The 71,416-nt window shown below is 52.5% G+C and overlaps 1 protein-coding gene across 2 annotated transcripts; it reads right to left on the bottom strand.

Moving 5' to 3' along the window:
• Positions 1-24,061: 24,061 nt before the first annotated feature.
• LOC129017227 (uncharacterized) lies at positions 24,062-43,717 on the bottom strand. Of its 2 annotated transcripts, XM_054457503.2 has the most exons (4): positions 43,508-43,717; positions 36,865-37,152; positions 32,173-32,272; positions 24,062-25,371 (listed from the first exon to the last, which is right to left on the bottom strand). In XM_054457503.2, exons 1-4 carry the CDS (start codon positions 43,580-43,582, stop codon positions 24,899-24,901), a joined length of 936 nt encoding a protein of 311 aa, XP_054313478.1. In that variant the 5' UTR covers positions 43,583-43,717; the 3' UTR covers positions 24,062-24,898. The 2 variants fall into 2 exon arrangements, 1 of the variants encoding a protein (XP_054313478.1); XR_010124608.1 differs by lacking the exon at positions 36,865-37,152 and having other exon boundaries at positions 43,508-43,711.
• Between the last annotated feature and the right edge of the window lie 27,699 nt (positions 43,718-71,416).

Here is a 71,416-nt window from a genome sequence, read left to right as displayed (position 1 = left end):
TTAAAATCACAATTATGTGAAATTTTTCAAAAGGCAAATATAGTAGCTGAAATATAATAGTTTTGTCATGGGCATCATGTATAAGGAGAGAATTTAATGAAAAGGACCAGATTGAGCTTTTCGTGGTCATGGGAATGTTCTACATCATGTTTGTGATAGTGATTATACAGTCACATGCAACATATTTGGAAATGACAATGTGTAAAATTTTACAAATTATTCATTTATAATTGATGAATTTTAAAGAATGTAAATTGAACCTCAATAAAATTATTTCAAATTATGCTATGGAAGAATGTGTGGGACAATTGGAGCATGCTCAAAACATAGTGAATGTCTGCAATCATTTAGAAGAACTGTATTTTAGTATTTATTTAAGCCAAACAGATGCTCTCCCTGTGACTAAGCAACGTTCCTGTAAATATATATACCATAGAAATGCATCCTTATAATCATGGCAGCTTTCTTTATAATGGCTAAAACAGGAAATGTGTCCAAATGTTTGTCAACAGTAGAATGAATAAATTCTAAAATATTTGGAAAGAAAGCTCTCAGGACAGGGCAGAGTGGGATAATATATTCAAAGTATTGAAAGAAAAACTTCTAACTAAGAACCCTTATATTTGCTAAAATTCTCCTTCAAAATAAAGGAAAGACAAAAACGTTCCTTTATCTTTCCTTTGACTTCAATTTATACTACAAGGATACAGTAACCAAAACAGCATTTTGCTGGTATAAAAATAAGCACATAGTTCAATGGTACAGAATGGAGACTCTAGAAATATAGCCAAACAATAACAACCTTTGACAAATCAGACAAAAACATACACATACATAATAAACGGTGCTGGGAAAATTGGGTGGCCACATGTAGAGGAATGAAACTCACCATATCCAAAGATTAACTCCTGGTGGATTAGAGATGAAATCTAAGATCTGAGACAGTAAAATTCTAGAGGAAAAATGTAACAAAAAAACTCACAATAAATCACAGAGGAAACAGACATTATACAGAATGTGAAAAAAAATCCAAAATATACTTACGATTAAGCAGTAATATGCAGACTCTGCAGGGAACTCAAAAAAATCAGCAAGAAAAAAGAATCATTAAAAAATGGGGAAACTGCCCTTTAACTTGGCTTTTATTAAGAGGAAGGACTGAAAAGACCTCATATTTTTATCAGTATTTAGATAAGGGAGAAATATAATTTTAACAAAAATAAATGCAAAATAATATATTTGAAGAATGGTATGTCTACATATGCTTGTATACATACATGTATGTATGTACATACATACATAAACACATACAATGGAATGATATTTATTCGTACAACAGAATAAAATGCTGTCACTACTGACAACATGGATGATCCTGGAGGATATATTAAGTGAAATAAGCCAGGCACAGAAAGAAAAATACTGCGTTATCTCATGCATATGAGGGATCTAAACAAGTTGGTCTCATAGAAGTATAGACCAGAATGGTGGTTACCAGAGGCTGGAGTGGTTAGAGAGGGGAACAGGATGGGGAGATATTGGTCAGAGGACACATAATTACAATTAGATAGATAAAATAAATTTCAAGAAATCTATTGTATAGCAAGGTGGCCACGGTTACTAATGTTATATTGCATTCTAGAAAATTGCAACGATAGTGGATAAGTGTTCTCACAACAAAAATGATAACTATGTTAAATAATGCATTTGTTATTAGCTAGATTTAGATTTAACCATTCAACAATCTATATGCGGAATGTTCAAAACATCATGCTGTACGTAATAAAATCATCCAATGTCATCTTAAATTTTAAAAAGTCAAAAAGCATGCTTAGAAAAATTATTATTCAAGCTAGCGTTGAATATATAGCTAAATATCTTTATTTGGTAAGGACTATTAAAATAATTTCAAAAGTAATAACACAGAGATTTCATTACCAAGAGTAGCTACATAAGAGTACACTTCAAGAAGAAAAAGCGTCTTCCTGTGTAAAGGCAAAATGAGAACAAAGGAGTGAGAGACATGCCTTGGGAATATCAAATCCTGGTGACACCGAACTGAAGGAACCACATAATTCTTGCACCAGAGCAGAAGTGTGACATGATCTGACCTAGTATTGAGTTGCAAGGAGACGTCAGGAGTCAAGGATGGAAGCAGAGACCAGGTAGGGGGAGAGAGAGGATGGGGACTCAGACCAGGTGATGAGCAGCCATGGGGTGGGGTGGTGAGAAGCAACTGAATTCTTGTCTCTCGAATGTGGGGCCCACAGGATGTGGGTGTGAGAGGGTGAGCGTGGTGGCCTGGATAGTTAACTGGAAGGATGGAGGTGCTGTGGGGGAGCAAGTCCAGGGAGAAGGATGCAGTGTGAACAGCCTGTGCGCAGCATTTAGAGCTTCCCCTCCAGCCGTGTGTCAGAGGGAGCTTGCCTCTATGCCTTTGCACATGCCAGCCTGGGTGCCCAGAAGGCTTCTCCTGCCCTGGCAGAAAAATTCCAACTGCCTTCTCAAGGGTCCCAACTGTGATTCTGTCCCTGTACTCCACGCCTATCTATCCCTCTTTGCTTCATGCACATGCTGGACCTCACACATGTTGCACAGCCTTTACTGTATTGTGTCCCAGAAAGCGCCCCAGAATTCAGGATGGAGCGCCATGAGTTCCTCAACCCGGCGTTTCTCAGAATGCCTGCACCTCAGTGATCCCCACAGAGCAGGGGCTCACCCTTTGACTGGCTGGGGACCTTTTGGACTCCTACCTCTACTATTCACAGGTCTGGCCGCCATGGGCCCCTCACCCCGCCCCCACGGACCTCAGTCTCTGCACCTGTCAAGTGGGTGTCCTCTTTCTCCTCCCCACGTCTGAGGGTCCTATGCGGAGGGCACCAGACCCAGGATCCTGAAAACCGCGGGCAGTGCGCCCTCTGCTGGGAGGTGACGGGGTCTTCGCCCACACCCTTTCCATGCCCCAGTTGGTGCTGGGGGAAGGCAAAGCCAGAGGGAGGCGGAGGGGCTGCCGGTGACTGTCCACTTCCTGGGAAGTGGATTCATTTTCCTGTTAATGCTCACCTTGACTGTGGAAGAGGCCAGCGTGGACCATTTTACTGAGCACCTGCTAGTTTCTTGTTACTGATGTGTTACCCACTATCACTCCTATTTGTTTAAGAGAAATAAGCGACTCAGAGCGTGGGGTGTGAGTACTGGAGAAGAAGGGAAAGGTGGGCCGGGCATGTACCGGTGAGGCAAGAGGGGGTCTCAGGAATGGCTGAAGTCCTGATCTGCCTACACTGCATACAGTGCGGCTGGGGTTGAGTTGGTCTCCGTCCCCGCTCAGTTTGGGAGAATCTTGACCAGACCCTGCCACTCGAGGGCTTTGATTCCTGGTCTATGAATGTGGGTGGCACCCCCAGCCCTCCCCTTGCTGGTCTGAAGCTCCCCATCCCATAGGGTGTGACAGATTATGGCCGCGGCCAGAAGGGGGCTCACGAGGATGCCGCTGGCTGCAACACGGAGCTGCATTCCGGCAGCCCAGGCTCCAGCACCAGACGGGCAGAGGTCTCTGCCGGTCTTGGTCTCCTTTTCGCGGGGCGGGATGAGCGGAACCTTGCACTTCAGGCTCAGCAGCCCCAGGAACTGGAGGCTGAGGAGCTGCTGGGGCCCTGCCCAGCGCTGACCGGCCTGGCAGCGGGTCCCAGTGTGACCGATGAGGGAAGGGTGCTTGGGCTTCTGGTGGTCAGCGTCACCTGCTTCCTGGGGCACTGGTTCTGGCGAGTTTTGGGGGCGCCTGGGGGAGGCGTCGCAAGACTGTAGGGGCCCCAGGTGGTGAGGGCTCTGCCGGGCGCTGAGGGATCCCGGGCGCCCTAGTGGACCTCCTGCAAGCTTCGGCTCTGCCACCCGCCACTTGCACCCCCGGTTTTCCTCTCCAGAGCTGGAGGAATTAATCCCAGCTCTGTTAAACTCTGGGACGGTTCTTCGTGACACAGAAAAGTCAGGAAAAGGGGAATAGGATGTGCAACAGACTCCAAGTGAATTCGGATCCTTTCACTCCGGATTCTGTTGAGGGTGTGGGGATGATTCATGTGATGAAGACATGGAAGCCAGTGCTCAGGAGCTGGGAGATGAAACGTGGCCTGCTGAGATAACTGCAGTGACTGAGAGCAACGTGAGGTTACGGCGCACAGCAGTTTCAGGAGCTGCAGATAATTGCTCTGGAGGTTTTGGTTCTGTGTTTACTGTGTGAAGAGGCAGGATGGATGCATGCACCGCATTAGGTGATCAGAAAAGCCTTAGGCCAATTCTGCAGTGAGCGAAACACTCTGAGAGCAGCACAGGCTCTACTGCAGTGCCTGGATGGCTTCATCATGCAGTTCCATATTTCTCTGCCTGTGCAGAAGATGGTGCACAGGATGAATATTGTCATAGTGGAAGTTTAGCTATGCTGAAGTGAAAACTGCAGAATCATGATGAGTTACTTCAAAGAAGCGGAGTTGAAGGGTCTCCTTTTGCAAGGTAGCTGGGGTTTGACCTATATTCATTCAATGTCTTTGGTTCATAGGGATACAAAATCTAGTAGTATTTTTACATCTCGAGTTTCAATCCCAGATGCTGCCTCTGAAGAAGAGGAAGATGACTGGGGATCCAACAAAATTATGTTAAACACAGGTGATCTCGGACGTGTAACAAGGATCTCTAGTCCACAGTTTGAAGAGGGTGATAGTCGTTTTCCTGCAAATGAAGTTTTACAGGAGAATTATACCCATCTACCCAAAGAGATGTGCTCCTGCTGCTGAACCTCTTCCCAGAAATAGAGACCAGTGCATGAATTCACACAGGCCAGGTTACCTTGATAGCACAAGTGCTTTCCCGAGAGTTTACAGAGTTGATAAAAGTTATGATTCCTCCAGATCCAGAGAGAAGACCTTCAGCAATGGCCCTGGTAAGCATTCAGTACCGCTATCTGCTTCTAGAAAGAGAGCAGAACAGTAACAAATAGAATTGAAGCCTGGAAAGTTCAAAAATTTGCTTTTAGAAGAATAACTCAAGGGAGCACAGATGGCAGAGGCTGCAGCTGAAGCAGAGTGCTCTGCTGGCGGGACAGCCATCATGTCCAGCACCCAGAGTAATGGGCCATTCAGCCTAGTGGAAGGCATATGAGCCGCTCCATCAACCTTCCTGCATACTCAGCTACTCATGTCCCACCTCCTCCAGAAACTGTGACAAGAGGAAGCTAGGTTGAAATCACTGCTGGAATCCCGTTTGTAATGCCTTTCACTCTTGGTAGCAGTAGTTTTACTGCTTGGGACTTTTATTTGTGAATTACAGTTGAAAGCTGCAGTTTTACCTATGTCAGGCTTTCATCTGATCTTACCAGTCTTTCCTCTGTAGGACGGCAGTCACTGTTGGATATTACACCATCCTGTCCAGGGTTAGCCATTGTGGTGGTGTGCTGCTTATAGCTTGCTGTTGCATTGTAATAAAAGGTATCTTTCCTTGTTGTGATTTGTAAGAAGAACTCAAGGGCATTGTTACAAAAATATTCTCCCTTCAAAAAGAGAAAAGCTAAAAGACTCATTACTACTCAGCCTTCAACACACCTGTGTGTCAATCTTATATTTCTTTTTTTATAAAAAACTGTAAAATATACTTTTAGGTCCAACTGTTAGTGCTTTGTAAGCATTGCATGAAGCCTGAGATGTTAATTCCATGGAAGCTTTGCCCTGGGAATTTGCTGTCTTTGCTGTAAGCTTGTGGCATTAAACAAACATTGTAGTTAATAGGCTTTCTCTTTGAAACAATTATGTGAAATGTACAGCTGTTCTTGAGGAACTTTGAAGCTAGTTCATTGAAAAATGCTCCTTTCCCCTCCTTTGTAATGCTATATTAATGAAGTATAATAATTACTGGTTTTGTAATTTTTTTTCTGGTAATGTTCTTCTCTGACTCTTTAAAAATGTCCTTTCCCTCCTCCCAAGTGTTATACTAGACTGTGTGATTAGTCTGATTCTAAATGTTTTACCCAGTTTCTCCTCAATATTCATGTATATAAATTGATCCTGGTGATCCTGTACATGGCTGTTTGAAATGCCAGAATGATTTCTGACATTCCAGGTTTTTCACAAAATACATTTTATTTGTGATTAGTCATTTGACTAATAATATCAGCTAAAAGATGTTGCAAAAAATAAAATTTAAAAAAAATGGCCGGGCACGGTAGTTCACACCTGTAATCCCAGGACTTTGGGAGGCTGAGGCGGATGGATCACGAGGTCAGGAGATCGAGACCATCCTGCCTAACACGGGGAAACCCCATCTCTACTATAATACAAAAAATTAGCCGGGTGTGGTTGCAGGCGCATGTAGTCCCAGCTATTCATGAGGCTGACACAGGAGAATGGCATGAACCCAGGAGGTGGAACTTGCAGTGATTGGAGATCGGGCCACTGCACTCCAGCCTGGGCAACAGAGTGAGACTCCGTCTTAAAAATAAAATAAAATAAAATAAAATATAAAAATAAAAAGAATTTGTGTCTTGTTTGTTTCCTCATTAATGTTGGTTGAAAGCATGTTTGCACTTGTGTTTGACTTGCATTTTTTTTTTCTTTTTTTATTTTTTCTTTTTTTTTCTTTTTTTTCTTTTTTTTTTCTTTTATTGACTTGCATTTTATAAACATCTATTGGCATATTAAAAGTCCCTCTGAGTTTACCTTAATTGTCTAAAAAAATGTAAGAAAAAGGGCCTGTGAGAAGGACTACCATGCAGAGGGCCTAGTGTGAGCACATGCTGTGCAGGACGGAAGAGGCAATGACCAGGACCAGGGAAATCCCCAAACCCAGCAAGTCAGGGAGCCAAATGAAAGCCTTTCATCCTGTACCTAACCCCATCGACACTCCAAGTGAACATTCTCTTTTAGAGATACTCATTGTCCTGTTTTTTCTGTAATCTTGTAAAGGAATCTGATTTCTCCCATTAGCCTTTCACAGGACTAAAATTTCACATTAGAATGCTATTCTTTAGAAGGCACCTTCCTCGACTAGGCTGCAAAGAGACTGAGGAAGTTACTGTCAGTCACTTATACCCCACAGGGACATTAATTCACCAGAGCTTTGGTGAGGGAGTAGAGGAGCTCATTACAAGCAGGTCTGGATGCTGCACAGAGTGTAAAGGGGGCAGAAGGACCCAGGGCACCTAGGCCTGGAGATAGCCCCAATCCTGGGAGGTACTGTTATTATCCCCATTTTACAGAGGAGCAAACTGAGACACAGGCAGGTAATATGATCAAGAGCACACTGCCCCGCAGTAGAGGAGCCAGGATCTAAACCGAGGCAGCTTGCCTTGCCATCAGAGCTCTCACCCATGACCTCAGGCTGCTGTTAAGCAGGATTGCCCTGTGGCCAGGGGCACAGCCTATGGGTTCACATTCCAGCTGCTCTACCATTTCAAGGTGTGTGTCCTTGGGCAAGTTACTTGTCTGTGCTCAGTGTCCTCTATAAAGTGGGTGTAGCAGTACCTGCCTCATGGAGTCCCTTAAGTGAGTTAATAGCTGTAACATGCTTAGAATGGTGCCATGCCCATCATCACCATCCACTACATATAGGCCATCATGCCTGAATCCCAGATGGACACATATCCTTGAAGGGTCTAAAATCCAGGATCCTGAAATGCCTGGCAGTGGGATCCTGAAATCCTCTGGCAGTATTCTAACGTCTTTTGACTTCAGAATTGTACCCTGCTTCCCAGGGCTAGAAGGTGTCAGACAACCTGCTCACCCAGTTCAGCCCCAAAGTAGGCAAAGAAAGTTTTGTCACAGGCTTGTCTGGGGCCCAGCCCCTGTAACCTCCCCCGTCCCTCCTTTGCATGCTTCCTCATCCAGATCCACACATGCACTCCAGGTCTTCTGGGCCCAAAGGGAAGGAGATAGGGTGGATAGTGGGTTCTCTGGTCCACCAAAACATGCTGCCTCCAGCCCTGCTGAACTGGTGGGTCCAGGGAATGGGCCTGGAGATGAAGGGGTCTTGCTCTCTCTCTAACTTTAAGCCTTCATTTGCAGTGACTCAAGAGATTCACCTCTTCCTGTGAGCTTGTCTGGATGTTTATGCTAGATGGCACGGGCCCCTTCTGGCAGGGGTGCACAGGCCAGGACCTGGCTGGCAGCCATGACAGGTGAGGAGACCTTGGCAGATGAGAAGACCTGCTTCAGCTTCAATGTATGGGTCTTCTCCTGGCTCTCAGTACATTCCTCCTGAGCCATGATTGGCCCCAGTTCAATGATACCTTCTGCAGCAGCATCATGGTGTCCAGGGGTATAATCTGTAGCATGTGCCAGTGCTACCCCAAGGTATATGGTGGTGGGGCTGAGTGGAGCCAGAAGGGCTGGATCTTGTTCCTCTCTTCCGTGTATGAGCCCCATCCTTCAAACATCTTCTTTTCTTTTCATTTTCACTCCCTGTTTTATTCTGTCTTCTCTTCTGAGCATCCATCCAATCATTTATCCATTCATCCATCTATTCATCCCTCCATTCATCCCAGCATTAATCTATCAATCCATGCATGCATCCATTTATTTATCCAACCACCCATCCATCTATCTGTCCATCATTTAACATAAGGATTGATCAGAAGCCTCCTGGTTCTGGAGCCACGGACCAGACACCATGGGGAGACATGACGAAAAACAACATATGATTTGTGTGCTTGAAACAAAAGCTAATGAGTGCTTACCACCTGCCTGGCAGTCCTGCATTCAGGGTGCAGTTCTCCCCTCATCCTGAGCTTTTTGGTACCTTCTGTAGTTTCATTTTGTAGTAGAGAATGCTGAGCCTCACAAAGTGTGGCCGCTCAGCTGCATAGTGGAGTTTGGATTGGAGCTCAGATGTATGTGACTTAGGCATCACCCTCTGCCTTGAGTCCTCCACTCCAGGGTCTCAGAGCTGCTGAGCATTCTGGGGTTGGTCAGCTCTAACCTTGGTGGCATGCATTGAGCAACTCTCCATATTTTGGAGTCTTGATGTATTCCTAGCCTTAGTGATGGCAAGGACCCTGCTTTGGGAGACCAGGGTTCTAGTTCCAGTCCTGTCCCAAACTTTCTGTGTGATCCTTGTCTTTCTGAGTCCAGTATTTGCATCTGCATAATAGGACACAAGCACCAGTTTTCACAGCCTCATGGGGGTATTACAGAAGTCAGAGAAGAGAATAGATATAGGAATATTTGTAGACTGTAGAGTGTTTCGTTTGGCGAAGGGCTGTCAGGTCCTGACAACCCTCTGGAATGAAGATGTCAGAAGTTGTAAACCTTCAATGCCCAGAGACTTGGAGTGACTCTTCCAAGGTCACATAGCTAGTCAGAGACAGACCTAGGGGAACAAAATGAGAGAAACATGGATTCTAACTTGGGCTTTATCTCTAACTGCCTGGGAGACTGCTCAAGCCCCTTCCCTCTCTGGGCCTCAGTTTCCTTGTTTTTACAATATGTGAGGCAGGATGAGGAGATGGATGTGGAGGATATCTGGGGGCCCTGCTAGAACTCACCTCTAGGGCCCAGGCTTGGGAATCCCCAGAACCCCCATATTGTTCTTTACACCTGGGTGGCTGTGCTCAAGGGCTCAGGGAGGGGGGACTCCTGTTGCTCTGGACTCCCTAGCCCTTCCCCTTCTGTGGGGCCACCATGGGCTGTCAGCATGTTAGGTGCTGGAATGGTCTGAGCTGGTCTGTAGTCATTTCCGAGGCAGTTTATGGTTGCCTCACCTCTGTCCGTGCCATGTCCTGAGCAGAGGTCCCGCGGAGAAGTTCTGGGGACCAGAGACACCCATGTCACCACTAGCCATGGTAGTCCTCTTCCCCATGAAGAGGGTGCAACCTGGGAGATGGAATTGTGTGGAACGGAGCGTCTGTCCTGAACTCCCCGTTAAGCAGAGGTGGCTCTGGGACTGTGGGCAGAGATACTGGAGTGGCAGTGGGAAGCAAAGTGGAGGAGGAAATATTGCTGGGTGCTAATGAGTCACAGTTGATAGACTCATGTCTTCATGTGCTGTGGAGGCAGTGTGGTGGGGTGCAGATGGCATATGTTTTGGTGACCTACAGGCTTACATTCAAATAGCTGTTACCTCATGTTCCACATCTGTGACCTTGGTAGGGGGAGCTCCTCAACCCCGAGCCTTGCACAGCTGAGTGGGAGAAACCAGAGGGGTCTTGTGTTGTCGGGGACCTGGCATCATGCCTGGCACAGAGCACTTGCAAAATCTTCATTCTCAAGATTGGCATTTGTAGCTCTGGGGGATACACAGAGAGGTCTCTGTATGTATGAGCAGGTACATGTGGATAGGTGTGGGTCTGTTTGTGTGTGTGGGAGTCCATGTTTCAGGGACACAGGCTATCAAAACCAGCACAAGGTGACTCTAATAAGGGAAGGGAGGAAAGCACATGGTAAACCAGGAAGACACGCTAGAGATGAGGCTTCCTGCACCCCTCATGGTCTCTTGGTGCCTGTGCCATTGTAGGCTTCAGTGCTCATGCTTGTCCTACCCTCAGGGTCCTCCCCTAGATCTCAGTGTCTGGCCTGCGGAAAGCTTCAGTAAATGGGGAAACATAAATATAAGGGAATATAATTAGCTAATTAGGGTAATTAAGTGAGGAGTAGCCATTTCAAACATGCATTAAGCTGTCCCTGATTTTTAGGGGCTGGATGTCTAGTGAGGGAGATAATTTGCGGCATGATGGGGAGGAAGTAGGATTCACAGAGAAGGTGAGCCGGGCTTTGTAGGTTAAGTAGAAATTCAGCAGGCAGAGAAGATGTAGGAAGATGCTCCAGGCAGAAGAGCAACAGGATCAAAGCCATGTGGAGAAAGAACAAGGCAAGTGGGTCAGCAATGCTACTAGAGGGGGAGGGGAACAAGTCAAGGTAGAAATGGAGGGGCCTCAGCTCCTCAGTGCCTGGGGTGTTATGCTAAGGAATTTGGATCTTACCCTTTAGTCAAAGGGACAAGGGAGGGACATGACCAGGTTTACAGTCTGAGAAAATTATCAGGCTGATATCTGGAAAGAGGAAGGTCTGGGGCAGCGAGACCAATGGGAGGCTTCTCTGCTCAGATGAGAGATGGCGGTCATCTGGATTAGGCAGAATTTGAACTCAAGGCTGTAGGAACTGAAAAGACAGTTCCAGTTTACCATATGAGGAGTACCTGCTGTGGCTGGCAGGGCACCAGCACTTCTACCCAGATTATCTCATTAAAATTCTAAAGTAGACATGGTCAGCTCTGGAAGCCGCCTGGGCCTCAGGCATGAGAGAGGAGGAGGAATTGAGGCAAATCTAGTTGGTGGGTGCAGATGGAGATGCTGAGCCTATTAGGAAAGATGGGACAGGAAAGTGGGGAGCAGGGAAAGGAGGGGCAGGGAGAGTGAGGCCTTTCCCTGCCTGGCTGCAGCCTTTACCGATGAGCCTCCCATTCCTCATTCCTGCCAGATCTGCTGGACCCAGGACCAGGACCCTGGTTGGTGCTGAAGGTTCTGTCTCCTCTGTGGGCCTCCCTCCCTCTGCTTCTTCCTTCTGAGGATTGCTCAATGTTCTGCCTAAACACAAATCTGACTGCATACTCCCCTGCTGATAAATCTTCAAGGCTGCCTCTGATTCTGGGCAAAGCCTGAGCTTCTTAGTTTTATGTTCTGGGGGTCTCCATTGTTTGATATCCCCTCCCCAGCTTCAACTCCGCCTGTTCCTCCTCATCAAAGTGTTTGTATTTTAATATGCTACCTCCTCTCTTTTTCCTCCAAGATTTTCATAATTGTGGTTGTGATGATGTTGGTGATGGTGATGATGGTGATGGTGAAGGAGGTGCTAATGATGGTGATAGTTATGCTGAGGATGATGATGATAATGGTGAGAATGGTGAAGGTGAGCATGGTGATGGTGATGGTAAGGATGGTGATGATGTGATAATGATGGTGATGGTCAGGATGGTGATGGTGAAAATGGTGGTGGTGATAATGATGGTGATGGTGAGGATGGTGATGGTGAAGGTGGTGACGATACTGTGATAGTTATGGTGAGGATGCTGCTGCTGATGCTGGTGAGAATGGTGAGGGTGAGACTGATGATGATAATGAGGATGGTGATGGTGAGTATGGAGATGGTCATGGTGCACCCCTTGATTTGGCAATTCGACAGCTAAGAATTGTTCATTTCTTTTAGGATTTTTTTTTTTGAGTCAAGACTTTCCTATGTTGCTCAGGCTGGCCACGAACTACTGATCACGAGTGACCCTCCCACTTTGGCTTCCTGAGTAGCTGTGATTACAGACATGAACCATGGTGCCTGGCTTTACCCTAGAAATTTATCCTGAGGAAATAATCAGACAAGTGTGCCAAGCGGGACTTAGAGAAGGGTATTTATTTTTACATTGATGATAGTAGGTAAGATGTGGGAAGAATGTAAATGTCCAGCAATAAGAGATTGGCTAAATAATTGTGCTACAGCTAGGCAAGGGGCTGGCCTATGGACATTCAGAACACAGCCCCTCCTGATTGAGTCAAATCTCCTGTCACTCCTCTCACACACTGCACACCTCCCTCCTTTTCAGCATAAATTACAATTGTAATTTTCCATTTCTTTGTGAACCTCTTTGATGAATTTCTGTATCCCTCATTAGATGCTAAGCTCCATGGAGGCAAAGAGTATTCTATGTTCATTATTGTGTCCTCCATGCCAAGTTAAGTTCCTGGAACACAGTACACTCTCAATAATTTGCTGTTAAATGAATGACTGAATCTATATTTCTTAGTATGGAAAGATGTTTCAAATGTACAATTAAGAGAAAGAGCAGATTATAAAGCAGCATGCATGCTGTAGTACACACTGCAAATTCCCTCCTTTCTTGATCTTCTTTGGGGGACCACATGCCCACTCTCAGTCAATAAATTATGATTGATCCAAAGTCAACATGACAATGCTATTCTCTACTGCTAGGGATGGTCATGAGATCAGGTTCTGGCCAATCAAAACACAGATTTACAGACCTAAAGAGAAATCCTCTGGGGGTCACCTCTGAAGTTCTTGCTTTTCTAATAAGAATACAGAAGTGACTGCCTTTGCTGGCCCTGTAAACTCATGTAGTGGTTGGAGCTGCAGTAGCCATCTTTCAGCCATGAGCTAAATTCCAATAGACTCATAAAGATGCTGGGCCTAACATTGTTGAACCAGTGAACCATATCCAGGAACCATAGATACTCTAACTATGTAAGAAAAGTGAACCTGTCTTTGTTTAAGTGACTGAACTTTCAGATTAATGCACTTCCAACAGATACAGAGCATAATCCCATATATACCTGTATGTACAAATATGAATAGAAAAATAATTAAAATGATTATCTCTGTGTGGTAGGATTCTCCTTCATATTTTTAATTTTATAAAGTTTTCCCAAAGGGCATGTAAATAATAATCATACAAATATTTCTGTACATTCAGAAAATAAACAATGGTACTAATTTTATTTTTAAAAAATAAACAAAATATTGGGGCCCCAGAAGGTAGTTCACTACCATATGTTAAGTTAATTAGCCACAACCGAGATGAACACTTGTGGGTATCCTGGAGGACAGGTTCTGCAGCAGTGAGAAGTCCCCTCCAGAACAGTATGTGGTTCCAAACTCCTGAGGGAGGCGGGGCAGACCCCAAGGAAGTAGATGAGAACCTGAGTGAGGCTCTGTGGGGAGAGAGGATGTTCCTCAGCCCTCACAAGGACATGTCAGTTTCACTTGAGATTAGGCCCTGGCCTTGGCTGGGCAGCCTGCCAGGCAGGTTCTCAGCAGCATGGGGTGATAACAGGAGGAGGGGAAGCCTGGCAAGCTGGGGCAGCTCTGGGGTCTTCAGGCGGGGCTGTCTCGGGCAGCAACTGTGTTGGCTGTAAACACAGATTTCCAGGAAGCAGAGCGTTGCAATCTCTCCCTCCACAAACCTGGATCATCAGGGATGTTTCCATAGCAGCATCCATGCCAGTGAGAAATCTGGACATGATCTGTGACTCCCTCTCCCACTTTTCCTTTTCTCTTAGAATGGGACAGAGCAGCCTGGAGCAGCTAGTGTCCTGTAGCGACTCCAGTTTGCTGCTCTCTTCCTTATCTTCTTCCTCTTTCCCTCTGTCTCCTCTGCGTCCTTCACCTTCTACATCAGGAAGCTCAAGTCACCGGGCTGAGCCTGGGCTTCTCATCTAAATCACGGAGTGCCAGTCAATGCCTCCCTTCCTCTTCCCAGGGAGCAACTTCAATCTTCCCTGCCTGCAGTGGGGAACTAGACCCTGCTCCTTATTCCCTGTGGGACAATCTGCAGCCTGTTTCCTCACCCCTGTAATGGGACTGCAAGCCCTCCCTGCCCACCTGACAGTGCTAATTCCAGGCCAGGGGCCCTCCTGGGAAAATCACCAGTGTGGGTGATACAGTGGGTGTTTGTGTGTGTGGAGGAGTGGGGCTGCCACCGGGCCAATTACAGACCCCATCTTTCTTCTCTCCCTGTGTTTGTCGCATGTCAGGAATCCCTCTCATTTGTGCCATGAAACATAAGGCATTTTCAGATCCATCATCTCATTGAGCCTTGCATCTCCTTGGTGAAGTTGGAGTTATTGTCACCATTTTACTGATGAGTAAAATGAGGCTCAGAAAGGGGAAAGTCGTTGCCAGGGTTCCGCTGTGGACTTACAGTGGAGCTGGGATTAGGATGCGTGTTCTGGATTCCTGGTGGGGTCCTGGCCCATCTGCAGCTAAGGCCTGTCTTTCTGCTCCCATGAGGTCTCTTTTCCATTCCTTTCCTCCCCATGACAGCCACTGTCACCAACACTCACGGTGTCTGCTCACTGTCACACCACCCCTCGCTGACCCCTGCGTCTGGACTGGAATCCACCATGTCCATCAGACAGATTTTCCTCAATGGTGGTTGGGCTCCAAATCCACTCTCCCCAGACTGACACAAATTGCACTACAGGGGGCCACAACTGTAGGCGTTTCTGGTCTAGAGATAGAGAGATGGTCTCATAGAAATGTCAACATCACTTGGTGAAGAGGAGAGTGGAAACACAGGAGAAAGTTCAGGGAGTGACGTCAGGAGGAGGTGGCCCTTGAGTTGGGTCTTGAGGGGTGTGTAAGAGTTACCAGGCAAGGAACGCTGGGAAGGGCATTTCAGGAGGAAAGAGCAGTATTCTCCAAGGCTCAGACTGGTCTGGTGGCTACAAGATAGAGCTGAGTGACCTGGACCCCTGGAGACAGTGCTCCCTTTTCAGGAGGAAATCTGCAGTTCCCATGCTTTCTGAGACAGCTCTGGGCTGTCTCAGAGTCCCCCCGAGATCTTGGGAAGTTCCTGGGTCCAGTTCCCAGGGATTCTGGTCCAGGCAGAGGAATCCGCACTTCTCACAGGCAGGGGCTGTGACCTCACCCCACAGTTCTGATGCAGTTGGTCCCTGGATCACTCTTGGAGAAATACAAGCAGGACTGAGAGACTTTGACCCAAGCACTGTGCAGGGGGAGGGATGGGGATAGATGTGGAATGGGCCAGAGGAATAGTGGTTGGAGCTATACCCTTCTGGACCACCTTGTCTAAAATGTGGCTGTCCCATCCCCCTTTCCCACTGACACATTCTATCCTCCTTCACTTTTCCTTTATTTTATTTTATTTTTTGTAGATTCAGGGTCTCACTATGTTACCCAGACTGGTCTCAAATTCCTGACCTCAACCATCTTCACATCTTGGCCTCCCAAAGCACTAGGATTACAGGCATGAAGCACCATGCTCTCATCACCAACTCACATGCTGAACATTTGACTAGTTTATTTATTACCTGTTTCACTCTACCAGCATGAGGTCTACATGAGGAAAGGGACTTTGTCTGTGTCATTCACTGCTGTAGCCAGGTGTCCACAATGTGTAAGGTCATGGAAGCTTTTTCTGTTTTGGTTTGTAATTTTAATTTTGGGAAGCAGAAGATATGTGAGTGGACTCAGTGGCTGACAGGAAAAGGGAGAACAGTCTTGGTGTGCACAAGAGTGACAGGGAGACCTAGACAGAGAGATGTCAGAGGACAGTTCCTGGAAGAGGCTGATGGAAAGGTGGGACAACTGGGGAGGGTCTCTCTGGACATGAATTCCTTTGAAGCTGGCAGGGAGGGAGGAAGCGCCTGGGTGGAGAGGAATGTCTGAAGAACACCTCCTTGGCTTCCATATTCTTCATGAAGTGACAGGTGAGGGGCTTCCTGGGAAGAGAGGGCAGGAGGGGAGCAAATGTAGGCTGGTGATGGTGGGCCTGCAGCAGTGCCCCAGGATGAAGGGGTGAATGCATTACTGAGGCTGGACCCTGGTCATGACCCTTGCCTTGGCCACAAGACTCATTAAAAACCAGCCTCCTCCAGTGAGCTTAGATCATGCCACTGCACTCCAGCCTGGAGACAGAGTGAGACTCTGTCTCAAAAACAAAAACAAAAACAAAAAAACAGCCTCCAGTCCCAATGTGCCCAGCTGGACCATGAGCTGCTTCCTGGATGTGCCAACATCACAACTGGAACACAAATCCTGAGTCACTGACTCTAGAAAGCCTGCCTGGATTCAGTGCCCATCAGACTGGGCTCCTGCAGCACCTGATCTGCCACTACTATGTGACTGGCCTCTGCCTGCCTCTTATCACAGGTGCCTGTGTTTTTACCTGCCTCAGCGCAGGCTGTTGAGGACCAGGCCAGGCTGATCCATCTTAGGGGCTACAGCAGGTGCCAGCAATGGCTGGGCTGTGTCAGGGCTGGGCAGTAGGCAGCCCAGGTTCTCATGCTGGGCACTGGGTGCCCTTTGCGGGCTCAGCTGGGCATGACCACTGCTTCTGAGTGGCCAGAAGATTCCTGGGACAGGCCTGGTTATCTTGCGCTGACCCTCTCTCCCCAGTTCCTTCCTCCCTCCCTCCCTTGCTGAAACCCTTTTGCATCTCCTCAAAATCCTGCTCCAGCACCAGCAGCCCCCTGGTTTTCAGCAGCCTCAGGGAACTCTTCCTTTTCTTCCTTGCTGTGAGTAAGAGGCCCGATCCCCTGAAGACACTGCTGCCTTGCTGTCCTCTGCTGCAGCTCTTCCCTGGGCCTGAGCAAGATAGGTCCTCCTTGCTTCTCATTGCCTCCCTCTTTCAGCTCATCATCCTTCTCTCCCATAAAAATACATTCATGTGCCACGAAATGATGTTTCCGTCAACCCAGGCCGCATGTGCAGTGGTGGACCCATGAAACTATAATGGAGCCGAAAGACACCTACTGCCTAGCCCAGTGACATAACAATTGTAACATTATGGCACAGTTACTTTAAAAATATATTTATTTAAAAAGATTTATAATTCTGTAGAAAAAGAAATATATATCTGGTAGTGTAGCCTAAGTGTCCGGTGTTTATAAAATCTACAGTAGTACACAGTCATGCCCTACGACTTCACCTGCACTCACCACTCACTGACTCACCCAGAGAAGCTTCCAGCCCTGCACGTTTCATTCATGGTAAGTGTCCTAGACCAGTGCACCATGTCTAGGTACCACACTATATTTTTATATAGTGCAATACTATGTTTTTACTGTACTTTTCATGATATGTTTGGATGCACAAGTACTGACCATTGTGCTACAACTGCCAACAGTATTCACTGCAGTAACCTGTGCCCAGGTGTGCAGCCTGAGAGCAGTAGGCTGTGCCATAGAGCCTAGGTGTACAATATTGAGGTGTGTGTAAGCACACTCTGTGACGTTCGCCCAAAGAAAAATTACCCAAGGACACGGTGACACACGAAGGGAATCAGTATTGAAGCTCTTGCCCTCAGATTGCACCCAGGACGACATCCCTATGCAATGAAGACTTATCTCCCAGTTCATGGGCACTTTCTCCTGCTGAGGTGATGTCAACATGCGCATAGAGAGTCCTCTTCATGCTCTGGCTCTTGGTCCCTCCACCCCTAGGAACTTTGTCTCCACCCTCCCTGAGGCACACACTCCTACCTGTATATTCATGTCCTTGTCACTGCAGAAACTGTAGCTACTCCAGACCCTCAATTTCAAACACCCTTTTTTTGACCACCACTTTCCTTTTTCCCACTGCCTCCCAACTCCAACACACTTCAATGACTCCAAATTTTCACTTTTGTGTCTCACTCACTTTCTTGTAAATTTCCCCTCCTCCCAGCTGAGACTATATGGTCTAGCCTGTCATCCACCCTCTCTAACACTCTCCACTCTCTTGCCCTACAATTTATTGTACTCCCAGGGCAAAACTGCACTCTGCTGAAAACCAGCCACCTGCTCCCTCTGCTCCTGCACTCAGGTGGCTGAGTACAGCCAGAGAGAAACACACATGCATTTTGCTCTCATTTAATCATTAAGCCCAAACCTCCAGGGGGCCCTGGATGATGTCCTACAAACTCACTCATTTCCTGAGTCCATAAGTATGCCAGACTTCTTTATTTGTTGTCTTAATAAAAATATATATAATCTAAGCATGTTATGAATACCAACTGATTTAATTATCATAAAACTCTATGAATCTGTTCTATAATAATCACCATTTCACAGCTGAGGAGATCCTGGCACAGGAAGAGATGAAGTGACTTGCCCTGGAGCCCAGGCACCCAGCTCTGGAAGTGCTGCCCTGTCCCCAAGCAACAGTATCGTGCCTTCTCCTTCCTCCTTAAACCTCTAAAACCTTCCCCAGCCTTCCTTACACCTGCTTCCTTGCTTCCTATTTCAATTTGAAAATAGATGCAATAAAGAGACAACCTTCCCTGGATCCCACCCCCACATCTCCCCAGCTGCTTGCCTCTGTGCTTCCTTCTCCACCTCCGCTTGATTGTAGCTGGAGTGTCTGCACTCATGTTAGGGGAGACTTTTCTCCATCATCTCCAGAGCTCAACCCTCAGGTTCTTTCCTGAGTGTCCACTTTGCACACTGCCCGATTCCACAATGCAGCTCTCCCACCCATCCCACACCCTGCATGCTTACTTATTCATCATCTGTTCTGCTCTACTACATGAGGGCTACACAGGGGCAGGGATTCTGGGTAACTTATTCACTGCAGATTCCAGCATCTGGAGCAGTACCTGGCACCTAGAAGGTGTTAGTATTCAATGAAGTCAGTCATTTTATATGTCAGGCTCTGGCCTGCTGCTGGGGACACTAGGGTGATTCAGACAGGTCTCTGCTTATACCAAGTTTACAGTCCCATAGGGGAGACAAACACATTACCTGACAAATTTGCAGGCAGCCATTTATGTTTTTTATCTTACAAAGCAGCCCTTATTGTACTTGAGAGGAAATGCACTCAAGCCGTGAGCTGTAGCCCCACCTCCCCTACTTCAGGACAGAAAGCGCCAGCCTCCAGCCCTTACATTCCTGGGCCTCCAGGGCTCCCTGGACTTTAGGAAACAGCTAGTAAGGGAGTCCAAGTCCACTTTGACTCAGAGCTGTGGGATGTCAACAAGGTGCTTCCCCTCTCTGGTCCTCAATATCTTTGTCTATTCCAAGAGATGATGGTGCCAGCTCAGCAAGCTCCACGGGGCTGGGGCAAATGGGACAGGGATGGTGACAATGCTTTGTGGACAGAAAGGAGGAATTCTGAGTGGCTACCGGAAAGGCACCATGTTTATTTGACAATTTCAAACATGGCAGAACTGCAGAACACAGACATCAAGACTCCCGTGTAATTCCATTTGGAGTCTAAAGCTTAGATGTTGTTTTGTTTAAGCAGTGGCAAACATTATGTATAGATATAGATGTGGGATCATAAAATGTGTTTAAAAGTTATTGACGTGGGATGACTTTGCCTATCAATATACAAGCATTTATTTTGTTTTAATAGCTGTGAAATATCCCACTGTATGAAGAGACTAAAATCTGTCCTTCCATTGTGAATATTTGGATTGATGAACCATTGGACCAAAACAGAGAGGGCAATCAAAGCATTTGACAGCCTGGCAGATCAAAGTGAGAGGTTTATTAGAGAAGACAGTAATGCTAAAAGGGGAGGAGAGCTAAGAGAATCCACCTGCTGCAATCAGAGCCCAGAATCCCACCACCCTAAGAGGCAGGAGACAACGTGGCTAAAAGGGCAGAGACCCCCACGGCTCCCAGCAGTGCCAGATGCAAACTTGTCATCCCACCGTGTGTGGGCTTCCTATGCCCTGGACAGTCTTTCCTGAGGCAGAGGCTGTTTTAAGAGCTTAGAGCACCTTTTCTACAGCAGATTTTCTTATGAATGAGGTCCCTGTTCTGTGCTCCTAACCTATGCTGGGCCCTTTTCCCAACTTGACTTTGGGTAGTGGGTGGATATAGGCCCCAGGTAAACACAAGGTCCCAGGTGGACATCATGGCTCCAGTGGACACACAGCCTCCAGGTGTATATCAGGCCCCAGGTATATACCATTTTCCTGGTATGTATTAGTAACCAAGGGGACACTGGAGTCCAGGTGTACATCAAGTTCACAAGTGGACACCCAGGCCCCATATGGACACCAGCCTACAGGTGAGCATCAGGCTGCAGGAGGATACCCAGGCCTTAGGTAGATATCAGGCCCTATAAGGACACCAGGCCTCATGTGGACATCAGGGCCTAATTGGGGACTCAGGTTCTAGGAAGACACCTAGGCCTCAAGTAGCATCAGGGCCAAGGCGGATACTAGACTCCAGGTGGACATCAGGCCCTAGTTGGACACTAGGCCCTAGATGGACACCTGGGACCCTGGTGACCATCAGGCCCCAGATTAACTCTAGGCCTTAGGTGGACACCTGGGACCCTGGTGACCATCAGGCCCCAGATTAACTCTAGGCCTTAGGTGAACATCTGATCCCAGTTGGATATCAGGCCCCAGGAGAACATCAGTCCCCAGGTGGATATCAGCTTCCAAGTTGACATCAGGCCACAAGTGGACACTGGACTTGAAGTGTACATTAGGCCTCAGATAGACACCCAGGCCCCAGGTGTACACCAGGCTCAGGTGGAAATCAAGGCACAGGTAACACCATGCCCTAGGTGGTTACCTAGGCTTCAGATAGACATCAGACCCCAGGAGGACACCTGGGTCTCAGGTGGTCATCAGGCCCTAGGTGGAAACTCAGATCCCAGGTGCACATCACGTTCCAAGTGGACACCCAGGTCCCATGGTGATACCCAGGTTCCAGGTGGGCACTGGGACCCAGGTGGACACCAGGCTCAGGGTGGATACCACAACCTGGGTGGACACCCAGCTCTGAGGTGGATATCGGGCTCCAGGTGGACATCAAGCCTCGGGTAGATATCTAGTCCCCAGGTAGACATAAGGCCCCAGTTCGACACCAGACCCTGGGTGGATACCTAGGTCTCGGGTGGATGCAACTCCAGCTGAACATCAGGCTCCAGGTGGACACCCAGGCCCTAGGTGAACACTAGGTCTTAGGTGGACATTAGGCCCCAAGTGGACAACCAGGCCCCAGGTGGACACCCAGCCTTAACATGGACATCAGGCCCTAGGTAGACGGGCAGTTTCAAGGTGCATATGAGGCTCCCGATAAACACCAGTCCCCAGGGAGACCCTTGTCCCCAGGTGAACACCAGCACCCAGGAAGACATCCACCTCCACCTGCACATCATTCCCCAGGTGTATACCTAGGCCCTATGGGAGCACCAGGCTCCAAGTGAGTACACAGATCCCTGGTGGCCATTAGGCACCAGGTTGACACCCAGGGCTTAAGTGGACATGAGGCTGCAGATGAATGCTAGTCCCCAGGTGGATAAATAGGCCCCAGGCATACGTCAGGTCTGAGGTCTATACTCAGTCTTCAGGTAGACACTAGGCCCCATGCAGACACCAGACCCCAGATGGATACCAGGCCCTATGCAGACACCAGTCTGCAGGTGGACAGCAGGCCCCAAGAAGACATTATGCCCTGGGTTGACACCTAAGCTTCAGGGAAACACTAGGCCACAAGTGGTTCTCTATGCCCCCGGTGGACATCAAGCCTTAGTGGAATTCCTAGTCGCCAACTGAACATCAGGCCACAGGTGGATGCCCAGGCTCTAGGTGAATAGCAGGTCTCACATGGACATTAGGCCCCAGGTGAACATCAAGCCTCAAGTGAATACCTAGGTTCCTGGTGAACATCAGGACCTAGGTGGCACTCAGGCCCTACAATCAAGCCGTAGGAAATCAGAACATATGTGGACACTCAGGGCCCAGGTGGCTATCAGGCCCCAGGTTTATATCACTTTCCTGGTAGACATCAGTACCCAGGTAGATACTGGACTTCAGGTATACATCAGGTTCCTAGGTGGACAGCCAGGCCCCAGGTGGACACCAGCCTACAAGTGGACATCAGACCACAGGAGGACACCCAGGCCCCAGATAGATATCAGTCTCCAGAAGAACACCCAGGCCTCAGGTGGACATCAGGTCCCAGGTTAATTCCAGACCCCATATGGAACTCGGGCCCCACCTGGACACAAGTCCCTAGGTAGATACATAGGCCCTGTAGGCCCTGGGGAACATCAGGCCTTAGGTGAAGTTCTAGGTTACAGATGGACATCTTGCTCCAGTTGGACATCTGGTCCCAAGTCCATATCAGTCTCCAGGTGGACACAAAGTCCCAAGTTGGACATCAGGCACCAGGAGGACTTTAGTCCTCTGGTGAACACCAGCTCCCAGGTTGACATCAGGCTACAAGTTGACACCTAGGGCCCAGATGGACACGTGGCCCCATATGAACACTAGTCCCCAGTCAGCTAGGGCCTGGGTCCACCTGGAGCCTGATGCTTAGCTAGAGACTGGATATCCACCTGAGGCCTAGGTATCTACCCAGGGACTGGTGTCAAAGTGGGGCCTGATATCCACCTGGGGACTAGGTATCCACTTGGGGCTTGATATCCACCTCGAGCCAGATGACCTTCTGTATTCTGATGTCCACCACAGGCCTGGGTGTCCATTTGGGGCCTGGTGTTGATTTGGATTCCAGTGTCTACCTGGAACCTGGGGTCATGTTGTCCACTTGGAGCCTGGAGTTTTCACCTGAGGCCTGGTAGACATCTGGCCCCAGTAAACATCAGCCTGGGGCCTGGTTGTCCACTTAGAGCCTGGAGATTTCACCTAGGGCCTGAAGATCACCTGGGACCCAGGTGTCCAGCTGGGACACCAGACTCCAGGTGTACGCCCAGGCTCCAGGGTACAACAGGCCCCAAAAGAACTCTAGGCCATATTAAACATCAAGTCTCAGGTGGATGCCCAGGCCCCATGTGTACACCAGGCCCCAGGTAGACAGTGGACGCCAGCTGAACATCAGCCCCAAGGTTGACACCCACACTACAGGTGGATATCAGGCCCCAGGTGAAAACCTATGCTTCAGGTGTGCATCAGTCCCCAGGTGAACATAAGGCCACAGATACACATCAGGCCTCGGGTGCACATCTGGCTCCAGGTAAACGTCAGGCCTTAGGTGGATACCCAATCCCCAGGTGGACATCAGAGACCAGGTTGACACAAAAAAATCCCAGTGGGTATCATGTCCCAGTGGACATTCAGGCTCCAGGTAAACACACCAGCCCCACCGTAACCGTAACCACCTTAACGAGAAATGGTAGGTCTAAGTACCATCATGCTCCTTGCTCACAAAAGGATGCTTAGCTATTTTATTCAAAATACAACTCCATTCATCACTCTAAGCAGCGATGTGTAGAAAGGAAAAGAAAAATAAACCAGGCCTCAAGGAATCCATCCAAAATGAGGTAGATATTATAAGGGACAGAAATCCCCAAATGAAATGTTATAGTTGACATAGAATAGTCTTTAAAACCCATTAATTTTCTCATACATTTGATACAGAGCATTATTTCCAGAGACTGAACCTAGAAAGAATTGCTTAAGACTAGAAGTCTTGTTCCAGCCTAGATTCCACACTGTTGAACATCTATACTTAGTACACCACATTATACATAGCACTGACATGACCTGTGTGCATTTAATTTTCTAATACTTGTTCATCTCTGGCATACTTTATATATATATATATATTACATATATAATATACATACATACAAGTACACACACACACAAAGTATATAAGGGTAGGATAGTATAATTTTGCAGTAAGGTTTCTTCTGAAAGTGGTGGAAAGTGGATTGCATTGGCCACATGCTGGAATGTGCTTCCATTGGCAGAAGTAAGGCTTTCAAAACTAGTCGTTTTCATTTTTCTTTAGCAACTGGGAATATTAATAATTGAAGATTTGTTGGTATAAAAATAATCATAATAATCACAATGAAGTGGTGTTAATAATTATATCACAAGATATAATAAACATTATAGATATTATAAGATGTCAAAAAAGAAGATGTCATAAAATCTTTGAGATGATTGACACGTTAAATGCGGCCTCCTGTGCCGCCCTGGGGCGCCACTCTCGTTGGGTTCTTGGCGGTGCTCACCCTACTCCACCTGCTCAGCCTAGGCTCCTGCGCCCCCGGAGTCGCGCCATGGGAGCGAGGACCTTGTCTCGGCCCTAGACAAGGACAATGAGGAGGTGTTGCACGTGGAGTCCCCGCGGAGAGGCTGGACGCCGGGCAGGAGCCTTTGCGGGGGTGCACAGCCTCCTCTGGAAGCCTTGGTTGCTGCCCGGTGCCTGCTGCGCCCTGCGAGCTCCGCGGCGGTGGAGCCAGGCCTGCGCTGCCGGCTCTTGGCCCCGCCTGCGGAGCCTCTGCCCTTTGTCTTGCCCCTGGGGCCCGGGCCTCAGCTGGCCCAGGGTTCCTGATGTTAGCTGACGATGGGCTGGCCTCTGGGACTGGGTCGTGGGCCTCGTGCAGTGGCCGCCGCGTCACCAGCGCCAGGCCTCCCCGCGGTGCTGCTGGCGATGCGGGATGCCCGGGCTCGGGGTCTGCTGGGCCCCCTGGCGCTGCGAACCCCGTCACCTTCCATCGCTTCCACCATGCTGCCCGCTGTTCAGCCCTGGTCTGCAGCCGTCCTGGGACCCCTCCGGCCCCAAAGAGGCATCACTCACAGCCGCTTGCGACACCGGGGCCGCCTGAACCTCCGCCAGGGCTGCGCCGCCCAAGTGGCTCCAGCCAGCCAGCCCTGGCCCACCAACGAGACTTTCCGCTCCCCGAGAAGATCGCCCTCGGCAGGCATACACTGCCATGGAGGATGCAGCGGATACCTTCCAAAGTTTGTGGACACTCTTCTGCCACACCAAAAGTTTCACCATCAGCTGCGATGCCGACTGAGGCACAGAGACCCCTCCGGGAGGTGGACCGGGCAGTGCCTTTGCCGGGCATCCGCAGTGTTGAGCATCCCAAGTGCAGATCCTCACTTCGTGTTCCTCCTCCACGTTCCACATCCAAAGTTCTCTCACCATTTCTAAGCAGGAGAAATCAAAAGAAACTGAAATCAGAAAGAAAGAGAGAGAGAGAGAAAAAGCCATGAGCAAAAAAAGAGCAAAATCTTTTGGAAAGCGTAAAAAGCCCCAAAGCCAAAAACTAATTCTTATCTCTTTTAAACCTTCTGCACTTCTCCAATGATGAATGATTTTTTTTTTCAACCACTGGCAATTCGTAATTATTAACTTCTCTGGCATTAATGAATAGAAGTTGAATCACATGTGGTAGTATAATTTGTATTATATGAAGCTTTCCATATTTTAAAAAATAATTGTCCAGTTTTTCTCCATGGATTAACAATTAATGGAAAATTTTCAACATTGCTGTGTTAATGTCTCCTGAGATAATTAGATGTGAGTAATTTTTATAAACAGAATTTCCTGGGTGGAATTTCTCATCTTCAGGAGCTCCATAAATAACCATATCCCAAGAGAACTGTGAATTTGGGAACTGAAAGAACTGAGTCCCAACTTGTCCAGCCTGGAAGCTTTTGGGTGATCACTCTTGCAGGTGACTTCACTGCCTTCTGTTGAAGGGCCAGTGAGAGCCTGGGGGTTTCAACTTGCAAGAGCCTTACCATTTTAGGGTTAGCATTAACAATGAGGAAAAGGCATACTTTTTTGATACTCTCCGTATGTAATAAAATAATTACCAAAACAAAGCAAAGTGTGAGTGGTGACTATTGAGAGGACCCTTTCTATCTTTGCTGGATTCCCAGAGATTTCTGGGTTTCTTTTGGAGTCAATAGTATTTCCATGTTAATTCTGAGCTCTTAAAACCCACAATATGAGTTGCAGCCAGTGACTAGAGTTGCAGCCAGTGACTAGAGTTGCAGCCATTGACCAGTGTTGCAGCTTGTTAAACTGATCACTGGTGGTAGAGTCTTTTCATTCTGCTCACTTCTTAAAAGGTCAGCTTGGTCAGGGATTAGTGCTACCCTGCCAGAAATAAGCAGTTAGGAATCAAGTAAAGGAGTCAGCTAAAAGCGTAATTACGATGTAGTGAGGTCACAGCTAGATGGTTGTTGATCTTTTTCTCTCTGCTGCTGATTTCAAGGCTTTATACTGTGTTTTGATGTAACATAGAATGTATACCATGAAGGACAAACAGTCTGTTAGCTTCTTGGAGCTATAGTCCGTTACTGGAGCAGGGGACAACAATTTGAAGGACATTATTACTTAGACAGTTTAATCTGCCTTTGGCTAGGATAAACTTCAAGTTTCAAGGGCTGGGTTCAGTTGTTATGCAAACTTAGATTGTTGCGGTAAAATTTCCAAAAAAAGGATAGGACTCTTTAGATGAAATAAGAATTTAACTGTATTTGAACCCTGTTGAAGGCCAGACAAGTTTAGGCAAAATGCCATGACTGATGAGTCCCTTTAAATTCCAACATATAATCGATGTTGGTAAATATGATACGTGCACTGGAAAAGGATGTGTATCCAGTAGTCGTTGAGTGTCGCGTTCTGTATATGTCAGTTTCTGTCAAGTTTGTTCATCATGTTCATCAAATCCCCCTTTCTCTTATGGATTTTTTTCTGTTGGTTCCATCGGTAATTGAAAGGTATGTTAAAATCTATATTGTAGATTAGTCCATGTTTCTTTTAGTTATATCAGTTTCTGTAGTAAATAATTTGAAGGGATATTTTATATTTAGACATATTTAAAATTGGCATACTTTTCTGGTGACTGACATCGTAAAATCTTTTTTATCTTAGCAATATTTCTTGGCTTAAGTCTAAACTGTCAATAATAACATAGCAACATGAGCTTTGTGCTGATTAGTGTTTGCAGGCATGTTTTCCATTGTTTTACTTCCAAATGTCTGGATTATTGTATTCAGATAAATTAATTAAAACATAAAAATTAAATATAATATAAAACATTAAAAAGTGAATATTCTAAAAATCCAGCCAGAGATGTTTCACTTTTAATTGAAGTGTTTAGGACCACTTCTCTCACACTGTGTGCTGAGGTGCTCTAAGATGCTGTGTTTAACTGACAGGGGCAGCAGCGGATAGCGTGTGAGTATGTGTATGTGTGTGGGTGTGTTTGAGATGGGGGTCTCACTCTGTCCCCCAGGCTGGAGTGGAGTGGTGAGGTCTAGGCTCACTGTAGCCTCTGCCTCCCTGAGTAGATGGGACAACAGGCAAGCACCACCATGCCTGGCTAAGTTTGGTAATTTTAGTAGAGACGGGGTTTTGCCATGTTGCCCAGGCTGTATATTTTTGAGGGAAACAAAGCAACATTTGCTGCAGACCTTAAGAACTACTAGCCTGAGGCAGTTCATAGTTTCAAAAGTAGTTAGAAGTGCATTTCTTTACCTTTAAGGTGGGTGTTGTTAATTACCGCGTTGAAAGGAAGTATTGTGCTAAAGTCAGTGTGCAATAGGAATAAGGTCCAGTGGTTGAGATCCAGTCCGATTTTAAGATTTGAAAAGTTGTGCTTTGTGCCCAACAGGCACACACATCGCATTAGTAAGTCAATTGTGCTTTTTTAAGAAAGAAACAAAAATACTGTTTCTACTTCCATTGCGTGTTATTTTTTATATGTACTTGCAAATCCATCACCAAAATAAAAATAATGAACATATCCAGCACTCATAAAAGTTTCCCCTTGCCCTTTTATAATCCCAAACTTTCTGTATCTTCCTACTTACCACTCTCCCTGACAATCACCAATCTGTCACTATAAAAGAGTTTGCCTTGTCTAGACATTTATATAAATGAAGTGTAGTATGGACCCCTTTTTGGAGGGGTCTGGCATCTTTCACACAACATAATTATTTTGAGATTCAGCTATATTGCAGGCATCAATGGGTCATTAATCTTATTACTGAGTAGTATTCTATTGTGCAGATCGGTCGCAACTTATATATCCGTTTGCCTGTTGGTGGGTTTTTGCATTGCTTCCAGTTTGGAACTTACACAAATACATTTGCAATGAACATTCATATACACAAGTTCTTATAACTTTGAGTAAATATTAGGAGTGTAATAGCTAATAGGTTTAGGTTTAGTTTTAATAGACCATCAAAATGTTTGTCAAAATGGTTGAACCATTTTATATTTTTATCAGCAGTATATAAGAATTCCACACTCTTGCCAATACTTTGTATGGGCCTTCTTTTAAAATTTTAGACATTTTCATGTGTGTACAATAGTATTTTATTGTGGTTCCATAATGCCTAATAATATGTAGTATCTCTTTATGTACTTACATGCCATCTGTATATATTTGGTAAAGTGTATGTTCACATTTTTTTTTGCTTCTTCCTTTTTTGTTTTTTTCTTTGCTTATTTTCTCATTATTAAATTTTAATAGTTTCTTTATGTACTCTGGGTTCAAATCCCTTATTAGATATGAGACTTGCCAGTATTTTCCCCTTGAGTTTTCTTTTTGTTCTCATAACACTATCTTTCAAACAGCAGATGCTCTTAATATTGATGGGGTCCAATTTATTAATTGTTCTTGTGCATTTGGTTTTTGGGGCTTCATCTAAGACATTTTTGATTAATTGAATATTACAAAGATTTTTTTTCTGTATTTTCATCTAAAAGTTCAAAGCTTTCAATACTTTATTTTATATTTAAGTCAATGGTCCTATAAGTGACAGAGCTTTAACCCAAGTCGCTGTCATGCATAGCTGGACCCAGAGGCTTATATAAAATCGTCAAGAAATGTTCTCCTTCTTTCTCTCGACACTTTTCCTTTTGTTTTAGCCTCATTTTTTCCTTCTGAAGATGACTCTCTTCTCTCTCTGTAGCAAGAGATAGTGTGACAAATAACCCACCTTACTTTGTCCTCATAGACCACAGTGGTAGAAAAAGCAAGAGTCCTTCCTGATGATTCCAAAAAAAAAAGTACTGAAACAGTTGCTATGATCCAAGGGTAGAGTCTTTTGCCAGAGCTGGGCATCATGATCACCTCTAGGGCTGGGGCTGGTAGGTTGGGTCAGGCCCAGTTGGTGCTCATTGAAATGGTCCTCAAAGAAAAGGGGGGCTCTCAAGAGGAGAGTTGCTGAACACCCCACCAAAAAATAGCCACTCTGTACATACCTACAATTCCTTGCCATTTTATAAGCAACTGGTTGGGTGGAAAATGACTAGAAATTCAGTTGTCATTAAATTTCCTTTATAATGTCAGTAGAATGAGCCATACATTTCACATGTTGTGGGTTATGTCCATGATAGTCATTTCTGTATATTAGGTATCAATTTGAAGTATCATCTGAAGAAATACACTATTTTGTGATGTTATCCTTAAATTAATATTTTTCGGATAAAGAATTATAGGATGAAAGAAAAGTCTAGGATAGAAATAGAAGAATAGAGAAAATGGGAGCATGGATATACTACAGAAAATGGCCAAACAGGAAAAGTACTTGTGAGAGGTATTGAAGTACATAATTGATATCACATAGACCTCCAGGAAATTACAACTACTGGCATAAGAACAAACTATCTGAATAGTCTTTGCTAATACTGAGTCTTTTCTGCTTGCAAAAGAAGTAAGAATGGTAAGAAATTGGGACATTGTTCAGATAGGCTTGAATGCATTTATTCATTTACCTGTTGATGGGGTTTGGGGGTATTAATGAAGGATGTTAATAAGTAATAATGGGCATGTTAGGTAATCATAATCGATTTGTCCATTTGGTCTGAAGAAAATTTTGCCTACCTTCTTTTTTGTTGAGGGATTCATTTTTAATGTCATGTTGGATTCTATGGCTTACTGAATGTGTAATTGCCTATTTATGGATTCTGAAGAATTTTATAAAATGTATTTGCCAAACATTTTGAAAGCTTAGAACTTCTCCTAGGAAGAAGTTCTTTAGTGCTTAGTGCTGCCCTGACAAATATGGTAGCCACAGCCATGTGAATATCGAGCACTTGAAATGTGGCTAGGCTGGACTGAGATGTGCTGTCAGGGTAAAACACACACCAGATTTTGAAGACTTAGTAGGAAATAAAATTAAACATATCTAATTAATAACTTCTATATTGGTTAGACATTGAAATAATATTTTGTATATATTTTACATATAAGTATACATTAATGTGTATGTGTAATTAATATCTTCATATGAAATACTTCTCAATTACAGTTGGAAGAATGATGACTTTGTGGTGGAGAAATCTGGCACAAACTTGATCATGTGCCTCCTGCTGTGATGTCCTAGGAAGACCACAGCAGTATTTCTGTGGTTTTCTTGTGAAAGATACATGACCTAAGTCTGGATGTGGAAACACATCAGATGGAAAAAGGTGAACATATCCTTAATAAATGCTTATGCTCTTTAAAACTCTTAAGGTTATGAAAAATAGGGCAAAACAGAGGAACTGTTTGAAGTTGAAGGAGCTTAAGAGACATGACAATTAATGCAATGGGAACTCCTGGATTGGATCCTGGATTACAAAGTTCAAAAAAATGTATTTAGGGCACAAATGAGAAAATTTGGATGAGATTATAGCTTCTGTTGATTGGACAGTAGTGTTGGGTGGATGCTGATATCCTGATATGGATGATTATGTTCTGGTTATGAGAACTTTTCCCAGATTCCATCGTTTGCCCAGTGGTTTCATGGACAATGTGGCGATGGTAGCAGGAGAAGATGCTACATGTTTCCAATAACATGAACTTCCCTGCAGCAGTGCTGCCTACTGCCCAGATGAGTGCCCTGACTGCTGACAATGAGCAATGCTGAGACCCTGGAAAGAGGAACTGCTTTGCCTAGACCAGACAGATTTCTGGTAATGTTGTAATAATATTTTCTCCTTTCCTTCATGGAAGTGGTAAAGAATTGCCATCATTGGAAAGATGCATATCGCAATATGGACTCCGCTTCATATGCTTCTCATAGCATCAAATTATTTACATTTGCTGAGTTCTTATTCTCTGCTATCATACAACTACTACTGATGATGGAGCTTATTTTACAAAAAAAAGAAGTGATGTGATGGGCTTCAGCCCATATTTATTGGTCTTGTGACATCCCACATCACCCAGAGGAACATGACCTCACAAGAATCAGTTACTTCACCAACTGTGAGACCCTAAGGGGCTGGGTTTCTATCCTATGAGATGTGTTAGATGCCCTGACCCAAGAGCCCTCCTACCCAGAATGCATGGTTCCATGTAGCAAGGATCATTGTGATGGTGGTGATGATGATGGTGAGGATGGTGATGGTGAAGGTGGAGGTGGTGATAATGAAGTGATAGTTACGTTGAGGATGATGAAGGTGATGATGATGGTGAGAATGGTAAAGGTGAACATGGTGATGGTGAGAATGGTGATGGTGGTGATTGTGATGGTGATGATAAGGATGGTGATGGCGAAGGTGGTGATGATAACAGCGATAGTTATGGTGAGGATAATGGTGATGATGATGAGGATGATGATGGTGAGAATGGTGATAGTGACGATGATAGTGATGGTAATGTTGATAATGATTATGATTATGAGGATGGGGAGGGTGACAATAATTATTATGGTGAGGATGGTGATGGTGAAGGTGGTGATAACGATAGTGATAGTTATGGTGAAGACGCTGGTGTTGATGATGGTGAGAATGGTGAGGGTAAGAATGGTGATGGCGATGATGATAGTGTTCGTGATTGTAAGGATGGTGATGGCGATCATGGTGATGATGATAATGGTGCTGACTGGGCTATTAGGTAACGGAGGCAGAAAAGTGGCAGTTTCTAGGAAGTATAGAGCCAGCTGGGAACTGCAAGGTAACCTTAGTGGGGGTGGAAGATGTCGGGCCTCTGCCTCATTTCTAGACATCTGGGGAAAGCTCACCCCTCACAGTAGTTCCAGGAACCCCTCCATCCAGCATTTCCTTCTCGCAATCAGCATGGAGCTTTTGGGGTGCAGAGAAGTGTCTTCTATTCACTGCACTCTGTGGGAAGGGAAAAGGGGGAGTGGTATTTATGAACCCAGTATAATACAGTAGGGTCTCATCTAATATATTTTGGGAGAATTTTCAGCTGAAGAGAGCAAGCCTCAGAGAAGTCAGGTAACTTTATCTTCAATAGCATCCAGTTGTGATTTATTGAGCAGTTACTATGTGCCAGGCAACATGCTGGGTGGTTCCTTATATGTTATCTCATGAAATCCTACAGCAACACAAGAAGACAGGCATAACTACCCCATTATTAAAACTGTGGTAAAATAAACTAAAAGTTACTGTCTAACTATGTTTAAGTTTACATTTCAGTGGCACTAAATACATTCACAATGTTGTGCAACCAATTTCAAGAATGCTTTTCATCTTGTAAAACTACAATTCTGTAACTCATTTAACAACAACTCCCCAATCACCACCCTCCCCAGGACCTGGTAGCCACCATTCTCCTGTCTGTCTCTATGGATTTGACTACTCTAGGTGCCTTGGAAAAGTGGAATAATACAGCATTTGCTTTTTTGGTCTGGCTTCTTTTGCTCAGCCTAATGTCCTCAAGGTTCATTCTTGATGCAGCAGGCATCAGAATCTCCTTCCTTTTCAAGGCTGAACACTATTCCACTGTATGCATAGACAGCATTTTGTTGATCCATCCATCCATCCATGGGCACTTGGGTTGCTTCCATCTTTTGGTTATTGTGGATGATGCTGCTCTGAACATGGTTGTGCAAGTATCTCTTCCAGGCTAGCCCCATTATACAGAAGAGCATAGAGAGATTCTGGGAGGAGGGATGACCTGCCCGGGGCCTTTGGTGAGGTCCTGGTGAAGGATCTCCCAGACCTCAAAGGCAGAGCTCCTCTCCTCACCTCACTGCCTTTCTCAGGACCTGCCTCCTGCCCCACCACACAGTGCCCACTCCCTGGTACTAGACTTGCTAAGGCCTCTTGATCCCTGAAAATTCAGGGACAGGAACTGGTGAGCACAACTACAGTCACTCACTTCTCTGTCCCCTACTGCAGATTCTGTGCCAAACAATACATGATAATGACCTGCTTTCCACTCTTTCACCAGATGTGGATGAGGCGCCTATTGCATGCCAGGCGTGTGTGGTCACTGGACGGAGACCCCTGTGAAATGAGAAGATGTGAGCTCCTCAAGGCCAGGGGCAGCCCTTTCACTTGCTGCTACCGTGTGAGGGATGGAGGGGAACCCTGAAGCATTGAAGAAGTGCATGAGTGACCTAGCTCAGATGATGATATCATAGTAACCCTGTTTATTATCACCTACCATGTGCCAGGCATTGTGCGAACTACTTTGCACACATTACCTGCTGTAAAGCTCAGAGACAACTGTAGGAGTGAATCTGTTATACCTCCCACTTTACAGGGAAACTGATGCCCAGAGAGGTGAACCAGTCCACCCCAGGCCTTTCAGCTAGTCTCTGGGATGCAAATCCAGGTGGTCTGACTCAGAGATCCCCTCATCCTCTTGGTTTTTGCCCCTGCAGCCCTCTGGCCTGTCCCCAGAGCCCTGTACCCTGGGCCACCCCGAAGATGACCTGGACATGGGCTTCAGCAAAGGAAGCAACCCCAGCACATCTCCATTTGATAGGGAGGAACCTCAGGCCCACCACAGGAGCCCTGGGCTGCAGGTAGTGTAGGTGCTGGCTGAACCACAATGCACCCATGTTGGAGGATGCACCCTAGGATGGGCAGCAGCAGGAGGTCTCCCTGCCCAATAGCTGGTAGTGGTACCTGAGAACAAAGGAGGAGAAGGAGGCTTTGAACACAGGTGTGGAGAAGCCCAAGGAGGAAGAATAAGACTTGGACTATGGACTGCTGGGTGGCCTCAAGGACCCCCTCCCAGAAAAGGAACTTTGAGACTCATACCCAGGGCTGAGATGAAAGTGCTCCCTATTTTCTATCCTGGAACTGCTGCAAACCTCAGTGTGACATCACAGGGCCTCATTTCCCTATTTGTAAAATGGGATTATATGGGGGTTCCAATGAGACACTGGACCGAGAGCATTTTGAGAATTGTAAAAAATGTACAGTGAGGGAATAATTATTATCAATGGACCATTGCTCTTCCAATAGTATTCTTTAGCAAATATTTGAAGGTAAAATATGATTTGTTGAGGAGGTTTGCAGCAGCTGAGACCCTCAAGAGTCTTTTCTGTCTCCGTTCCAAGCTGGCCTCTGACAGGGACCTTCTTGGTGCTACCCCTGGGACTCTCATCCTTTGTGCAGGCTTCTCAGGGTTCTTATTTCTATTGCATCTTGTGGTTCCCTAGTGGATGGCGTGCTCCATCTTCACTCAGAGCTAACTGCATCTCCTCCAGGCCCATGTCCCTTGTGCAGCACCCACTGCTCCCTCACCAGGATTCAAACCCTTCTGTGATTGACCTCTGCTGACCTCCTCATTCTTTCTGCTCCTCCAGTTCCATGCCTGTGCCCCTCAATCCCGTGGCTCACACTCTCACCCAAGCTGTTCTCCATCGGGATTTCCTTGGCTCCCTTTTCTGCTCGGCAAATTTGTGTTCATCCTTCCAAGCCCTGCACAGATGTCCTCCTCTCAAAGCTCTCCCTGAGGTCACACTGTCCAGGAACAAGGTAGTTCTTTCTCCTCTGCTGCCTCTGGGTTTTGTGCCTTTATCACTTTGGTGTGACTGCCTGCCTCTTGCTGAAGGGAGGCATTTTGGCTTTACTCACCTCAGTATCTCCTGGGTCCAGCTGGGTGTCTGGCCTGGCCCAGACTCGGTGCTCATCGAGGGTGTATAGAACTCACAAGGACCAAGGAATGTCTTGCAAATAATACCACCCTCCCACACTTCTCCAATGTTTACTTTCTAAGCTCCTTTATTCTCTGACATTCAAATTTCTAAGTGGCCTGTATGTATTTACAAAGCCTGGGAAAACGCCTTCAGAGGACAAACACACACCACCGGCAGAATGTATTTGCATTGACTAGGATTATGGATGAAATTCAGCTTTCTGGAAAATGAATCATTTGGCATTGGCTGAGTATCTACTCTGTGCCAGATACTAAGCTGTGATCTCTAGAAAGAGACATGAACTACTGACACAGTCCTTGACCCTGAAGATCTCAGAATCCAGTGAGCTTGACTTCTTGTAAGTTAGAGACAGAGTTCAGAACAGAAGCTCAGACAGGAGAAGAGAAGTAAAAGGGACACACCAGAGGCAGTGACAGCCACACAGCTGTCTGGGGACACTGAGTGCAGCAACAAATAGCTTAGGCTGACTTGGCAGCCCACGAAAGTATCACGGTTTGCAATTGCAGCATCTCACTGATGCTTTTGTTATGCTGATCTCTGCAAAGCCCCTCTGTGCCCCAGCCCAGGATGGTGGCAGCCATGCTGTGGAGAAAAGGGCAGTGACCAGGACCACAGACTCAGAGCTTGTACCCTGGACCACCTGGGAATGGGAGCCCTTCACATGTTCTCTGCCTCTGTGTTCAGGTTGGGGGTCCCGGCCAAGGAAGGGAGATGACCCCCATGCTGAGTCAAAAGGACACACTCTTGGGAACAGACTGTCTCTTCTTTCTGGGTAATTTCTGCCTCTGCAGTGAATGGTGAAACCAGATACATCCTCTCTGTTGGTATGACACAAAGACAGGCGTTCCTGCTCATGGGCTGAATCTTAGTTGAGGGGAGGTGTAGCACACTCCTGTGCTCTGCTGACTAAGGCAGGGACACATGTCACCCCATCAGAATGACTGCCAGACCAATGGCTAAAATAAAATCATTTCCAATATTCAAAGGAGTCACCTTCATTCATCTACAAATATTTTTCCTTTTCTTTTTTTTTTTTTTTTGAGATGGAGTCTTGCTCTGTCACCTAGGCTGGAGTGCAGTGGCATGATCTTGGCTCATCGCAACCTCCGACTCCTGGGTTCAAGCGATTCTTCTGCCTCAGCCTCCCGAGTAGCTGGGACTACAGGCGCCCACCACTACATCTGGCTAATTTTTGTATTTTGAGCTCCTGACCTTGTGATCCGCCCGCCTTGGCCTCCTAAAGTGCTGAGATTACAGGTGTGAACCACCGCGCCTGGCCCAAGTTTTTTTCTATAAAATGACCTATTGCACTCAGGGTCGGGTAAATGATGCATCATGCCTGCTGGCAACATGGGCCCTATCTGGAAAGTGAGTGCCCACCACCATGGCACAGTGCTGTGCAGTGCCTGTGTGGTGCTGAATCTCAGGAGCAGCCCCCATCCTGTGAACCACAACTACAGGGACCTTAGACATAAGCAAAGACCTCTGGTGGCCAGGCCTGCCAGCAAGCAGATGCTGACTCTGTCCCGGGGGTCTGCAGGGAGGTCGGGCCAGTGGAGAGGTGGCGAGACCCATGTGTGGTCTCCCCAACTCCCGCCCATGCTATGCAATGGGGGCGACCACACACCCGAACTTCCTGGGAGGGTCCTGGTGTGCCCACTGCCTCACAGAGTTATGAGGGGTACTGCCTCTCACATCTCACCGGTATCGCATTTGAAGGACAAATTATGTCTTCCCTTCTCCACCCTGCGGAACTCCGTTTCCTCATGTGCAAGTGGGGGATGATGTGCTTACATGGTTATGCAGTGGGGGTATCGATGGGATCCATCTGTCAATACCCTGCATCCAGTGACCACCTGGAGCACACCTGCAGCTCGCAAGCTGGGCTCCCTGCTGCAGGGAGGGGAGCAAGCACTGCCTGGAGCCAGGGAGCTTTTCTGAAGGAGGTGTTGGAAAGGATTTGTTCCAGAATTTGGGCTTGTATTGGAAGCTTGGGGGAGGGTTGAAAGAAGCCTTTGCTCCAGATTGGATGCTGTCAGAGTCAGGGTGGATTCTATCACCTGGCATCTTCCCCAATCTTACCTAGAAGGAAGGAAGACAAGACCAAAGCTAACGCTGCAATTGACAAGGAGGTAGTGGTCATGACATAGCCACAGGGGAGGGGGTGTGAGGTCATTTTTGTCCATGTTTTGCATGAGCTGAGCCATGATAGCTGCTTTGTCTTGACCCATCATGGTCACAGAGCGACCTTGTCTGATGCTGACAACCTGTGCAGTTCAACAGGAGAACACCAACGCCTTGCCAGCAGTGGTTGCTGTCCTCCTGAGGCCTCACTGCTCCTCCTCTGGGACCGACTGCTGACCGTGGGAGGTGTGGAGTGGGAGGGGAATATGCTGTGGGTTTTTTTTTTGCAGAGCAAGGGCAGAGGACTCTGATGCCTTCAGCTCTGGCCATCCTGAGTGCTGTGATCTGCTTCCCCTGCTTCCTACACCTCCCGCAATCCCACCACACTGCTGGAGTCACTGCCAACTCATAGTGCCTTCTAAGGGCCCCAGTGTCTCCGGGACACCCCCTCTACCCTGGGAGGGAAGCAAAGTGCTCACGAATGTCCCAGGTGGAGGTGCTGAAAGAGTGTGGAGGTGGCTTCTTGAGTGTCAAAGTCTGGGATTCCAGCTTTCAGCCTCAGGCTCCACGTGTGTGTGCTGAAGTGGAATTTTCTGCTCTCATTCACTCTCCTGCCTGGTCAGAGGAACTTGGGGAGTTCCTCTCTAGGAGAGGGAAAGGCCCTGGTGAGGTGGCCTTGCCCTGAACTGGGAAGCAATGGGCACGGGAAAGCAGGGTCCTGGGCTCTGCCTACTGCTTGCTGACAGCTTGGGCACAGCACTGCCCTCCCTGGGCTCCTGTCTCTTTTCTCTGTATGATTAGGTGGAGGTGGATGGGATTCTGCTTCTACTCCCAGTCCTTGGGCACCATGTCAGGTACTCACACACTTATGACCCCATCTGGTCCTTGGAACAGCACTGGGGGATGGATCTGTCAATCTCACGTTGGAAATGTTTGTTCTAAATCCCACACTCTGAAGTCAGAAAGACCTGGGTTTCCCTCAGGCACTGATGGTTGCTTGCTATGTGACCTTGGACAAGTCACTGCCCTTCTCTGAGCCTCAACACCCACATTTACACAGGGGAAGAATAATACCTCCCTCTTGGGCTGCTGTGAAGCAGAGCTAATGGGTACATTGCCTCAGGCACATTGCAGGTGCTCAAAGTGTTGGTCTTTCCTTCCCTTTCTAGGTCTCCATTTCCTCATCTACACAGTGGGGAGCAACTCTGTCCTGATTATAAGGAATACAATAGGTGAATGCACTCAGCAAGCCTGCGGACAGGGATGCATAGAGAAGCTTCTTGCAAAGGTGAAGAATGCCTGCTCTGAGCCCCGCGCTGAGTGACAGGTGAGAGGACAGCAAGCCCAGCGACTGAGGCCTATAAAATGCCCCCTGCAGAGAGGGAGGAGGAGCAGTGTTCTAAGGTGGGTGGTTGGCAGCATCCCCAGTGCTTGCAGGAGGAGCAGGACTGCTTGTGCTTGCTCAGGTGGGTGGTAGGTTAGGTTCTTAGGCATCTGCTGGGTATCAGATGCTGCACAGGCATCATCTCCGTGAATTTAATCTTTCCATCATACCTGAGAGGTGGGCATTACAGGGGCATAGTGGGATTGAAACACAGGTCCCCTGAGCCTGTGCCTTTTCTACAAGGCAACTTGGTTCACATGTAATAATAGGACCCAAAAATACACCTGCTATGCTGTGCTCACCAAATTTCAAAACATCCTTGTGACCTGCGAGGTTGCTATACTGTCTTCATTTTATGGATGAGAAAACTGAGGCTCAGAGAGGCTGAATAGTGTGTTCATCCCTCCAAAGAACTAAAGGGAAGAGGGGTGCTATAGCTGTGGGGCCTTCTATTCCTGGCAGGAAGTGTGCAGTACCCCAGGCCATTCTGACCCTACTGCAGGCAGGAGAAAAGGCACATCAACAAATCCAGCAGCAAGCTTCCACTGAGGGCCTCCCTGGCCTTTCCTTGCACTAGTGCTGAGGGAGAAACAGCCTTGTTCCTTCACATAACATGGCTTCCTGACGCCCCCAGGATAAAGGTCAGAGTCCTCAGGTCTGTGTTTGAGACTCTTCATGGTCTGGTCCCATCTGCATTTCCAGCCAAATTCTCCACTACGGCCCCCAGTGCAGCAGCCCTGGCCATCTGTCCCATCCCACCATCCTGCCTTGGCTCAAACTGTTCCCTCTGTCCCATGCTATTCACACATAGAACAAGGAGAAGCTTGATAGAGGCTAGCCTGAATATTCCATTTGAGAGCATTTTCAGCTTCTGGAAACAGACATTTCACCCAAAATTCCAGATTCCCTGCTTCTCTGAAAATACATACATACATGCATACATACATACATACATACATACATACATAAATCTGCTCTTACTCTGCACTATTCTGTTTCTTGAGACAGAGTTTCACTCTTGTTGCCAGGCTGGAGTGCAGTGGTGTGATCTCCATTCACCACAACCTCTGCCACCCGGGTTCAAGCGAGTCTCCTGCCTCAGCCTCCTGAGTAGCTGGGATTTACAGGCATGAACCACCATAGCCGGCTAATTTTCATGAACTTTTTTTTAGTAGAGATGGAGTTTCACGATGTTGGTCAGGCTGGTCTCCAACTCCTGACCTTGGGTAATCCACCAGCCTCGGCCTCCCAAAGTGCTGGGATTACAGGTGTCAGTCACCTCACTTGTCCAGTCTGCACTATTCCTTAGTGTCAGACTATTTGAGCCAAACAATGTCTTTCTCATTTGGACGTGACCTTCAGGGTCTAATTTTTGTATTTTTAGTATAGACCAGGTTTTTTTTTTTTTTTTGACAGAGTTTCACTCTTGTCACCCAGGCCCAATGGTGCAATGGCATGATCTCAGCTCAATGCAACCTCCGCCTCCTGGGTTCAAGGGATTCTTCTGCCTCAGCCTCCCGAGTAGCTGGGATTACAGGCACCTGCCACCACACCCGGCTAATTTTTTGTATTTTTATTAGAAACAGGGTTTTGCCATGTTGGACAGACTGGTCTCGAACTCCTGACCTTAGGTGATATACTCTCCTCAGCCTCCCAAAGTGTGGAATTACAGGCATAGGCCAGAGCCTGGCCTCACCTGGCTAATTCTTTGTATATTTGAAGAGACAGCGTTTCACCATGTTGGCCAGGATGGTCTTGATCTCCGGAATTTGTGATCCACTGGCCTCAGCCTCCCAAAGAACTGGGATTAGAGGTGTGAGCCACTGCACCCGGCCTCAATGTAGCTTATTATCAAAGTATTTACATAGAAAAATTAATCAAAGGGCACAAGCATTTCAATACTTAGGTTAAGATGAAATCTGTGCCCGGAAGAGTGCCAGACACACATGAAATGTTTTGTGCATGAAGCAACCACAACTTAAAATGATTTTCTGTTATTCGTTTTGGTATGTTATTTTGGGAATGTGATTAATCACCTATGTCAAGGACGTTGGGAAGAATTTCCAGATACTCTGATATGCATGACATCTTAATCATACAATATGAAGCAAGGCTATCTTAGGAAATTAGGTATCACTGCCAAGGACCTTTACAATTGAAGATAAATTAAAATTACTATTAAATTTATAACAGTCAGATGGGTTGGCAGGCAAGATGTGTCATTATTTTCTCAGCGTTTTTTCTTTTCCTTGATTCAATAAAACAAACTTAAACGCCAGCTATCTGCAGAACCCTCACTAGACTATATTTAATGATATGTGAAACACAGCCTGCGCACTCACAGATCCTTGCCACGTCCCGTTCCCATCCTCTCAAAACCTGAGTTACCCTGTGGCTAGATTTCTCAAGAAAATGAAAGAGAGAGACGAATGAGAACCATCTTCTTTCAGGTCGCTCCGCACTGCTCCTGCGGGTAGACAATGACCTCTCCGGTGAGGCTTTTATCCTTGACTGTGGGGTGGAGGCCTTAATCCGAGAAAAGAGGCCTCTCAGGGTGAGGAGATGATTTAAATTCTTACTAGAGAGATGTAGCTCCCCACTTCATCCGGACCTTCACAAACCTAAACTGGAGCCGCCGGAAAAATGACTGACAACCGGCCACACAAGCCAGGCAGAGACGCGGGGAGAGCCTTGTGGAGGCACATTGGCTGGGCTGACTAAAGCTCTGGTGCTGGAAGTCAGGCTGCTGCTCCTTTAAACAATGGCAACTGTGCTGTAGCAGAGGGGCTCCTGTTGAAGCCTCCGCAGCGACTGGATCCGGGGTCCAGTTTGGGGCAGCCTGGGAGAGGGTGCCGCGAGTGTCCTGTCCCAGGGCCAAACCCCCAGGAGTCCTGTCCTCCGGACCTCCTTAAGGCGACTTCCACCGAGGGAGGGGGAGCTTCAGGACGCCTGCTGTGTTCTGGGGACTCCCGTTCAGATCCGATTTTGGCCCCCTCCCAGTGAGATAGGATGGGCTCACCACATCTGGTGAGGCAGGCAGGGCCTCGCTGCAGCGCAGAATGATCCCATAGGTCTCAAGGCGTAGCGTCAGCTGAAACTTCACTGATCCATCAGCCCTCTGCCTCCCTCCTCCTTCGAAAGAGCAGTGGCCTCCTCCGCTTCTAAAAGCCCTGGGGCTCCAGAAAGCCGACCGCGCTTTACAGGACACGTGCAGGCAGGAACAGGGGCGAATCCGAGGTGGAGACCATGTGACCACGCGTGGCACTGGCGTATCCCACAGCAGATGGTGTGAACGTGTGTCACCGGAGGCATACCGGGAGACGGCGAAACAAACGGTGGTGTCCAGGCATGTGCCAGTGGAAGGGGGGAACAAGTGACCTTTCGGTCAATGCCAAGGGAAATCAAAGAACACCTGGGACTCGGTGGGTGGGGGGCCTGCGCCTGACCCAAGCCAGGTTTTCCAATGCCTATCAGAGGAGCAAAGAATCTTCTGCAGAATTCGCCCCGCCCCCAACACTCCTCCTCCCTGGTAGCCCTGACGCAACTTCCCCTGCACCCAGCCCCAGCCCCAGCCCCAGCCCCAGCCCCAGCCCCAGACCCAGCCCCAGCCCCAGACCCAGCCCCAGCCCCAGACACAGACCCAGCCCCAGCCCCAGCCCAGTCCCTCTGGTTCCCTGACATTCGTTTGGGCCACAAGATCAAGGGAGTCAGTCCACCCAGGAGCAGAGGAGAGGATGTCCCTCCAGAATGAGACAGGAAGTGCAGAGGAAATGCGACACCACCTGTCCTAGAAGACAAGGCCAGTCACGGTCGCCTAGCGCTCATTCTAGGCAGTCCACCCACCCATGAGGGGAAACATGGAGAACAAGGAAGCTTCCCTGTCTGAGACACGTATGGAAGCCAAGAAATCCAGGGTCATGAGACCTGCCCAATGAAGCAGAAAGACGTTTGGAGAGAGATACCATCATGACACGGATCTGCAGGAAGTGTGTCCCTGACGGACTGGGAAGTCATCTTTGTTGAAGACATTGGGCCAGAGCGAGAGGCATCCAGGCCCCTGAGAAACAGGTGAGGCAGAGCAAGAGGGAGGATAGAGCAGAGGCCAGAGCCCCGGCAGGATACAGCGCCGTGCCACCACCACGGGCATAAGGGGAGGGCTTCCAAAAGGGTGGCTTGTCCAGAGAGGCCAGCGTTCCAGTGACAGTGACAGGGATTGTTGCCATCTCCCATTCCCGGCTGCTTCTTCTACACGGTATGGTGGTGTGGCTTCATTTCTCAGAGAAGAGCCGTGAAAAGGTACAACCATCTTCTCTGATGTGGTCCTGCTTCCCTACTGCGGGACAAAGAGCTCCTGTGGGGCTCTTTTCCTTGGTTGCTGTGTGGTCATGTTGATCTTAGAAAAGAGGCAGCTCATGATGGGGATGAGATTTCAATTGCTCCGGGACCGATGCATCTCCTCACGTGGGCCAGGCCTTCACACACCCAAAGCGGATCCGCGGCGGCGAAAACGATTGACAGCCGGCCTCATGACCCAGGCAGAGACGCAGAAAGAGGCTCAGCAAAGACAGGCCGACATGCCAGAAATCGCCTTGTGCTGCACAGGGCACATTCAGCCAAAGACACACACGCAGAGGGGCACGCACACACTAACCGACAGAGAGAGGGAAAGAAAGACACAGAGACTGAGAGACAGAGAGAGAAGAGAGGATGGGAGACACGCACACACGCGCGCACACATACACGCACACACACACACACAGAAACAGAGTCATACAGCAGAGGCATGGAAACACACCCCCCCCAGGCAACCCCTGAGGCTGCGGGGTTCTGCTCTCGACGAGAACGACCCTGGGGTGAGAGAAGAGCCCAGGGGCACGCAGGCCGACCTGTCCTCGAGATGACGGCGGCACGACTTTTGGGGAGACTCACCCCAACAGCGTCCGGGCAGGCCTGAGGCTGGGATGCCGTGCTGCTTCCCCCGGACTCCGCCTGGGGTTTCCTCATCCTGGTCGGCCCTTTGCGACTCCTGGCATCCGGAGACGTTCCCGTCGACCCCGTGGAGAGGTCAGACCGGAGCCTCAGAGCCCCGCCACCCAAGCACTGCCACGGAGGACTCCTGCTCTGCCAAGCCTCAGGGACGGGTTTCTAAGACAACCGTGGGAAGCACTGTGACGGCAGAAGCCGCTCGCGCCTCGCGCATGCGCATTGGCTGGACCGACTCGCGCTCCGCTCCTGGCAGTCAGGCTGCGTCCCCTTTAAATAATGCCCCCGCTGCGCGGCTGCAGCGAGGCTCCTGCTGCAGCCTCGGCGGCGTGTGGATACGGGGTCCAGCTTGGGACGCCGTGGGAGATGGGGCCGCCGGTGCCCTGTCTCAGGGCCAAACCCCCAGGAGTCCCGCCCTCAGGATCTCCTTGAGCCGACTTCCACGGAGGGAAGGGGAGCTTCAGGACGCCTGCTGTGTTCTGGGGACTCCCGTTCAGATCCGATTTTGGCCCCCTCCCAGTGAGATAGGATGGGCTCACCACATCTGGTGAGGCAGGCAGGGCCTCGCTGCAGCGCAGAATGATCCCATAGGTCTCAAGGCGTAGCGTCAGCTGAAACTTCACTGATCCATCAGCCCTCTGCCTCCCTCCTCCTTCGAAAGAGCAGTGGCCTGCTCCGCTTCTAAAAGCCCTGGGGCTCCGGAAAGCCGACCGCGCTTTACAGGACACGTGCAGGCAGGAACAGGGGCGAATCCGAGGTGGAGACCATGTGACCACGCGTGGCACTGGCGTATCCCACAGCAGATGGTGTGAACGTGTGTCACCGGAGGCATACCGGGAGACGGCGAAACAAACGGTGGTGTCCAGGCATGTGCCAGTGGAAGGGGGGAACAAGTGACCTTTCGGTCAATGCCAAGGGAAATCAAAGGACACCTGGGACTCGGTGGGTGGGGGGCCTGTGCCTGACCCAAGCCAGGTTTTCCAATGCCTATCAGAGGAGCAAAGAATCTTCTGCAGAATTCGCCCCGCCCCCAACCCTCCTCCTCCCTGGTAGCCCTGACGCAACTTCCCCTGCACCCAGCCCCAGCCCCAGCCCCAGCCCCAGCCCCATCCCCAGCCCCAGCCCCAGCCCCAGCCCCAGCCCCAGCCCAGTCCCTCTGGTTCCCTGACATTCGTTTGGGCCACAAGATCAAGGGAGTCAGTCCACCCAGGAGCAGAGGAGAGGATGTCCCTCCAGAATGAGACAGGAAGTGCAGAGGAAATGCGACACCACCTGTCCTAGAAGACAAGGCCAGTCACGGTCGCCTAGCGCTCATTCTAGGCAATCCACCCACCCATGAGGGGAAACATGGAGAACAAGGAAGCTTCCCTGTCTGAGACACGTATGGAAGCCAAGAAATCCAGGGTCATGAGACCTGCCTAATGAAGCAGAAAGACGTTTGGAGAGAGATACCATCATGACACGGATCTGCAGGAAGTGTGTCCCTGACGGACTGGGAAGTCATCTTTGTTGAAGACATTGGGCCAGAGCGAGAGGCATCCAGGCCCCTGAGAAACAGGTGAGGCAGAGCAAGAGGGAGGATAGAGCAGAGGCCAGAGCCCCGGCAGGATACAGCGCCGTGCCACCACCACGGGCATAAGGGGAGGGCTTCCAAAAGGGTGGCTTGTCCAGAGAGGCCAGCGTTCCAGTGACAGTGACAGGGATGGTTGCCATCTCCCATTCCCGGCTGCTTCTTCTACACGGTATGGTGGTGTGGCTTCATTTCTCAGAGAAGAGCCGTGAAAAGGTACAACCATCTTCTCTGATGTGGTCCTGCTTCCCTACTGCGGGACAAAGAGCTCCTGTGGGGCTCTTTTCCTTGGTTGCTGTGTGGTCATGTTGATCTTAGAAAAGAGGCAGCTCATGATGGGGATGAGATTTCAATTGCTCCGGGACCGATGCATCTCCTCACGTGGGCCAGGCCTTCACACACCCAAAGCGGATCCGCGGCGGCGAAAACGATTGACAGCCGGCCTCATGACCCAGGCAGAGACGCAGAAAGAGGCTCAGCAAAGACAGGCCGACATGCCAGAAATCGCCTTGTGCTGCACAGGGCACATTCAGCCAAAGACACACACGCAGAGGGGCACGCACACACTAACCGACAGAGAGAGGGAAAGAAAGACACAGAGACTGAGAGACAGAGAGAGAAGAGAGGATGGGAGACACACACACACGCGCGCACACATACACGCACACACACACACACAGAAACAGAGTCATACAGCAGAGGCATGGAAACACACCCCCCCAGGCAACCCCTGAGGCTGCGGGGTTCTGCTCTCGACGAGAACGACCCTGGGGTGAGAGAACAGCCCAGGGGCACGCAGGCCGACCTGTCCTCGAGATGACGGCGGCACGACTTTTGGGGAGACTCACCCCAACAGCGTCCGGGCAGGCCTGAGGCTGGGATGCCGTGCTGCTTCCCCCGGACTCCGCCTGGGGTTTCCTCATCCTGGTCGGCCCTTTGCGACTCCTGGCATCCGGAGACGTTCCCGTCGACCCCGTGGAGAGGTCAGACCGGAGCCTCAGAGCCCCGCCACCCAAGCACTGCCACGGAGGGCTCCTGCTCTGCCAAGTCTCAGGGACGGGTTTCTAAGACAACCGTGGGAAGCACTGTGACGGCAGAAGCCGCTCGCGCCTCGCGCATGCGCATTGGCTGGACCGACTCGCGCTCCGCTCCTGGCAGTCAGGCTGCGTCCCCTTTAAATAATGCCCCCGCTGCGCGGCTGCAGCGAGGCTCCTGCTGCAGCCGCGGCGGCGTGTGGATACGGGGTCCAGCTTGGGACGCCGTGGGAGATGGGGCCGCCGGTGCCCTGTCTCAGGGCCAAACCCCCAGGAGTCCCACCCTCAGGATCTCCTTGAGCCGACTTCCACGGAGGGAAGGGGAGCTTCAGGACGCCTGCTGTGTTCTGGGGACTCCCGTTCAGATCCGATTTTGGCCCCCTCCCAGTGAGATAGGATGGGCTCACCACATCTGGTGAGGCAGGCAGGGCCTCGCTGCAGCGCAGAATGATCCCATAGGTCTCAAGGCGTAGCGTCAGCTGAAACTTCACTGATCCATCAGCCCTCTGCCTCCCTCCTCCTTCGAAAGAGCAGTGGCCTGCTCCGCTTCTAAAAGCCCTGGGGCTCCGGAAAGCCGACCGCGCTTTACAGGACACGTGCAGGCAGGAACAGGGGCGAATCCGAGGTGGAGACCATGTGACCACGCGTGGCACTGGCGTATCCCACAGCAGATGGTGTGAACGTGTGTCACCGGAGGCATACCGGGAGACGGCGAAACAAACGGTGGTGTCCAGGCATGTGCCAGTGGAAGGGGGAAACAAGTGACCTTTCGGTCAATGCCAAGGGAAATCAAAGGACACCTGGGACTCGGTGGGTGGGGGGCCTGTGCCTGACCCAAGCCAGGTTTTCCAATGCCTATCAGAGGAGCAAAGAATCTTCTGCAGAATTTGCCCCGCCCCCAACCCTCCTCCTCCCTGGTAGCCCTGACGCAACTTCCCCTGCACCCAGCCCCAGCCCCAGCCCCAGCCCCAGCCCCAGACACAGACCCAGCCCCAGCCCCAGCCCCAGCCCCAGCCCAGTCCCTCTGGTTCCCTGACATTCGTTTGGGCCACAAGATCAAGGGAGTCAGTCCACCCAGGAGCAGAGGAGAGGATGTCCCTCCAGAATGAGACAGGAAGTGCAGAGGAAATGCGACACCACCCGTCCTAGAAGACAAGGCCAGTCACGGTCGCCTAGCGCTCATTCTAGGCAATCCACCCACCCATGAGGGGAAACATGGAGAACAAGGAAGCTTCCCTGTCTGAGACACGTATGGAAGCCAAGAAATCCAGGGTCATGAGACCTGCCTAATGAAGCAGAAAGACGTTTGGAGAGAGATACCATCATGACACGGATCTGCAGGAAGTGTGTCCCTGACGGACTGGGAAGTCATCTTTGTTGAAGACATTGGGCCAGAGCGAGAGGCATCCAGGCCCCTGAGAAACAGGTGAGGCAGAGCAAGAGGGAGGATAGAGCAGAGGCCAGAGCCCCGGCAGGATACAGCGCCGTGCCACCACCACGGGCATAAGGGGAGGGCTTCCAAAAGGGTGGCTTGTCCAGAGAGGCCAGCGTTCCAGTGACAGTGACAGGGATTGTTGCCATCTCCCATTCCCGGCTGCTTCTTCTACACGGTATGGTGGTGTGGCTTCATTTCTCAGAGAAGAGCCGTGAAAAGGTACAACCATCTTCTCTGATGTGGTCCTGCTTCCCTACTGCGGGACAAAGAGCTCCTGTGGGGCTCTTTTCCTTGGTTGCTCTGTGGTCATGTTGATCTTAGAAAAGAGGCAGCTCATGATGGGGATGAGATTTCAATTGCTCCGGGACCGATGCATCTCCTCACGTGGGCCAGGCCTTCACACACCCAAAGCGGATCCGCGGCGGCGAAAACGATTGACAGCCGGCCTCATGACCCAGGCAGAGACGCAGAAAGAGGCTCAGCAAAGACAGGCCGACATGCCAGAAATCGCCTTGTGCTGCACAGGGCACATTCAGCCAAAGACACACACGCAGAGGGGCACGCACACACTAACCGACAGAGAGAGGGAAAGAAAGACACAGAGACTGAGAGACAGAGAGAGAAGAGAGGATGGGAGACACGCACACACGCGCGCACACATACACGCACACACACACACACAGAAACAGAGTCATACAGCAGAGGCATGGAAACACACCCCCCCCAGGCAACCCCTGAGGCTGCGGGGTTCTGCTCTCGACGAGAACGACCCTGGGGTGAGAGAAGAGCCCAGGGGCACGCAGGCCGACCTGTCCTCGAGATGACGGCGGCACGACTTTTGGGGAGACTCACCCCAACAGCGTCCGGGCAGGCCTGAGGCTGGGATGCCGTGCTGCTTCCCCCGGACTCCGCCTGGGGTTTCCTCATCCTGGTCGGCCCTTTGCGACTCCTGGCATCCGGAGACGTTCCCGTCGACCCCGTGGAGAGGTCAGACCGGAGCCTCAGAGCCCCGCCACCCAAGCACTGCCACGGAGGACTCCTGCTCTGCCAAGCCTCAGGGACGGGTTTCTAAGACAACCGTGGGAAGCACTGTGACGGCAGAAGCCGCTCGCGCCTCGCGCATGCGCATTGGCTGGACCGACTCGCGCTCCGCTCCTGGCAGTCAGGCTGCGTCCCCTTTAAATAATGCCCCCGCTGCGCGGCTGCAGCGAGGCTCCTGCTGCAGCCGCGGCGGCGTGTGGATACGGGGTCCAGCTTGGGACGCCGTGGGAGATGGGGCCGCCGGTGCCCTGTCTCAGGGCCAAACCCCCAGGAGTCCCGCCCTCAGGATCTCCTTGAGCCGACTTCCACGGAGGGAAGGGGAGCTTCAGGACGCCTGCTGTGTTCTGGGGACTCCCGTTCAGATCCGATTTTGGCCCCCTCCCAGTGAGATAGGATGGGCTCACCACATCTGGTGAGGCAGGCAGGGCCTCGCTGCAGCGCAGAATGATCCCATAGGTCTCAAGGCGTAGCGTCAGCTGAAACTTCACTGATCCATCAGCCCTCTGCCTCCCTCCTCCTTCGAAAGAGCAGTGGCCTGCTCCGCTTCTAAAAGCCCTGGGGCTCCGGAAAGCCGACCGCGCTTTACAGGACACGTGCAGGCAGGAACAGGGGCGAATCCGAGGTGGAGACCATGTGACCACGCGTGGCACTGGCGTATCCCACAGCAGATGGTGTGAACGTGTGTCACCGGAGGCATACCGGGAGACGGCGAAACAAACGGTGGTGTCCAGGCATGTGCCAGTGGAAGGGGGGAACAAGTGACCTTTCGGTCAATGCCAAGGGAAATCAAAGGACACCTGGGATTCGGTGGGTGGGGGGCCTGTGCCTGACCCAAGCCAGGTTTTCCAATGCCTATCAGAGGAGCAAAGAATCTTCTGCAGAATTCGCCCCGCCCCCAACCCTCCTCCTCCCTGGTAGCCCTGACGCAACTTCCCCTGCACCCAGCCCCAGCCCCAGCCCCAGCCCCAGCCCCAGCCCCAGACCCAGCCCCAGACCCAGACCCAGCCCCAGCCCCAGCCCCAGCCCCAGCCCCAGCCCCAGCCCAGTCCCTCTGGTTCCCTGACATTCGTTTGGGCCACAAGATCAAGGGAGTCAGTCCACCCAGGAGCAGAGGAGAGGATGTCCCTTCAGAATGAGACAGGAAGTGCAGAGGAAATGCGACACCACCTGTCCTAGAAGACAAGGCCAGTCACGGTCGCCTAGCGCTCATTCTAGGCAATCCACCCACCCATGAGGGGAAACATGGAGAACAAGGAAGCTTCCCTGTCTGAGACACGTATGGAAGCCAAGAAATCCAGGGTCATGAGACCTGCCTAATGAAGCAGAAAGACGTTTGGAGAGAGATACCATCATGACACGGATCTGCAGGAAGTGTGTCCCTGACGGACTGGGAAGTCATCTTTGTTGAAGACATTGGGCCAGAGCGAGAGGCATCCAGGCCCCTGAGAAACAGGTGAGGCAGAGCAAGAGGGAGGATAGAGCAGAGGCCAGAGCCCCGGCAGGATACAGCGCCGTGTCACCACCACGGGCATAAGGGGAGGGCTTCCAAAAGGGTGGCTTGTCCAGAGAGGCCAGCGTTCCAGTGACAGTGACAGGGATGGTTGCCATCTCCCATTCCCGGCTGCTTCTTCTACACGGTATGGTGGTGTGGCTTCATTTCTCAGAGAAGAGCCGTGAAAAGGTACAACCATCTTCTCTGATGTGGTCCTGCTTCCCTACTGCGGGACAAAGAGCTCCTGTGGGGCTCTTTTCCTTGGTTGCTGTGTGGTCATGTTGATCTTAGAAAAGAGGCAGCTCATGATGGGGATGAGATTTCAATTGCTCCGGGACCGATGCATCTCCTCACGTGGGCCAGGCCTTCACACACCCAAAGCGGATCCGCGGCGGCGAAAACGATTGACAGCCGGCCTCATGACCCAGGCAGAGACGCAGAAAGAGGCTCAGCAAAGACAGGCCGACATGCCAGAAATCGCCTTGTGCTGCACAGGGCACATTCAGCCAAAGACACACACGCAGAGGGGCACGCACACACTAACCGACAGAGAGAGGGAAAGAAAGACACAGAGACTGAGAGACAGAGAGAGAAGAGAGGATGGGAGACACGCACACACGCGCGCACACATACACGCACACACACACACACAGAAACAGAGTCATACAGCAGAGGCATGGAAACACACCCCCCCCAGGCAACCCCTGAGGCTGCGGGGTTCTGCTCTCGACGAGAACGACCCTGGGGTGAGAGAAGAGCCCAGGGGCACGCAGGCCGACCTGTCCTCGAGATGACGGCGGCACGACTTTTGGGGAGACTCACCCCAACAGCGTCCGGGCAGGCCTGAGGCTGGGATGCCGTGCTGCTTCCCCCGGACTCCGCCTGGGGTTTCCTCATCCTGGTCGGCCCTTTGCGACTCCTGGCATCCGGAGACGTTCCCGTCGACCCCGTGGAGAGGTCAGACCGGAGCCTCAGAGCCCCGCCACCCAAGCACTGCCACGGAGGACTCCTGCTCTGCCAAGCCTCAGGGACGGGTTTCTAAGACAACCGTGGGAAGCACTGTGACGGCAGAAGCCGCTCGCGCCTCGCGCATGCGCATTGGCTGGACCGACTCGCGCTCCGCTCCTGGCAGTCAGGCTGCGTCCCCTTTAAATAATGCCCCCGCTGCGCGGCTGCAGCGAGGCTCCTGCTGCAGCCGCGGCGGCGTGTGGATACGGGGTCCAGCTTGGGACGCCGTGGGAGATGGGGCCGCCGGTGCCCTGTCTCAGGGCCAAACCCCCAGGAGTCCCGCCCTCAGGATCTCCTTGAGCCGACTTCCACGGAGGGAAGGGGAGCTTCAGGACGCCTGCTGTGTTCTGGGGACTCCCGTTCAGATCCGATTTTGGCCCCCTCCCAGTGAGATAGGATGGGCTCACCACATCTGGTGAGGCAGGCAGGGCCTCGCTGCAGCGCAGAATGATCCCATAGGTCTCAAGGCGTAGCGTCAGCTGAAACTTCACTGATCCATCAGCCCTCTGCCTCCCTCCTCCTTCGAAAGAGCAGTGGCCTGCTCCGCTTCTAAAAGCCCTGGGGCTCCGGAAAGCCGACCGCGCTTTACAGGACACGTGCAGGCAGGAACAGGGGCGAATCCGAGGTGGAGACCATGTGACCACGCGTGGCACTGGCGTATCCCACAGCAGATGGTGTGAACGTGTGTCACCGGAGGCATACCGGGAGACGGCGAAACAAACGGTGGTGTCCAGGCATGTGCCAGTGGAAGGGGGGAACAAGTGACCTTTCGGTCAATGCCAAGGGAAATCAAAGGACACCTGGGATTCGGTGGGTGGGGGGCCTGTGCCTGACCCAAGCCAGGTTTTCCAATGCCTATCAGAGGAGCAAAGAATCTTCTGCAGAATTCGCCCCGCCCCCAACCCTCCTCCTCCCTGGTAGCCCTGACGCAACTTCCCCTGCACCCAGCCCCAGCCCCAGCCCCAGCCCCAGCCCCAGCCCCAGACCCAGCCCCAGACCCAGACCCAGCCCCAGCCCCAGCCCCAGCCCCAGCCCCAGCCCCAGCCCAGTCCCTCTGGTTCCCTGACATTCGTTTGGGCCACAAGATCAAGGGAGTCAGTCCACCCAGGAGCAGAGGAGAGGATGTCCCTTCAGAATGAGACAGGAAGTGCAGAGGAAATGCGACACCACCTGTCCTAGAAGACAAGGCCAGTCACGGTCGCCTAGCGCTCATTCTAGGCAATCCACCCACCCATGAGGGGAAACATGGAGAACAAGGAAGCTTCCCTGTCTGAGACACGTATGGAAGCCAAGAAATCCAGGGTCATGAGACCTGCCTAATGAAGCAGAAAGACGTTTGGAGAGAGATACCATCATGACACGGATCTGCAGGAAGTGTGTCCCTGACGGACTGGGAAGTCATCTTTGTTGAAGACATTGGGCCAGAGCGAGAGGCATCCAGGCCCCTGAGAAACAGGTGAGGCAGAGCAAGAGGGAGGATAGAGCAGAGGCCAGAGCCCCGGCAGGATACAGCGCCGTGTCACCACCACGGGCATAAGGGGAGGGCTTCCAAAAGGGTGGCTTGTCCAGAGAGGCCAGCGTTCCAGTGACAGTGACAGGGATGGTTGCCATCTCCCATTCCCGGCTGCTTCTTCTACACGGTATGGTGGTGTGGCTTCATTTCTCAGAGAAGAGCCGTGAAAAGGTACAACCATCTTCTCTGATGTGGTCCTGCTTCCCTACTGCGGGACAAAGAGCTCCTGTGGGGCTCTTTTCCTTGGTTGCTGTGTGGTCATGTTGATCTTAGAAAAGAGGCAGCTCATGATGGGGATGAGATTTCAATTGCTCCGGGACCGATGCATCTCCTCACGTGGGCCAGGCCTTCACACACCCAAAGCGGATCCGCGGCGGCGAAAACGATTGACAGCCGGCCTCATGACCCAGGCAGAGACGCAGAAAGAGGCTCAGCAAAGACAGGCCGACATGCCAGAAATCGCCTTGTGCTGCACAGGGCACATTCAGCCAAAGACACACACGCAGAGGGGCACGCACACACTAACCGACAGAGAGAGGGAAAGAAAGACACAGAGACTGAGAGACAGAGAGAGAAGAGAGGATGGGAGACACGCACACACGCGCGCACACATACACGCACACACACACACACAGAAACAGAGTCATACAGCAGAGGCATGGAAACACACCCCCCCCAGGCAACCCCTGAGGCTGCGGGGTTCTGCTCTCGACGAGAACGACCCTGGGGTGAGAGAAGAGCCCAGGGGCACGCAGGCCGACCTGTCCTCGAGATGACGGCGGCACGACTTTTGGGGAGACTCACCCCAACAGCGTCCGGGCAGGCCTGAGGCTGGGATGCCGTGCTGCTTCCCCCGGACTCCGCCTGGGGTTTCCTCATCCTGGTCGGCCCTTTGCGACTCCTGGCATCCGGAGACGTTCCCGTCGACCCCGTGGAGAGGTCAGACCGGAGCCTCAGAGCCCCGCCACCCAAGCACTGCCACGGAGGACTCCTGCTCTGCCAAGCCTCAGGGACGGGTTTCTAAGACAACCGTGGGAAGCACTGTGACGGCAGAAGCCGCTCGCGCCTCGCGCATGCGCATTGGCTGGACCGACTCGCGCTCCGCTCCTGGCAGTCAGGCTGCGTCCCCTTTAAATAATGCCCCCGCTGCGCGGCTGCAGCGAGGCTCCTGCTGCAGCCGCGGCGGCGTGTGGATACGGGGTCCAGCTTGGGACGCCGTGGGAGATGGGGCCGCCGGTGCCCTGTCTCAGGGCCAAACCCCCAGGAGTCCCGCCCTCAGGATCTCCTTGAGCCGACTTCCACGGAGGGAAGGGGAGCTTCAGGACGCCTGCTGTGTTCTGGGGACTCCCGTTCAGATCCGATTTTGGCCCCCTCCCAGTGAGATAGGATGGGCTCACCACATCTGGTGAGGCAGGCAGGGCCTCGCTGCAGCGCAGAATGATCCCATAGGTCTCAAGGCGTAGCGTCAGCTGAAACTTCACTGATCCATCAGCCCTCTGCCTCCCTCCTCCTTCGAAAGAGCAGTGGCCTGCTCCGCTTCTAAAAGCCCTGGGGCTCCGGAAAGCCGACCGCGCTTTACAGGACACGTGCAGGCAGGAACAGGGGCGAATCCGAGGTGGAGACCATGTGACCACGCGTGGCACTGGCGTATCCCACAGCAGATGGTGTGAACGTGTGTCACCGGAGGCATACCGGGAGACGGCGAAACAAACGGTGGTGTCCAGGCATGTGCCAGTGGAAGGGGGGAACAAGTGACCTTTCGGTCAATGCCAAGGGAAATCAAAGGACACCTGGGATTCGGTGGGTGGGGGGCCTGTGCCTGACCCAAGCCAGGTTTTCCAATGCCTATCAGAGGAGCAAAGAATCTTCTGCAGAATTCGCCCCGCCCCCAACCCTCCTCCTCCCTGGTAGCCCTGACGCAACTTCCCCTGCACCCAGCCCCAGCCCCAGCCCCAGCCCCAGCCCCAGCCCCAGACCCAGCCCCAGACCCAGACCCAGCCCCAGCCCCAGCCCCAGCCCCAGCCCCAGCCCCAGCCCAGTCCCTCTGGTTCCCTGACATTCGTTTGGGCCACAAGATCAAGGGAGTCAGTCCACCCAGGAGCAGAGGAGAGGATGTCCCTTCAGAATGAGACAGGAAGTGCAGAGGAAATGCGACACCACCTGTCCTAGAAGACAAGGCCAGTCACGGTCGCCTAGCGCTCATTCTAGGCAATCCACCCACCCATGAGGGGAAACATGGAGAACAAGGAAGCTTCCCTGTCTGAGACACGTATGGAAGCCAAGAAATCCAGGGTCATGAGACCTGCCTAATGAAGCAGAAAGACGTTTGGAGAGAGATACCATCATGACACGGATCTGCAGGAAGTGTGTCCCTGACGGACTGGGAAGTCATCTTTGTTGAAGACATTGGGCCAGAGCGAGAGGCATCCAGGCCCCTGAGAAACAGGTGAGGCAGAGCAAGAGGGAGGATAGAGCAGAGGCCAGAGCCCCGGCAGGATACAGCGCCGTGTCACCACCACGGGCATAAGGGGAGGGCTTCCAAAAGGGTGGCTTGTCCAGAGAGGCCAGCGTTCCAGTGACAGTGACAGGGATGGTTGCCATCTCCCATTCCCGGCTGCTTCTTCTACACGGTATGGTGGTGTGGCTTCATTTCTCAGAGAAGAGCCGTGAAAAGGTACAACCATCTTCTCTGATGTGGTCCTGCTTCCCTACTGCGGGACAAAGAGCTCCTGTGGGGCTCTTTTCCTTGGTTGCTGTGTGGTCATGTTGATCTTAGAAAAGAGGCAGCTCATGATGGGGATGAGATTTCAATTGCTCCGGGACCGATGCATCTCCTCACGTGGGCCAGGCCTTCACACACCCAAAGCGGATCCGCGGCGGCGAAAACGATTGACAGCCGGCCTCATGACCCAGGCAGAGACGCAGAAAGAGGCTCAGCAAAGACAGGCCGACATGCCAGAAATCGCCTTGTGCTGCACAGGGCACATTCAGCCAAAGACACACACGCAGAGGGGCACGCACACACTAACCGACAGAGAGAGGGAAAGAAAGACACAGAGACTGAGAGACAGAGAGAGAAGAGAGGATGGGAGACACGCACACACGCGCGCACACATACACGCACACACACACACACAGAAACAGAGTCATACAGCAGAGGCATGGAAACACACCCCCCCAGGCAACCCCTGAGGCTGCGGGGTTCTGCTCTCGACGAGAACGACCCTGGGGTGAGAGAAGAGCCCAGGGGCACGCAGGCCGACCTGTCCTCGAGATGACGGCGGCACGACTTTTGGGGAGACTCACCCCAACAGCGTCCGGGCAGGCCTGAGGCTGGGATGCCGTGCTGCTTCCCCCGGACTCCGCCTGGGGTTTCCTCATCCTGGTCGGCCCTTTGCGACTCCTGGCATCCGGAGACGTTCCCGTCGACCCCGTGGAGAGGTCAGACCGGAGCCTCAGAGCCCCGCCACCCAAGCACTGCCACGGAGGGCTCCTGCTCTGCCAAGCCTCAGGGACGGGTTTCTAAGACAACCGTGGGAAGCACTGTGACGGCAGAAGCCGCTCGCGCCTCGCGCATGCGCATTGGCTGGACCGACTCGCGCTCCGCTCCTGGCAGTCAGGCTGCGTCCCCTTTAAATAATGCCCCCGCTGCGCGGCTGCAGCGAGGCTCCTGCTGCAGCCGCGGTGGCGTGTGGATACGGGGTCCAGCTTGGGACGCCGTGGGAGATGGGGCCGCCGGTGCCCTGTCTCAGGGCCAAACCCCCAGGAGTCCCGCCCTCAGGATCTCCTTGAGCCGACTTCCACGGAGGGAAGGGGAGCTTCAGGACGCCTGCTGTGTTCTGGGGACTCCCGTTCAGATCCGATTTTGGCCCCCTCCCAGTGAGATAGGATGGGCTCACCACATCTGGTGAGGCAGGCAGGGCCTCGCTGCAGCGCAGAATGATCCCATAGGTCTCAAGGCGTAGCGTCAGCTGAAACTTCACTGATCCATCAGCCCTCTGCCTCCCTCCTCCTTCGAAAGAGCAGTGGCCTGCTCCGCTTCTAAAAGCCCTGGGGCTCCGGAAAGCCGACCGCGCTTTACAGGACACGTGCAGGCAGGAACAGGGGCGAATCCGAGGTGGAGACCATGTGACCACGCGTGGCACTGGCGTATCCCACAGCAGATGGTGTGAACGTGTGTCACCGGAGGCATACCGGGAGACGGCGAAACAAACGGTGGTGTCCAGGCATGTGCCAGTGGAAGGGGGGAACAAGTGACCTTTCGGTCAATGCCAAGGGAAATCAAAGGACACCTGGGACTCGGTGGGTGGGGGGCCTGTGCCTGACCCAAGCCAGGTTTTCCAATGCCTATCAGAGGAGCAAAGAATCTTCTGCAGAATTCGCCCCGCCCCCAACCCTCCTCCTCCCTGGTAGCCCTGACGCAACTTCCCCTGCACCCAGCCCCAGCCCCAGCCCCAGCCCCAGCCCCATCCCCAGCCCCAGCCCCAGCCCCAGCCCCAGCCCCAGCCCAGTCCCTCTGGTTCCCTGACATTCGTTTGGGCCACAAGATCAAGGGAGTCAGTCCACCCAGGAGCAGAGGAGAGGATGTCCCTCCAGAATGAGACAGGAAGTGCAGAGGAAATGCGACACCACCTGTCCTAGAAGACAAGGCCAGTCACGGTCGCCTAGCGCTCATTCTAGGCAATCCACCCACCCATGAGGGGAAACATGGAGAACAAGGAAGCTTCCCTGTCTGAGACACGTATGGAAGCCAAGAAATCCAGGGTCATGAGACCTGCCTAATGAAGCAGAAAGACGTTTGGAGAGAGATACCATCATGACACGGATCTGCAGGAAGTGTGTCCCTGACGGACTGGGAAGTCATCTTTGTTGAAGACATTGGGCCAGAGCGAGAGGCATCCAGGCCCCTGAGAAACAGGTGAGGCAGAGCAAGAGGGAGGATAGAGCAGAGGCCAGAGCCCCGGCAGGATACAGCGCCGTGCCACCACCACGGGCATAAGGGGAGGGCTTCCAAAAGGGTGGCTTGTCCAGAGAGGCCAGCGTTCCAGTGACAGTGACAGGGATGGTTGCCATCTCCCATTCCCGGCTGCTTCTTCTACACGGTATGGTGGTGTGGCTTCATTTCTCAGAGAAGAGCCGTGAAAAGGTACAACCATCTTCTCTGATGTGGTCCTGCTTCCCTACTGCGGGACAAAGAGCTCCTGTGGGGCTCTTTTCCTTGGTTGCTCTGTGGTCATGTTGATCTTAGAAAAGAGGCAGCTCATGATGGGGATGAGATTTCAATTGCTCCGGGACCGATGCATCTCCTCACGTGGGCCAGGCCTTCACACACCCAAAGCGGATCCGCGGCGGCGAAAACGATTGACAGCCGGCCTCATGACCCAGGCAGAGACGCAGAAAGAGGCTCAGCAAAGACAGGCCGACATGCCAGAAATCGCCTTGTGCTGCACAGGGCACATTCAGCCAAAGACACACACGCAGAGGGGCACGCACACACTAACCGACAGAGAGAGGGAAAGAAAGACACAGAGACTGAGAGACAGAGAGAGAAGAGAGGATGGGAGACACACACACACGCGCGCACACATACACGCACACACACACACACAGAAACAGAGTCATACAGCAGAGGCATGGAAACACACCCCCCCAGGCAACCCCTGAGGCTGCGGGGTTCTGCTCTCGACGAGAACGACCCTGGGGTGAGAGAACAGCCCAGGGGCACGCAGGCCGACCTGTCCTCGAGATGACGGCGGCACGACTTTTGGGGAGACTCACCCCAACAGCGTCCGGGCAGGCCTGAGGCTGGGATGCCGTGCTGCTTCCCCCGGACTCCGCCTGGGGTTTCCTCATCCTGGTCGGCCCTTTGCGACTCCTGGCATCCGGAGACGTTCCCGTCGACCCCGTGGAGAGGTCAGACCGGAGCCTCAGAGCCCCGCCACCCAAGCACTGCCACGGAGGGCTCCTGCTCTGCCAAGTCTCAGGGACGGGTTTCTAAGACAACCGTGGGAAGCACTGTGACGGCAGAAGCCGCTCGCGCCTCGCGCATGCGCATTGGCTGGACCGACTCGCGCTCCGCTCCTGGCAGTCAGGCTGCGTCCCCTTTAAATAATGCCCCCGCTGCGCGGCTGCAGCGAGGCTCCTGCTGCAGCCGCGGCGGCGTGTGGATACGGGGTCCAGCTTGGGACGCCGTGGGAGATGGGGCCGCCGGTGCCCTGTCTCAGGGCCAAACCCCGAGGAGTCCCACCCTCAGGATCTCCTTGAGCCGACTTCCACGGAGGGAAGGGGAGCTTCAGGACGCCTGCTGTGTTCTGGGGACTCCCGTTCAGATCCGATTTTGGCCCCCTCCCAGTGAGATAGGATGGGCTCACCACATCTGGTGAGGCAGGCAGGGCCTCGCTGCAGCGCAGAATGATCCCATAGGTCTCAAGGCGTAGCGTCAGCTGAAACTTCACTGATCCATCAGCCCTCTGCCTCCCTCCTCCTTCGAAAGAGCAGTGGCCTGCTCCGCTTCTAAAAGCCCTGGGGCTCCGGAAAGCCGACCGCGCTTTACAGGACACGTGCAGGCAGGAACAGGGGCGAATCCGAGGTGGAGACCATGTGACCACGCGTGGCACTGGCGTATCCCACAGCAGATGGTGTGAACGTGTGTCACCGGAGGCATACCGGGAGACGGCGAAACAAACGGTGGTGTCCAGGCATGTGCCAGTGGAAGGGGGAAACAAGTGACCTTTCGGTCAATGCCAAGGGAAATCAAAGGACACCTGGGACTCGGTGGGTGGGGGGCCTGTGCCTGACCCAAGCCAGGTTTTCCAATGCCTATCAGAGGAGCAAAGAATCTTCTGCAGAATTTGCCCCGCCCCCAACCCTCCTCCTCCCTGGTAGCCCTGACGCAACTTCCCCTGCACCCAGCCCCAGCCCCAGCCCCAGCCCCAGCCCCAGACACAGACCCAGCCCCAGCCCCAGCCCCAGCCCCAGCCCAGTCCCTCTGGTTCCCTGACATTCGTTTGGGCCACAAGATCAAGGGAGTCAGTCCACCCAGGAGCAGAGGAGAGGATGTCCCTCCAGAATGAGACAGGAAGTGCAGAGGAAATGCGACACCACCCGTCCTAGAAGACAAGGCCAGTCACGGTCGCCTAGCGCTCATTCTAGGCAATCCACCCACCCATGAGGGGAAACATGGAGAACAAGGAAGCTTCCCTGTCTGAGACACGTATGGAAGCCAAGAAATCCAGGGTCATGAGACCTGCCTAATGAAGCAGAAAGACGTTTGGAGAGAGATACCATCATGACACGGATCTGCAGGAAGTGTGTCCCTGACGGACTGGGAAGTCATCTTTGTTGAAGACATTGGGCCAGAGCGAGAGGCATCCAGGCCCCTGAGAAACAGGTGAGGCAGAGCAAGAGGGAGGATAGAGCAGAGGCCAGAGCCCCGGCAGGATACAGCGCCGTGCCACCACCACGGGCATAAGGGGAGGGCTTCCAAAAGGGTGGCTTGTCCAGAGAGGCCAGCGTTCCAGTGACAGTGACAGGGATGGTTGCCATCTCCCATTCCCGGCTGCTTCTTCTACACGGTATGGTGGTGTGGCTTCATTTCTCAGAGAAGAGCCGTGAAAAGGTACAACCATCTTCTCTGATGTGGTCCTGCTTCCCTACTGCGGGACAAAGAGCTCCTGTGGGGCTCTTTTCCTTGGTTGCTCTGTGGTCATGTTGATCTTAGAAAAGAGGCAGCTCATGATGGGGATGAGATTTCAATTGCTCCGGGACCGATGCATCTCCTCACGTGGGCCAGGCCTTCACACACCCAAAGCGGATCCGCGGCGGCGAAAACGATTGACAGCCGGCCTCATGACCCAGGCAGAGACGCAGAAAGAGGCTCAGCAAAGACAGGCCGACATGCCAGAAATCGCCTTGTGCTGCACAGGGCACATTCAGCCAAAGACACACACGCAGAGGGGCACGCACACACTAACCGACAGAGAGAGGGAAAGAAAGACACAGAGACTGAGAGACAGAGAGAGAAGAGAGGATGGGAGACACGCACACACGCGCGCACACATACACGCACACACACACACACAGAAACAGAGTCATACAGCAGAGGCATGGAAACACACCCCCCCCAGGCAACCCCTGAGGCTGCGGGGTTCTGCTCTCGACGAGAACGACCCTGGGGTGAGAGAAGAGCCCAGGGGCACGCAGGCCGACCTGTCCTCGAGATGACGGCGGCACGACTTTTGGGGAGACTCACCCCAACAGCGTCCGGGCAGGCCTGAGGCTGGGATGCCGTGCTGCTTACCCCGGACTCCGCCTGGGGTTTCCTCATCCTGGTCGGCCCTTTGCGACTCCTGGCATCCGGAGACGTTCCCGTCGACCCCGTGGAGAGGTCAGACCGGAGCCTCAGAGCCCCGCCACCCAAGCACTGCCACGGAGGACTCCTGCTCTGCCAAGCCTCAGGGACGGGTTTCTAAGACAACCGTGGGAAGCACTGTGACGGCAGAAGCCGCTCGCGCCTCGCGCATGCGCATTGGCTGGACCGACTCGCGCTCCGCTCCTGGCAGTCAGGCTGCGTCCCCTTTAAATAATGCCCCCGCTGCGCGGCTGCAGCGAGGCTCCTGCTGCAGCCGCGGCGGCGTGTGGATACGGGGTCCAGCTTGGGACGCCGTGGGAGATGGGGCCGCCGGTGCCCTGTCTCAGGGCCAAACCCCCAGGAGTCCCGCCCTCAGGATCTCCTTGAGCCGACTTCCACGGAGGGAAGGGGAGCTTCAGGACGCCTGCTGTGTTCTGGGGACTCCCGTTCAGATCCGATTTTGGCCCCCTCCCAGTGAGATAGGCTGGGCTCACCACATCTGGTGAGGCAGGCAGGGCCTCGCTGCAGCGCAGAATGATCCCATAGGTCTCAAGGCGTAGCGTCAGCTGAAACTTCACTGATCCATCAGCCCTCTGCCTCCCTCCTCCTTCGAAAGAGCAGTGGCCTGCTCCGCTTCTAAAAGCCCTGGGGCTCTGGAAAGCCGACCGCGCTTTACAGGACACGTGCAGGCAGGAACAGGGGCGAATCCGAGGTGGAGACCATGTGACCACGCGTGGCACTGGCGTATCCCACAGCAGATGGTGTGAACGTGTGTCACCGGAGGCATACCGGGAGACGGCGAAACAAACGGTGGTGTCCAGGCATGTGCCAGTGGAAGGGGGGAAGAAGTGACCTTTCGGTCAATGCCAAGGGAAATCAAAGGACACCTGGGATTCGTTGGGTGGTGGGCCTGTGCCTGACCCAAGCCAGGTTTTCCAGTGCCTATCAGAGGAGCAAAGAATCTTCTGCAGTATTCGCCCCGCCCCCAACCCTCCTCCTCCCTGGTAGCCCTGACGCAACTTCCCCTGCACCCAGCCCCAGGCCCAGGCCCAGCCCCAGCCCCAGACACAGACCCAGCCCCAGCCCCAGCCCCAGCCCAGTCCCTCTGGTTCCCTGACATTCGTTTGGGCCACAAGATCAAGGGAGTCAGTCCACCCAGGAGCAGAGGAGAGGATGTCCCTCCAGAATGAGACAGGAAGTGCAGAGGAAATGCGACACCACCTGTCCTAGAAGACAAGGCCAGTCACGGTCGCCTAGCGCTCATTCTAGGCAGTCCACCCACCCATGAGGGGAAACATGGAGAACAAGGAAGCTTCCCTGTCTGAGACACGTATGGAAGCCAAGAAATCCAGGGTCATGAGACCTGCCCAATGAAGCAGAAAGACGTTTGGAGAGAGATACCATCATGACACGGATCTGCAGGAAGTGTGTCCCTGACGGACTGGGAAGTCATCTTTGTTGAAGACATTGGGCCAGAGCGAGAGGCATCCAGGCCCCTGAGAAACAGGTGAGGCAGAGCAAGAGGGAGGATAGAGCAGAGGCCAGAGCCCCGGCAGGATACAGCGCCGTGCCACCACCACGGGCATAAGGGGAGGGCTTCCAAAAGGGTGGCTTGTCCAGAGAGGCCAGCGTTCCAGTGACAGTGACAGGGATGGTTGCCATCTCCCATTCCCGGCTGCTTCTTCTACACGGTATGGTGGTGTGGCTTCATTTCTCAGAGAAGAGCCGTGAAAAGGTACAACCATCTTCTCTGATGTGGTCCTGCTTCCCTACTGCGGGACAAAGAGCTCCTGTGGGGCTCTTTTCCTTGGTTGCTCTGTGGTCATGTTGATCTTAGAAAAGAGGCAGCTCATGATGGGGATGAGATTTCAATTGCTCCGGGACCGATGCATCTCCTCACGTGGGCCAGGCCTTCACACACCCAAAGCGGATCCGCGGCGGCGAAAACGATTGACAGCCGGCCTCATGACCCAGGCAGAGACGCAGAAAGAGGCTCAGCAAAGACAGGCCGACATGCCAGAAATCGCCTTGTGCTGCACAGGGCACATTCAGCCAAAGACACACACGCAGAGGGGCACGCACACACTAACCGACAGAGAGAGGGAAAGAAAGACACAGAGACTGAGAGACAGAGAGAGAAGAGAGGATGGGAGACACGCACACACGCGCGCACACATACACGCACACACACACACACAGAAACAGAGTCATACAGCAGAGGCATGGAAACACACCCCCCCAGGCAACCCCTGAGGCTGCGGGGTTCTGCTCTCGACGAGAACGACCCTGGGGTGAGAGAAGAGCCCAGGGGCACGCAGGCCGACCTGTCCTCGAGATGACGGCGGCACGACTTTTGGGGAGACTCACCCCAACAGCGTCCGGGCAGGCCTGAGGCTGGGATGCCGTGCTGCTTCCCCCGGACTCCGCCTGGGGTTTCCTCATCCTGGTCGGCCCTTTGCGACTCCTGGCATCCGGAGACGTTCCCGTCGACCCCGTGGAGAGGTCAGACCGGAGCCTCAGAGCCCCGCCACCCAAGCACTGCCACGGAGGGCTCCTGCTCTGCCAAGCCTCAGGGACGGGTTTCTAAGACAACCGTGGGAAGCACTGTGACGGCAGAAGCCGCTCGCGCCTCGCGCATGCGCATTGGCTGGACCGACTCGCGCTCCGCTCCTGGCAGTCAGGCTGCGTCCCCTTTAAATAATGCCCCCGCTGCGCGGCTGCAGCGAGGCTCCTGCTGCAGCCGCGGTGGCGTGTGGATACGGGGTCCAGCTTGGGACGCCGTGGGAGATGGGGCCGCCGGTGCCCTGTCTCAGGGCCAAACCCCCAGGAGTCCCGCCCTCAGGATCTCCTTGAGCCGACTTCCACGGAGGGAAGGGGAGCTTCAGGACGCCTGCTGTGTTCTGGGGACTCCCGTTCAGATCCGATTTTGGCCCCCTCCCAGTGAGATAGGATGGGCTCACCACATCTGGTGAGGCAGGCAGGGCCTCGCTGCAGCGCAGAATGATCCCATAGGTCTCAAGGCGTAGCGTCAGCTGAAACTTCACTGATCCATCAGCCCTCTGCCTCCCTCCTCCTTCGAAAGAGCAGTGGCCTGCTCCGCTTCTAAAAGCCCTGGGGCTCCGGAAAGCCGACCGCGCTTTACAGGACACGTGCAGGCAGGAACAGGGGCGAATCCGAGGTGGAGACCATGTGACCACGCGTGGCACTGGCGTATCCCACAGCAGATGGTGTGAACGTGTGTCACCGGAGGCATACCGGGAGACGGCGAAACAAACGGTGGTGTCCAGGCATGTGCCAGTGGAAGGGGGGAACAAGTGACCTTTCGGTCAATGCCAAGGGAAATCAAAGGACACCTGGGACTCGGTGGGTGGGGGGCCTGTGCCTGACCCAAGCCAGGTTTTCCAATGCCTATCAGAGGAGCAAAGAATCTTCTGCAGAATTCGCCCCGCCCCCAACCCTCCTCCTCCCTGGTAGCCCTGACGCAACTTCCCCTGCACCCAGCCCCAGCCCCAGCCCCAGCCCCAGCCCCATCCCCAGCCCCAGCCCCAGCCCCAGCCCCAGCCCCAGCCCAGTCCCTCTGGTTCCCTGACATTCGTTTGGGCCACAAGATCAAGGGAGTCAGTCCACCCAGGAGCAGAGGAGAGGATGTCCCTCCAGAATGAGACAGGAAGTGCAGAGGAAATGCGACACCACCTGTCCTAGAAGACAAGGCCAGTCACGGTCGCCTAGCGCTCATTCTAGGCAATCCACCCACCCATGAGGGGAAACATGGAGAACAAGGAAGCTTCCCTGTCTGAGACACGTATGGAAGCCAAGAAATCCAGGGTCATGAGACCTGCCTAATGAAGCAGAAAGACGTTTGGAGAGAGATACCATCATGACACGGATCTGCAGGAAGTGTGTCCCTGACGGACTGGGAAGTCATCTTTGTTGAAGACATTGGGCCAGAGCGAGAGGCATCCAGGCCCCTGAGAAACAGGTGAGGCAGAGCAAGAGGGAGGATAGAGCAGAGGCCAGAGCCCCGGCAGGATACAGCGCCGTGCCACCACCACGGGCATAAGGGGAGGGCTTCCAAAAGGGTGGCTTGTCCAGAGAGGCCAGCGTTCCAGTGACAGTGACAGGGATGGTTGCCATCTCCCATTCCCGGCTGCTTCTTCTACACGGTATGGTGGTGTGGCTTCATTTCTCAGAGAAGAGCCGTGAAAAGGTACAACCATCTTCTCTGATGTGGTCCTGCTTCCCTACTGCGGGACAAAGAGCTCCTGTGGGGCTCTTTTCCTTGGTTGCTGTGTGGTCATGTTGATCTTAGAAAAGAGGCAGCTCATGATGGGGATGAGATTTCAATTGCTCCGGGACCGATGCATCTCCTCACGTGGGCCAGGCCTTCACACACCCAAAGCGGATCCGCGGCGGCGAAAACGATTGACAGCCGGCCTCATGACCCAGGCAGAGACGCAGAAAGAGGCTCAGCAAAGACAGGCCGACATGCCAGAAATCGCCTTGTGCTGCACAGGGCACATTCAGCCAAAGACACACACGCAGAGGGGCACGCACACACTAACCGACAGAGAGAGGGAAAGAAAGACACAGAGACTGAGAGACAGAGAGAGAAGAGAGGATGGGAGACACACACACACGCGCGCACACATACACGCACACACACACACACAGAAACAGAGTCATACAGCAGAGGCATGGAAACACACCCCCCCAGGCAACCCCTGAGGCTGCGGGGTTCTGCTCTCGACGAGAACGACCCTGGGGTGAGAGAACAGCCCAGGGGCACGCAGGCCGACCTGTCCTCGAGATGACGGCGGCACGACTTTTGGGGAGACTCACCCCAACAGCGTCCGGGCAGGCCTGAGGCTGGGATGCCGTGCTGCTTCCCCCGGACTCCGCCTGGGGTTTCCTCATCCTGGTCGGCCCTTTGCGACTCCTGGCATCCGGAGACGTTCCCGTCGACCCCGTGGAGAGGTCAGACCGGAGCCTCAGAGCCCCGCCACCCAAGCACTGCCACGGAGGGCTCCTGCTCTGCCAAGTCTCAGGGACGGGTTTCTAAGACAACCGTGGGAAGCACTGTGACGGCAGAAGCCGCTCGCGCCTCGCGCATGCGCATTGGCTGGACCGACTCGCGCTCCGCTCCTGGCAGTCAGGCTGCGTCCCCTTTAAATAATGCCCCCGCTGCGCGGCTGCAGCGAGGCTCCTGCTGCAGCCGCGGCGGCGTGTGGATACGGGGTCCAGCTTGGGACGCCGTGGGAGATGGGGCCGCCGGTGCCCTGTCTCAGGGCCAAACCCCCAGGAGTCCCACCCTCAGGATCTCCTTGAGCCGACTTCCACGGAGGGAAGGGGAGCTTCAGGACGCCTGCTGTGTTCTGGGGACTCCCGTTCAGATCAGATTTTGGCCCCCTCCCAGTGAGATAGGATGGGCTCACCACATCTGGTGAGGCAGGCAGGGCCTCGCTGCAGCGCAGAATGATCCCATAGGTCTCAAGGCGTAGCGTCAGCTGAAACTTCACTGATCCATCAGCCCTCTGCCTCCCTCCTCCTTCGAAAGAGCAGTGGCCTGCTCCGCTTCTAAAAGCCCTGGGGCTCCGGAAAGCCGACCGCGCTTTACAGGACACGTGCAGGCAGGAACAGGGGCGAATCCGAGGTGGAGACCATGTGACCACGCGTGGCACTGGCGTATCCCACAGCAGATGGTGTGAACGTGTGTCACCGGAGGCATACCGGGAGACGGCGAAACAAACGGTGGTGTCCAGGCATGTGCCAGTGGAAGGGGGAAACAAGTGACCTTTCGGTCAATGCCAAGGGAAATCAAAGGACACCTGGGACTCGGTGGGTGGGGGGCCTGTGCCTGACCCAAGCCAGGTTTTCCAATGCCTATCAGAGGAGCAAAGAATCTTCTGCAGAATTTGCCCCGCCCCCAACCCTCCTCCTCCCTGGTAGCCCTGACGCAACTTCCCCTGCACCCAGCCCCAGCCCCAGCCCCAGCCCCAGCCCCAGACACAGACCCAGCCCCAGCCCCAGCCCCAGCCCCAGCCCAGTCCCTCTGGTTCCCTGACATTCGTTTGGGCCACAAGATCAAGGGAGTCAGTCCACCCAGGAGCAGAGGAGAGGATGTCCCTCCAGAATGAGACAGGAAGTGCAGAGGAAATGCGACACCACCCGTCCTAGAAGACAAGGCCAGTCACGGTCGCCTAGCGCTCATTCTAGGCAATCCACCCACCCATGAGGGGAAACATGGAGAACAAGGAAGCTTCCCTGTCTGAGACACGTATGGAAGCCAAGAAATCCAGGGTCATGAGACCTGCCTAATGAAGCAGAAAGACGTTTGGAGAGAGATACCATCATGACACGGATCTGCAGGAAGTGTGTCCCTGACGGACTGGGAAGTCATCTTTGTTGAAGACATTGGGCCAGAGCGAGAGGCATCCAGGCCCCTGAGAAACAGGTGAGGCAGAGCAAGAGGGAGGATAGAGCAGAGGCCAGAGCCCCGGCAGGATACAGCGCCGTGCCACCACCACGGGCATAAGGGGAGGGCTTCCAAAAGGGTGGCTTGTCCAGAGAGGCCAGCGTTCCAGTGACAGTGACAGGGATGGTTGCCATCTCCCATTCCCGGCTGCTTCTTCTACACGGTATGGTGGTGTGGCTTCATTTCTCAGAGAAGAGCCGTGAAAAGGTACAACCATCTTCTCTGATGTGGTCCTGCTTCCCTACTGCGGGACAAAGAGCTCCTGTGGGGCTCTTTTCCTTGGTTGCTCTGTGGTCATGTTGATCTTAGAAAAGAGGCAGCTCATGATGGGGATGAGATTTCAATTGCTCCGGGACCGATGCATCTCCTCACGTGGGCCAGGCCTTCACACACCCAAAGCGGATCCGCGGCGGCGAAAACGATTGACAGCCGGCCTCATGACCCAGGCAGAGACGCAGAAAGAGGCTCAGCAAAGACAGGCCGACATGCCAGAAATCGCCTTGTGCTGCACAGGGCACATTCAGCCAAAGACACACACGCAGAGGGGCACGCACACACTAACCGACAGAGAGAGGGAAAGAAAGACACAGAGACTGAGAGACAGAGAGAGAAGAGAGGATGGGAGACACGCACACACGCGCGCACACATACACGCACACACACACACACAGAAACAGAGTCATACAGCAGAGGCATGGAAACACACCCCCCCCAGGCAACCCCTGAGGCTGCGGGGTTCTGCTCTCGACGAGAACGACCCTGGGGTGAGAGAAGAGCCCAGGGGCACGCAGGCCGACCTGTCCTCGAGATGACGGCGGCACGACTTTTGGGGAGACTCACCCCAACAGCGTCCGGGCAGGCCTGAGGCTGGGATGCCGTGCTGCTTACCCCGGACTCCGCCTGGGGTTTCCTCATCCTGGTCGGCCCTTTGCGACTCCTGGCATCCGGAGACGTTCCCGTCGACCCCGTGGAGAGGTCAGACCGGAGCCTCAGAGCCCCGCCACCCAAGCACTGCCACGGAGGACTCCTGCTCTGCCAAGCCTCAGGGACGGGTTTCTAAGACAACCGTGGGAAGCACTGTGACGGCAGAAGCCGCTCGCGCCTCGCGCATGCGCATTGGCTGGACCGACTCGCGCTCCGCTCCTGGCAGTCAGGCTGCGTCCCCTTTAAATAATGCCCCCGCTGCGCGGCTGCAGCGAGGCTCCTGCTGCAGCCGCGGCGGCGTGTGGATACGGGGTCCAGCTTGGGACGCCGTGGGAGATGGGGCCGCCGGTGCCCTGTCTCAGGGCCAAACCCCCAGGAGTCCCGCCCTCAGGATCTCCTTGAGCCGACTTCCACGGAGGGAAGGGGAGCTTCAGGACGCCTGCTGTGTTCTGGGGACTCCCGTTCAGATCCGATTTTGGCCCCCTCCCAGTGAGATAGGCTGGGCTCACCACATCTGGTGAGGCAGGCAGGGCCTCGCTGCAGCGCAGAATGATCCCATAGGTCTCAAGGCGTAGCGTCAGCTGAAACTTCACTGATCCATCAGCCCTCTGCCTCCCTCCTCCTTCGAAAGAGCAGTGGCCTGCTCCGCTTCTAAAAGCCCTGGGGCTCTGGAAAGCCGACCGCGCTTTACAGGACACGTGCAGGCAGGAACAGGGGCGAATCCGAGGTGGAGACCATGTGACCACGCGTGGCACTGGCGTATCCCACAGCAGATGGTGTGAACGTGTGTCACCGGAGGCATACCGGGAGACGGCGAAACAAACGGTGGTGTCCAGGCATGTGCCAGTGGAAGGGGGGAAGAAGTGACCTTTCGGTCAATGCCAAGGGAAATCAAAGGACACCTGGGATTCGTTGGGTGGTGGGCCTGTGCCTGACCCAAGCCAGGTTTTCCAGTGCCTATCAGAGGAGCAAAGAATCTTCTGCAGAATTCGCCCCGCCCCCAACCCTCCTCCTCCCTGGTAGCCCTGACGCAACTTCCCCTGCACCCAGCCCCAGGCCCAGGCCCAGCCCCAGCCCCAGACACAGACCCAGCCCCAGCCCCAGCCCCAGCCCAGTCCCTCTGGTTCCCTGACATTCGTTTGGGCCACAAGATCAAGGGAGTCAGTCCACCCAGGAGCAGAGGAGAGGATGTCCCTCCAGAATGAGACAGGAAGTGCAGAGGAAATGCGACACCACCTGTCCTAGAAGACAAGGCCAGTCACGGTCGCCTAGCGCTCATTCTAGGCAGTCCACCCACCCATGAGGGGAAACATGGAGAACAAGGAAGCTTCCCTGTCTGAGACACGTATGGAAGCCAAGAAATCCAGGGTCATGAGACCTGCCCAATGAAGCAGAAAGACGTTTGGAGAGAGATACCATCATGACACGGATCTGCAGGAAGTGTGTCCCTGACGGACTGGGAAGTCATCTTTGTTGAAGACATTGGGCCAGAGCGAGAGGCATCCAGGCCCCTGAGAAACAGGTGAGGCAGAGCAAGAGGGAGGATAGAGCAGAGGCCAGAGCCCCGGCAGGATACAGCGCCGTGCCACCACCACGGGCATAAGGGGAGGGCTTCCAAAAGGGTGGCTTGTCCAGAGAGGCCAGCGTTCCAGTGACAGTGACAGGGATTGTTGCCATCTCCCATTCCCGGCTGCTTCTTCTACACGGTATGGTGGTGTGGCTTCATTTCTCAGAGAAGAGCCGTGAAAAGGTACAACCATCTTCTCTGATGTGGTCCTGCTTCCCTACTGCGGGACAAAGAGCTCCTGTGGGGCTCTTTTCCTTGGTTGCTCTGTGGTCATGTTGATCTTAGAAAAGAGGCAGCTCATGATGGGGATGAGATTTCAATTGCTCCGGGACCGATGCATCTCCTCACGTGGGCCAGGCCTTCACACACCCAAAGCGGATCCGCGGCGGCGAAAACGATTGACAGCCGGCCTCATGACCCAGGCAGAGACGCAGAAAGAGGCTCAGCAAAGACAGGCCGACATGCCAGAAATCGCCTTGTGCTGCACAGGGCACATTCAGCCAAAGACACACACGCAGAGGGGCACGCACACACTAACCGACAGAGAGAGGGAAAGAAAGACACAGAGACTGAGAGACAGAGAGAGAAGAGAGGATGGGAGACACGCACACACGCGCGCACACATACACGCACACACACACACACAGAAACAGAGTCATACAGCAGAGGCATGGAAACACACCCCCCCCAGGCAACCCCTGAGGCTGCGGGGTTCTGCTCTCGACGAGAACGACCCTGGGGTGAGAGAAGAGCCCAGGGGCACGCAGGCCGACCTGTCCTCGAGATGACGGCGGCACGACTTTTGGGGAGACTCACCCCAACAGCGTCCGGGCAGGCCTGAGGCTGGGATGCCGTGCTGCTTCCCCCGGACTCCGCCTGGGGTTTCCTCATCCTGGTCGGCCCTTTGCGACTCCTGGCATCCGGAGACGTTCCCGTCGACCCCGTGGAGAGGTCAGACCGGAGCCTCAGAGCCCCGCCACCCAAGCACTGCCACGGAGGACTCCTGCTCTGCCAAGCCTCAGGGACGGGTTTCTAAGACAACCGTGGGAAGCACTGTGACGGCAGAAGCCGCTCGCGCCTCGCGCATGCGCATTGGCTGGACCGACTCGCGCTCCGCTCCTGGCAGTCAGGCTGCGTCCCCTTTAAATAATGCCCCCGCTGCGCGGCTGCAGCGAGGCTCCTGCTGCAGCCGCGGCGGCGTGTGGATACGGGGTCCAGCTTGGGACGCCGTGGGAGATGGGGCCGCCGGTGCCCTGTCTCAGGGCCAAACCCCCAGGAGTCCCGCCCTCAGGATCTCCTTGAGCCGACTTCCACGGAGGGAAGGGGAGCTTCAGGACGCCTGCTGTGTTCTGGGGACTCCCGTTCAGATCCGATTTTGGCCCCCTCCCAGTGAGATAGGCTGGGCTCACCACATCTGGTGAGGCAGGCAGGGCCTCGCTGCAGCGCAGA

The sequence above is a fragment of the Pongo pygmaeus genome, chromosome 19, assembly GCF_028885625.2.
Source record: "Pongo pygmaeus isolate AG05252 chromosome 19, NHGRI_mPonPyg2-v2.0_pri, whole genome shotgun sequence".
In the NCBI taxonomy this organism is placed as follows: Eukaryota; Metazoa; Chordata; class Mammalia; order Primates; family Hominidae; genus Pongo; species Pongo pygmaeus.
Note: the sequence above shows the minus strand (reverse complement) of the source record. Positions and strands in the feature narration are given on the sequence as shown.

Coding starts and splice junctions, on each gene's coding strand:
- LOC129017227 (XM_054457503.2), bottom strand. CDS start 43,582: ATGAGGAAACCCCAGGCGGAGTCCGGGGGAAGCAGCACGGCATCCCAG. Junction 32,273..36,864: donor TACCCCCACTGCATAACCAT/GTAAGCACATCA, acceptor CCCTTCCCACAG/AGTGCAGTGAATAGAAGACA. Junction 25,372..32,172: donor TCCTGGAACTACTGTGAGGG/GTGAGCTTTCCC, acceptor TTCTGATTTCAG/TTTCTTTTGATTTCTCCTGC.